General features: G+C 41.8%; 1 protein-coding gene across 1 annotated transcript; it reads left to right on the forward strand.

Moving 5' to 3' along the window:
* Nucleotides 1–8,450: 8,450 nt before the first annotated feature.
* On the forward strand, nt 8,451–59,341 carry LOC134583275 (nuclear receptor ROR-gamma-like). Its single transcript, XM_063440147.1, has 10 exons — nt 8,451–8,571; nt 24,849–24,934; nt 26,177–26,318; nt 42,269–42,736; nt 43,793–43,914; nt 54,806–54,938; nt 55,288–55,395; nt 57,608–57,718; nt 58,020–58,129; nt 58,479–59,341. Exons 1-10 carry the CDS (start codon nt 8,565–8,567, stop codon nt 58,623–58,625), a joined length of 1,434 nt encoding a protein of 477 aa, XP_063296217.1. The 5' UTR covers nt 8,451–8,564; the 3' UTR covers nt 58,626–59,341.
* Nucleotides 59,342–60,948: the final 1,607 nt, after the last annotated feature.

Consider the following 60,948-nt stretch of genomic DNA (forward strand, 5'->3'; position numbering starts at 1 on the left):
CACCCTTATATATCAAGGGTTTTGGATAAATATGAAAAGAAGAGAGGAAGAGAGAATAGAAACAAGGATTAAGGAATAAAGAGGGGGGGGAGGGAGGGCGAACGAGCTAGGGACCCCCCAAGCAGTAATCGTGATCCTATCCCATTAAGTATCCCCAGAGCCCGGGGCGCTATTGTCCCATGGTTCCCAAACTTTTTGGAAGGCCGCTACGGTCCCTCTCATCCTGGCAGTAAGATCCTCCATGATCCTGCTTTCCCTTATTCTAGAGATCACCCCCCCGAACTCCGGTCCTCCAGGTGTTAACCATGCCGCTGCTATAGTTCTACGCGCACTCAAGGTGATTGTCCGCACTAATTTCTGTTCCCTCCTCGACCATCCCTCTATAGTTCTATTTAAAAGATAGATCCATGGGTCTAGGGGGAGGGGTCTGCCAAATGTCTGTCTCAGTAGATTTTCAACATACTTCCAGAAACCTTGGAGCGTCGGGCATTCCCACCACATATGAAGATACGTACCCCGGAAACCGCAGCTCCTCCAACAATCGTCGGAATCTAGTTTGTGCATTTTGTGCAAAATGGCCGGGGTAGTGTACCATCTGAGCATGGTTTTCCATGCCTGTTCTTGTTGTGTGACGCATATAGAGGCACTCTTGGTGGCTTCCCAGATTTCCTGCCATTCGATACCTTCAAGTTCTTCCCCTAAGTCCTGTTCCCATCTGTCAATGTACGCCAGTCTACCCCATTCTTTAGTTTCTGTACTAAGGTGAGCGTATATGAGGGTGATCATCCCCTTGGGGGCAGACGCATCTCTACAAAGTCTCTCGTAGAAGGTAAACTGTCCCTTGGCCGCCGCTATAATATCTGGTCGCCTAGCAAAATCCCTTACCTGGAGGTATCGAAAATAATCTGCTGGAGTCAGGTGGGTGTTTTGTTGGAGGTCTTGAAAAGGGATCACAGTCCCCTCTCGATAGAGTTGGTAACACCGTTGTACCCCGGTTTTTTCTATATTGCGAAAATTCCTCGGGGCCATACCAGGTGGAAATGCTCGATTCCTAAGTATCGGAGTCATAGGGGAGGGAGATGAGGTGAGTCTGAACTTGATGCAGTTCACATCCCATAATCGTAGAGAATTAAGGATGGCCGGGCAGGTTGCTCTGATCATGGGCCTATGTTCTCTCGGGATCCACATAGTGAATTGGGGAACATCAAGACCGACCATCAAAGATTCTATTTCCACCCATCTCCTTTCTCCCACAGGGGAATGCCACATAATCACCTGGGACAACTGGGCCGCCAAATAGTAATAATACAAATTTGGAAGCCCCAATCCTCCTCTATCTTTGCGCCTATACAAGACTTGTCTGGCTATTCTATGCCGCCTATTACGCCACACAAAGTTACAGATTGCCCTTTGTAGCTGCTGTAATTGAGATTTCGTGATGCGGATGGGGAGGGCTTGAAACAGGAAAATAATACGCGGGAGGATGTTCATCTTGGCGGAGTGAATACGACCCAGCCAAGAGATAGATTTATCGGTCCATTTGTCCATGTCATTCATCAAAGTCCGTAACATGGGTTCGTAATTGCTAGAGTACAGTCGGTTCGGGTCTGCCGTCAAGTGAACTCCTAGGTATTTGAGGGAGTGCGGTTCCATTCGTAGGTGGTGAGTGTTCTGTATCTGAGCCACATCTTCAGCCGCCATGCCGATCGGCATCGCGCTGGATTTCGGAATGTTTGCTTTGTATCCGGATAGGTCCCCGTATTCTCCGATAACTCTCTGTAATGCTGTCATCGACTCGAGCGGGTTCGTAACAGTGAGGAGAACATCATCTGCGTAGGCAGATACGGTGAATTCTTCCCCCCCGACTTCTACTCCATGAATGTTCGGATGCCTGCGGATCGCCTGTAGAAGAGGCTCTAGGGCCAGCACAAAGAGGAGGGGAGAGAGAGGACACCCCTGCCTGGTTCCGTTGTGTAGGCGAAACGGAGTAAGCGGGGCCCCCGAAATCTGTATCTGAGCCCTTATATTATGGTACATTGCCCTCGTGACTTGCAGGAACTCGTCCGGAAATCCCAGGTGTGACAACACAGCAAATAGGAAGTTCCATTTAACCCTGTCGAAAGCCTTCTCGGCATCGATAGATATTACCAGGGAGGGCGTACTCGTCGCCACTTGTTTCCAGATCAAGTCAACCGTTCGCCTGGTATTTTCGAACAATTGTCGGCCTTGTATGAACCCCACCTGATCGGCATGGATAAGAGTAGTCAGAAGTGGGTTCAGTCTGTCCGCCTGTATTTTGGCCAAGATCTTCACATCGTGATTAATCAACGATATAGGCCTGTAGTTTTCAGGTAGGTGTGCATCCTTATCCGGTTTGGGTAGTAATACGATCGTAGCTAATGACATGTCAGGGCCCAATTTTCCTCCCTGTCTTAAGGAGTTAAACAGCGTCGCCAGGTGAGGCGCTAGCTCCTCCCGAAAGGCCTTGTAATATGATCCATCATATCCATCAGGGCCAGGTGCCTTGTTCCCCTTAAGGCTCGATATGGCCTTGTCCACCTCCTCAATACTGATTTCCACAGCTAGGTTCCCGGCAGCGTCCCTTGACAACTTGGACAAGCCTAGTCCAGGGCGCTTACTTATAAGCATACATAAAACGAAATAAAGCCTAACAGAATGTAAAGGCAGTCAGGAATAGCGGATTCATTGAATGGGCCCTCTAGACACCATCACTAGTTAACCTAACTAGGAGGAATACTTTGCTGTGCTTTAAAAAGGTGAAAAGTCCACAGTTTAGACTTAATGTAATACTTTACAGAAAGGGGGGTGGGGGTATCATACACCAAAATGATTTCACATACATCTAAAAATCATATTAAATAGAATTTCTTAAATGTACAGTAGCCCATTCAAAAAATATATATATATTTTGGGGATGCTAATTCACTTGTCCCAGGCCATTTAAGCAAAACATTATTCAACCAACCTCAGTAAGACAAACTATGTATCAGATAGGCAGAGAGTAAAAGGCCAATAAGGTGTTATACAAAGCACAAAACATATACTTAATATGTGAAATACATTATTATTGCCATTTATATAGCGCCAACAGATTCCGTAGCGCTTTACAATTAAGTTGAAGGGGCAGCGGTAATAGTTTCCCGGGTGTTCACACAGAGATAGGAGTTCACACAGATAGGAGTTCAGTAAACGAACGAGGGGTACGGACAGCCGAACAAAGGGAAGGAAAAAGGGACATTCTGCTACACTGCTCCCCCTTAACCACAAGCCGGCATATACAGACTGATTCTTACCAGATCGGCTTGGGGATGTCCGGGGAGTACTCACGGATCACTTTTCCATTTCAGTTTGTTGAGATAACCCGTCGGCTTTGCCATTCTGTTTCCTGGGACGGTAGTGGATAGTAAAGTTGTACGGTTGCAACACCAAGCTCCAGCGCAACAACCGGGACTTGTCCCCTGCCACTCGGTTGAGCCATACCATCGGGTTGTGATCCGTGAACTGCTGTCCATACAAGTAGGGTTGAAGCTTTGTATAATTGACAAGTGAACTAAAATCTATATGTTTTATGCTTAGGAGAGAAGACAATACGGGGTTATTTTCTTAAGTGATAAATGTTAAGAATTCAAAGTGAATTTCAATGTGAATATAGCTGAACCGCAAACATTCTCCCAGTCAGCTATGAGATTTACTTTGAATTCACTTTACAATCGTAGCAATTCTCACTTTGGTGAGTAACCCTGAATATTTATCTATATTAATGAAAATTCAGACTGTGTGAGTATAACACAGTTAGGAAATAGATCCATATAATATAGGCAGTGGGATATATGTATCCCACTTAAAGTTTACTTTTTTTTTTCTCCAGTCATCTGAAAATCAAATTGGAAAAAGTTAAACTGTTCCAAAAAGGAAAGAAAATGGGAAATAATTAATCTAAGGTTAGGAATTGCTGATTAAAGTCCCACTCTGTAATTCACCCCCCTCCACCCCCCCGGTTGCTTGGTTTGAGCATTTACTGGGTATTTACTGAAACGTTCGTGGATACGATTCATGCTTTCGATTTACCTCTATCAATTTCCAAACAATGGCTTGGTGGCAGTCTTACACTTAAAGGATCACTATAGTGTCAGGAAAACAAAACGATTTTCCTGACGCTATAGTGCCCTGAGGGTGCCCCCACCCTCAGGGTCCCCCTTCTGTGGCGCTGAAGGGGTTAAAACCCCTTCAGCAACTTACCTTAATCCAGTGCCGGGTTCCCTCGGCGCTGGTGACCTCTCCTCACCCACCGACGTCAGCTCCCCTGTCCGACGTCAGCGGAGCTGAATGCGCATGCACGGCAAGTGCCGCTCGCGCTTTCAAAGTGTCCATAGGAAAGCATTTCTCAATTATTATTATTATTATTATTATTATTATTATTATTGCCATTTATATAGCGCCAACAGATTCCGTAGCGCTTTACAATATCATGAGAGGGGATTTAGCTATAAATGGGACAATTACAAATAAACTTACAGGAACAATAGGTTGAAGAGGACCCTGCTCAATTGAGCTTACATTCTATAGGAGGTGGGGTGTAAAACACATTAGGACAGGAATTTGCAATCAAATAAGGTGGGCTGCCCTTTAGGAGAGGGCAAGAGACAGGTATGTGAGGTAGGGGTTAGTCTTGGAGGCCATAAGCTTTCCTAAAGAGATGGGTTTCCTATGGACGCTCTGCGTGATGGAGGCAAAATGTGCCTCCAGCGTCGCAGATGCGCCTCTAGTGTCTGTCCGGAAGACAGCCACCAGAGACTGGATTAACCCCAAATGTAAACATAGCAGTTTCTTTGAAACTACTATGTTTGCATCTGAAGGTTTAAAACCTGAGGGACCTGGCACACAGACCACTTCATTGAGCTGAAGTGGTCTGGGTGACTAGTGTCCCTTTAATGTTTTGATTTTCCGGATGAGACACTGGACCATTCTGGAAAAAAAAAAGCACAGAAAGGATATAATAAAACAAGTGAAGAGTGTTTTTATGTTTTGTTTGTTTTTTTAAATAAGTATTTTTTTTCCCTCCTGTATTCTGTAATCATAAGGAATTTATTTTCAGCTTATTGATTTCTGCATTTAAGTAAAAAATCGGTACCCTTTTTCAGATCCCCCTGTCTTTTAATCAAGTTCTTAAATTATAATGTGAATTACGTATGTGTATAATTACCTCTATAATGATCTCTGAAAACAACATGAGAAGGATGACAAATTTGGGCATACAAGATAATGTTTTTGCAGCATTTCTTGGAAGTGCATGAGATTTTGTAATGTAATGAATCACCAATTCAATTATAATTCAGAAATAAATACTAGTTTTAAGAATATTTGCTGTGAACTTCAAATTATTATTCTATTTTAGAAACACCAAATTACTAGCAGGTTGTCAAGGTATGGACCTTAATAGCAAATAGTATTTTGGGATGGCTTTTCAGCATCAAATGTGTGGCACAGTTCCCGTCAAACCAACTGCCTGAGGGCGCACATTTTGCCCCCATTGTTGTGCCATGCCTGTGAATGTAGTAAGACCCCTCCCAAAACAAAAGTCGTAACAATATAAATTCAACACAACTGCCCTTTCCTGAAATGATTCAGGAAAGTTAGAAAAGTGTTTTTAAGCCATTTTATATGGAAAATAACAAAAATAGGGAGAAAATAAGTTTTGTGAAATTAAAGCTGAATTGTCTTGCCGTATTAATTCAGTCATCTAGAACAAGACCTGTTAAGTATCTCTTAAAATATTAATATAAAATATGCCTTTAGATTTTTAGAATGCTTTCACCCAGAGAGCCTATCCCAGATTTAAAGATTCAGCCTGGAGGCTGGTTAATAGTTTTGTGGAACTTTGCTGAGTGTTAGAAAGTTGCCACTTTTTGGTTTGGATTTATGATTACTTTTAATTTATGATTAAGCAGGTCTTGTTCTTACGGTAGAGATGTGCACTGATGGTTTCTGATGAAGGGCTGCTCTTAGTTGGCAGAGCTGTGAAGGGCTGCTCTCAGTTGGAAACGCTGTGAAGGGCTGCAGTCAGTTGGCAGTGCTGTGAAGGGCTGCTCTCAGTTGGCAGCGCTGTGAAGGGCTGCAGTCAGTTGGCAGTGCTGTGAAGGGCTGCTCTCAGTTGGCAGCGCTGTGAAGGGCTGCAGTCAGTTGGCAGCGCTGTGAAGGGCTGCTCTCAGTTGGCAGCGCTGTGAAGGGCTGCTTTCAGTTGGCAGAGCTGTAAAGAGCTGCTCTCAATTGGCAGAGCTGTGAAAGCCTGCTCTCAGTTTGCAATGCTGTGAAGGGCTGCTCTCAGTTGGCAGCGCTGTAAAAGGCTGCTCTCAGTTGGCAGCGCTGTGAAGGCCTGCTCTCAGTTGGCAGTGCTGTGAAGGGCTGCTCTCAGTTGGCAGCGCTGTGAAGGGCTGCTTTCAGTTGGCAGAGCTGTAAAGAGCTGCTCTCAATTGGCAGAGCTGTGAAAGCCTGCTCTCAGTTTGCAATGCTGTGAAGGGCTGCTCTCAGTTGGCAGCGCTGTGAAAGGCTGCTCTCAGTTGGCAGCGCTGTGAAGGGCTGCTCTCAGTTGGCAGAGCTGTAAAGGGCTGCTCTCAGTTGGCAGCGCTGTGAAGGGCTGCATTCAGTTGGCAGAGCTGTGAAGGGCTGCATTCAGTTGGCAGAGCTGTGAAGGGCTGCATTCAGTTGGCAGAGCTGTGAAGGCCTGCTCTCAGTTGGCAGCGCTGTAAAGGGCTGCTCTTAGTTGGCAGAGCTGTAAAGGGCTGCTCTTAGTTGGCAGAGCTGTGAAGGGCTGCATTCAGTTGGCAGAGCTGTGAAGGCCTGCTCTCAGTTTGCAGTGCTGTGAAGGGCTGCATTCAGTTGGCAGAGCTGTGACCTGGGGAACCGTTTTTTTATTGGACCAACCTTTGCTGCTATTCTGCTTGAACTACCGTATCCGTGGTGGGGATTGTACCACCCAAACCGGAGGGATAGAGCAGTCAACATCTGCTCCATCAAATGTGAGTACATTTCTTACCACTTTAATTGTAGTCTGTGCTTTACGGTACACACAATTTTGTTTTTTCTTTTTCTCCTATATTTCTGGAGGGAAAAGACCATCATCTATACTTACAAGTGGGCACTACACTATAATATCCTACACCCTTATCCACAGAGCTGCTTATGTTTCCACCATTTGAGTGACTGCAACCACCAAGAACCACACTATATGCATAGGCAGGGATTGTTCCGCCCAGGCATTCAAGTTGGAGCTACACTTTTAGCTCCAGGAAATTGTGAGTGTAATTCTTTTGTGTTATTCTATTTATTTGGATAGTGACATACTACACTATTTTTTTCCCTTTTTTTTCTTTTTCTCCCTTCTTCTATATATATATATATATATTTTTAAGGACACTTTAGGCACTGCACCACTCCTTGTACTTAGCATCGGCTCTTTATTAGGAATATTCTGCATTGTCCGCTCTGTCTTGGCATTGCTGTTTAATGTCCTATCTTGAGGCCAGCAGCGTTATGTACAGAGATGGTGAATTATTAGAGGTATACCTCACAGCAATTGCCGTCTGTGTGTGTCTGCTTTGTAAGCCTTTTCAAAGTGTAGCTGTGGTCAGGCCAGGCCTGTATGTCTGAACCATGCGGTTAACACATTACAAGGTTTGAAATCTCACTAACAATATAAACCAGGGCTGATTGGTTTTACAATATTCCTACCTGGGTATTAACTAGGCAACAGGCACAATCTGAGGGCCAACATGTCCAGCAATGCAGCAATCCAGCCGCAGAGAAAAATCTCATCTGGTACCAGGCCGCAACATATCTGACCCTTGGACCTGTGTACATGAAAAAACATGCCATGGTATGAAGATCAGTTACCTTTTAGTGTTGTGATAAAAAAAAAAAAAATATTGTCCTTTCTAGATGAGTATTCAATAAATCTCCTCATTTAAATAAAAAAATAAATAAATAAAAGCCTTTGGGTACACAACCTCAAGAAACAGGCTACACATGCCTATAAGTAACACGCTGTCTTTGTATAGAGTTTCTATATGTTTTCATGTCAGTGTATGCAAGTACATTGTGTGAGTGTATAGATTTCATTCTGTATATTCATGGCTGTGGCTAATGATGAGGTCTATATCAGATTTTGGGCACAGCTGCATTCACCAGCTGCAATTACCCCTAGTATGCGGCTGCTTTCTTTCGCGTTTATACTTTTTTGTTTGTTTGCTTTTTAAAGTTTGTACACACCTGTGTTCCTTCCTCCTTATGCATACGTCTTCCTACCTCCTGTGTTCGATGGTGTAACTCAAGGCCCTTCCTGTAGGCGGCTCTCTGGTTGACCTAGGTAGAACACTTATGAAGACTGCTTACTTAGGGAGTTTGAAGTTTATAACTTTCCATTCAAACTATCATTGGTTGTTGCAGATGCTGAGACTCTGCCCCCAATGATTGGGACCACATAGAGAGGTCTGGATGCTGCACGGACTAGAGGACTGTGAACAAAAGTGTTACGGACCAGCTCAGCCATGAGAGGTATGCAATGCCCAATCTAATCTCTGTATCTTTCTATATTTAACACAGCCATTCCTCAAACATGTTGAGAATTACATAATGCATTATAGCAGTGTTTGATTCTATAATAAGAGTCGTATATTGTTTCCGTTAACTAGAATGACCTTATAAAACAGATATTAACAAGCTCAGTGCCAGAAAAATGTCCTCTGCATGTATGTTTACTTTCCGCTGATGCTGAAAAGATTAATAGACTTTCATTGCTGTTCGATTCATAGACAGGATATGATTTAACCACTAAAAGTTATCACTACCTGTCATGCAAAAGAGACACGCCAGTCTGTATGTAAAATTTATTTTAGCATTTGTGTAGAGGGGGTAAAAAAAAACTTTAACAATGAAATTGCAGAATATCTAAATACACAGGGATTTCATCAATTGTGGATGTGATACCTGAGTGTGTAACTATGAGGCCATTTGAGAACAAAACTTTGAGCGTGAAAATATAACAATTGTACAGATAATAAATATGATCTCTAAATGTGTAAATACAGAAGTCATAGATCAATTGAGTAGTTACGAGTTTATAAATGTACAGTCATGGTATATATTGCATAAATGATCACTGTTGTTTAGATATACAATACTATTTATTTTTCTCAAATGTGTGTATTACAGCTGTGTGTTTAAACACGCAATATTGCCATGATCAGTGAGTGTGTGAATATATACCATAATAAATCTATCAATTTAAGGTAATATCACTGAGTGCGTGAATATATAATTAATCGATCAATTTAAGGTAATATCACTGAGTGTGTGAATATATAATTAATCGATCAATTTAAGGTAATATCACTGAGTGCATGAATATATAATTAATCGATCAATTTAAGGTAATATCACTGAGTGCATGAATATATAATTAATCAATCAATTTAAGGTAATATCACTGAGTGTGTGAATATATAATTAATCGATCAATTTACGGTAATATCACTGAGTGCGTGAATATATAATTAATCGATCAATTTACGGTAATATCACTGAGTGCGTGAATATATAATTAATCAATCAATTTAAGGTAATATCACTGAGTGTGTCAATATATAATGAATCGATCAATTTAAGGTAATATCACTGAGTGTGTGAATATATAAGTAATCGATCAATTTAAGGTATTATCACTGAGTGTGTGAATATATAATTAATCGATCAATTTAAGGTAATATCACTGAGTGTGTGAATATATAAGTAATCGATCAATTTAAGGTATTATCACTGAGTGTGTGAATATATAATTAATCGATCAATTTAAGGTAATATCACTGAGTGTGTGAATATATAATTAATCGATCAATTTAAGGTAATATCACTGAGTGCGTGAATATATAATGAATCGATCAATTTAAGGTAATATCACTGAGTGTGTGAATATATAAGGAATCGATCAATTTAAGGTAATATCACTGAGTGTGTGAATATATAAGGAATCGATCAATTTAAGGTAATATCACTGAGTGTGTGAATATATAATGAATCGATCAATTTAAGGTAATATCACTGAGTGTGTGAATATATAATGAATCCATCAATTTAAGGTAATATCACTGAGTGTGTGAATATATAAGTAATTGATCAATTTAAGGTAATATCACTGAGTGCGTGAATATATAATGAATCGATCAATTTAAGGTAATATCACTGAGTGTGTGAATATATAAGGAATCGATCAATTTAAGGTAATATCACTGAATGTGTGAATATATAATGAATCGATCAATTTAAGGTAATATCACTGAGTGTGCAAATACACAATCATTGTATCAGTTGTGTAAGTGGGTCATTGACCATTCAAACAAACAGTGATGTCATTAATTGGAAATATTATGATAAGACCATCGTTTTATACATTTGCAGTAATCGGACTAAATGTATGAATCTGATTGCAGACTGTGCAGTAATTGCATTATCTATACGAATATACTATGAGGCCACAAACAGGATTAGTCACCTAACTGCGACGGGTGTGTAATTGAGTACGAAATAGTAAATTTAAGGCAAAAATAGTTATTGTTTGCATATCTAACAGTTTTGGCTAAACGTTTCATTTCCCTTATCATCTCCATAATGTCTGCATCAGTGATCACTCACTTTATGGATATCTATATGAGTATACTTTATATGTTTGTCAGATATGTAAAACTGCTTAGTTTATAATGAGAAAGATACATAGGTCGCTGTTTATTTATTAGACCAATAAATGATGATGATGTTTTTTTCGGGGGGGGGGGGGGGGAAATCCATGAATGGTCACTATAGGTATTCACAAATAAAATAAAAATCTAACTTGTGCTTAAAAACTGGGGTGTTAAACCTATCATTCTGAAATGTAAAAGATTAAACCTATCATTCTGAATTGTAAAAGATTAAACCTATCATTCTGAATTGCTAAAGACGCCTGTTTCAGTATGGTAAAAGTCAGAGCGGCCTGTTCTACCCATTTAGAAAAATGACAACCTCAATGATCAGCAATTTTAGAGATATGTTAATGGCTTCTAGAAACAGCTACCACAAATTAACCCTCTTAGTGGCAGACAATAAAAAAATACATTTTATCCCATTTTTGGTTTCTATTCCTCAAATACACTGAGGGATGACAGCCTCTAATACCATAACAAGCATGCCTTCAATGACACTACTTCAAAATCGATTGACCTCCTCATCTAACACCCCCTCACCCTCAAAAACCAGCTTGGTACCAATGGTGTGCATGCATGTCATGCTAACTTATCACTTTGATTAAAAATATTCAATTTTCCTGGGTTGTGTCCTGGAAGTATGGAGTAGAATTCATGTTTAGTAAGTCGTTTCGATAACTCATCACCACAATCACAACAGCTTGTTGCAGTTGTTATGGTGCAAGCAGCCACTGTCGCTACTTTTGTGTTTTGACACAACCCAAGGGTCTCAATGTGATTGAGGGCAGCCCCTCACTCTACGGCAGTGGTAGATTGTGTGTCAGCTGATGTTCTCAGCCAATCAATGCTGCTCAGTTAATGACAAAATTTATATTGTTAACGCAGAAGAGTAGGTTCAGCAGTAGGAACACTGCAGGTGGGGCGCTGGAGCATCTCGGGTTCCGTTGGTTTGTGTTAAACTGCAAGACAATGGTTTCACACAAATCCGGGAAATAGTTTGCGTAGCCTGCTAGCACCATAACCACTACATCAGCAAGTAGTGTTTACGGTGATCAGAATGTCCCTTTAGTAGGCTCACAGCATGTCTGTGGTCAATTCATTAATATTCATCAGGCCTTTAAAATACAGGCAAATGGATCTTAGTATTATTCTAATGGCCATATAAGTGTAAGCCATTGGAGTGATACTACAAAACCTCCCATATGTAAATGTGTTTAGAGATTTGGGATAGTGCACAAGTAACTTATTTCTTTGTTTTTTAGTGTATGTTTTGGGGCTGATGCGTACTGTAATAACTGCTGATGCCCAGGAGTAGTGGGAGTTTGAGTGCAGGGCTTAATTGTGCATGTTTGTAAATACGTCTTAGCTACAGCTTATTTGGGATTTTGTTTTTCTAACTTGGCTGTAACCTACATTTTAAATCAGTTGACAATCTTTACAAACTGTTACGAAATCAACCAGCTGTCAACCTGTCCCTTAGTGAGGCATCTGTATTTGTCTCTCTGCGTATGCCAACCACATAGACTGAAACACCTACACAGTAATTCACAGCCTCAAGCCCAATTAGAGCGGGGGGGGGGGGGGGGTATTTTAGTCTCATTCTTAAGACCCCTTGGTATAAAAAGTCACATCTTCATAAATCTCTCAAATGGTTATGTAGCAAAAAAAAAAAAACTCCAGCTTTCTGAGTTGTATCATTATATATATATATATCTTTCCAAAACACAGCCCCCTTCCAATAAACAAATGTAAATTAAAATGTATACACACTAGTACACATAAAAATGAATATCTATATATATATATACACACACACACACGAGTACACATAAAACAAGAGCATTACACAGTCTATTGGACTTAAAATGGCTAAGAAAGGAAATGTAGCATGCTAAAAAGACAGTGTGGCACTTGGTATCAGTTTTGCCAGCCAAAATACAAACCTTGATCAGATAAAATATATCCATGCTTATAGGCACACTGGCATATTTCAATAACAAAGTAAGCAATAATTTAACGGTAGTTAGTTATAATGGAGTACATGAGCAGGCTAGTCTTTTTTTAAAAAGAGGTTTTAATAACTCAAATGAAGAAAATTGTTACTATATTCTTAGAATAGCTCTCTTTTTCAGGACCCAAAAAGTTCGATTTTGAAAGTACAGTATTAAAATGACAGATGGTTTTAATTTAATATGTTAACCAAAAAAAAATCACTTCCATTCTTAAACATTTTCCATAAAATTTAAAATAATCAGTTGTTTTCTTAAAAAAAAAAAAAAAAAACCCCGTATGAAGACTTTATATCAATTGTTCTAGGGAAATATTTAAATATCAATAAATATAACCAACCTGCACAGTAACACAGCAATGCAATAGTGCCTAATGTAATAAAATGCATGTACTTCTATTTGTGTATGTTAATTTTAGAAAATAAACAATGTTAACGTCACTATAGAAAAATATAAAGTAAGCATTATATTTTAAAGTGTGTTTTAATATCGCTCTCTCCACTCTACTAAATGTTAAGCATACCCTAGAAATATATACCGTATACCTTTGAATATGATCGAAAATAAAATAATAAAATATTAAATGGGGATTTGAGTTACCTGAGATACATCACTTTCTTGATATATATTGACAGCTGATTAGCTATGCAAATTCTCCCGTTTATTTCTTAAAGACTTTGATGAAAGAATACATTTCGACCTATAAAAATTACCAAAAACAATTAACGTCAACACATATAATAAAATTCTGAAATGCAAAAAATAGAAATAAAATTAATCAAAAAGAAAAAGTATTAACACCGAGTGTGTCCTCCATGTGCAAGATGAACTTCATTGTTGGTACGGTGATATTGTAATAGAATCAAGTAAAAATGAAACAGTGCTATAGTGTAGTCAGTATTCATTGTCTGCGTAATAAGGGCAAATCTAAAATTGGACATTTTAAAACGTTTTCTATGAATGCTTTTTAAGAAAGTATTTTCACTTTCTCTTGTATGTCAGAGATGTAACTGTGAAATAATATGACAATCTTGTTACTGAAACAAAAAGTAACACCAGCCATCTAGACGTCTCGACATAAATCATTTGAAATTCCCTGTATTTACTGGGTACGTTTTTTTTAAGATTATCGAATGCTCTCATGTAATACAGCAACAGTGTGTTGTTTCACAATTACCCCTCTCCCCGCTTTTGATGAGCATACCGCTTTATTAAGACGTATTTTACTTAATTACCGAACTGCTACACAAACAATAAAATAAAATAAAATATTAAACGGTTTGTGCAAGTTTGGCACTACCAGAATAGGGGAAAAAAAAGAAAAGAAAAAACAATCTAGTGATATTAAAATATTGCTTTGTTTATGTGAATGGCGCGCAACATTATAAGAGACGGAGGCCATGTTAGAGAGGAAAAAAATAAATCAGAAAAAATTACTTCCAGAAATATGGAAGGAAAAGATAAACATGTTTCAATGGATGTTTATTTTACAGAAATGCTATTTTCTTTAAATAATAAATATTTTCAGTCTAAAAATATTAATAAAAGTGAATTAAAGAAATATAAGAATGTGCACAAATAATGCTTATTATACCAAGTGTTAAATAACAGGATTATTCACAAAACATTGATGGAAATTTAAAGCAAATTTCACATTTTAGGTATATAACCAATTTAAAAATATAGCAGACTTTCTGGGTTTTTTTATTTTGGCTATTTTGGTCTAAATATTAAAATTTGCTTAGATTTTTTTTAAATTTTTTTTTATTAAGTAGACTAAAGTACACAAACCTAAAGCTAGAGTAGTGGTAGCTCTGGAATAAAAACAGGCACAGGGTACGTCACAGCCATTTGGGTGGCAACACCCATAATATCAAAATTGTCTGTCGATGCAGACAACAAATCTATAATACTACAAATACTGTATGAGGTTTATTTAATATTTTTTAGATGTTGTTTATTCTGCTTCCAATGTGTTTGAAGTTCACGGGTGTCATTAAATATTATTTACAGACAGACATATATAACCAAAAAAATAAATTCAAAGTGAATTTAAAGAGAATTTAAAATTTAAGGCCAGAGTAGCTAAATAGAAATCATATCTGACATAGAGAAAGTGTCCAGTTTGTCGATTTTAAACCTAAATTTGAAATTCACTCTGAATGTACCGTAGTAAATATCTATCTATATATATATATGTGCTGTTTTGGTGTTCTAGAAACCCCCCAGCTAGTGTAAGATTTAAGAACATTTTGTAAGAATTATATATTATCTTCTAGTAATGACCCACTGCTCAGTTTTGCATTCTGAATTCCATCGAATTTACATATCTCCTATAATTGTATTATTTCTATAATTATTTGTAATAATAATGTATACATTGCATCTATCCTACAGATAGTAGAAGCAGATATGTATCACCTGTCTTTCTGCAAAGCCACAAGCCAAATATTGTCCCTGACATTGACTTCATTTCAAGGTCAAACCAATATATAATCCACTCGAATTCTCCTTCCTATAACTGCAGAATATGCTGTCACTATATCAATCATTGTAATTGTAAATAAATATATATTGGGGGAAAAAATACACACATTACATATATAAGTTTGCTGTCTGTATTATTTTAATTGTTTAAAAGATAAATAATATTTTGTTGAATTATCTCAAGACAAACATTTCTCATAATCTAGCTGTGGAGGACAGCAACGGACATCATTCTCGGTCCAGTCATGGCAGTTGAGTGACCGATTTGACCTGTTTTAAGTTGAAATGGAAATATCAGTTCTTTCAAAGTGATCGTGGAAGATATTGTAAAGTAGCAGTGGATGCATGGGACAGCCTACAAGCAGAGTTGATCTAATGTAACATATAAAAGTAGATTGATTCGTGTTTAGAGTATAATTGAAGGTGGCCGTTTAGTTTTATATCTGTTAGAAGAACAGGGCATTCTGTATGCACTGTATAAAGTTGGGGAATGGCAAAGAATAATATTACAGTGCCATTCTTTGGGGTAATGTCAGGTGTAGCTAGATAGGTGCTGCGGGTACTCCTGTGTCCCACTTTGTTCCATTGATGTGGAATGTGGGGAGATATCTTCTGAGATATCAACAAACAGTTACAAGGCAACACCTGCATGGGGAGACCCCAAGTGTGGCAGAGGCGTGTGTGAGCTAACAGACTCAGGCTATAAATAAACGTGCCGGTGTGTTCTATCTTTGGTGTGGTGTAGTTATGTGTCTTGTGTAAATGGGTATCTCCTTTGTGGACCTATGTATACTCTATTATTTCTTGCTTTTTGGCACAATGGGAACACTGTGTGTGGATAAGTTCAGCTGTGCTAAAATGCACCTGCAGGGTGAACTCGAACTCAAGTCTCGTTGGGACTATCATTTCCATTCTATGCTGTGTTAGCAAATATATCATTGAACATTTTTCTCAATTTAATTTTGTGACCCTTTATAGCAACGCCATCGGAATAGCAGTAAAGCCTATAGATGCACAGGTAGATATTGGGACAGAACACTTGTAACACACCACTACACTATACATTTTGGGATAATTTTTCAGCCTGGTCGGACTCTGATGATGCAATAAAGGGTAGTACGTTGAAAAATGTGTTGCCGAGTCATTATTGTGGATTCTAAGATTAATTTGGGTTCAGAAGTAACCATGTGACTTGGCACCCATATTGGCTCCCTGGAGAGATAGCAAAATGTGATACTTCATGTTGTGTTCAATTTGGAAAGATAAAAGGATGAGGTGACTCCACTAGTATGACGGACCGCCTGGCAACCCGACCGGGTACCTCTGTCAATCGCTGCTTCCTAGTACTGCGAGCACCATAAGCACTGCACTGGAACACCATAACCACCGTAAACCCCACAAACCGCCGCAGCTTGGTTAGGGTCTCGTAGTCCGCCACCCACCCTGGACCCAAGACCAGGATCCACAGTAGAAATAAATACACAATCACATTAGCTCTCAGGTCCAGGACACTCCCATACAAAATCAGATAATTCCTCCTCTGTGCCTGGGAGATAATTGGATTAGGAACTGTACTAATCTAATACAATTATCTCCAAGCACAGAAAAAAACATAAATTTTTACAAACCCCCCGAAATACCTTAAAACACACAAAACCCCCACATATAGCCCTGATCTGGGTGACCAACATATCCAAAAATCACCCAGATAAGTTCAGGGGTTCAGGAATTTCATGGAAGTCTTATTTTTGACCGACCGTGCACATGGTCCTATGCCCAAAACAGTTCCAGGGCATCAGGGCCAACGGTCGGTCACTCTGTCTGGAGTACAAAAGTACATACCTCACATGAACAGAGCTTTTTAAAGTGCATTGGACAAGTTATATCACAGGGCCCATAGTCCTGAGGCAAGAGGCTGGCCAGCAGGTCCCTCCAAGAACCCGTGACAAGGTTCAGTTCGTCACAACCAGAAATCACCCCTTCAATTAGTAGTAGATCATAGAGTATCATATATCAGCTGCTTGGACTAGTGGTAGGTTTGATTCCTTAGAAAAGGGAAACCCAGGTTAGAATCACGGTCAGACTTCCTCACCAGTAAGTATACCTAAAATCCTCACAGATTATAAACTTACTTGAGGAATGCCTACTTCACCTCTAAATATCCCCTTTTGATAATTATAAAGTGATGTTAGCGATATTAGTAATAATAATAATAATCTCACCACCAAGTTTGTGTCCTATAACTTATCATGATATACAATAAGTGCTTTAGTACTACTCACAAAGCATTTGAGAATTATGCTCTTTTTTATTGTATTTAAAGACTCCCATCTGCCGATATGAAGGCCCTTCTAAGATGTTTTGGGTTCATGGCTGAATCTTTCATAATAAGGAGCTGTGAACGCATTGTGGACCCTTGTATTACCACATAAATGGCTGATACATTTTAGATGGGAGAGTTGAATGTATAATGCACTATTTACAAACCTAAGTTAAATGATATGATGACGTTGTTTTATGAATTAAATGTCTAGCACTTAAGCTTGCGTAATCAAATTGTTCAAGGTTATCGGGTCAACATGTACTGACAGTAAGAAGTAAGAGGGACTCAGCATTTACATTTCTGGGTATAGGGGTAGTCCCTGAATCTTTCGTCTGGAAGAGGTGAGTAGGATCTGTCTGTCCTTACTGGCTGGGATCTGTCTGACCTTTTCTGGGGTTTGTGTTCCCGTCAGGATCCATCATATAAAAGGGAGAGTTACCGTCAGCCACTGCTGAGAGCAAACCCTGAGTAATATCTGGCCGCAGGTTAGCAGAGCTGACTCAGACTGTGATCGCTTCTGTCTTGCTTTGGTGCTTCTACGCCCACGGAAAAAAACCTAGACTTACACAGCTAACATCAGAGGAGGCTTGTGAAATATCCTGTCCAGGTAGACGACGAGTGCAGATATAATGATCTTTATTTTGGGAAGGGTATACTGCACCCGTACTCTGCTCCCCTTGAATAAATGCACTGCTACAGAGCAACAGCTCCAACCCTTGAATGTTACAGCACTCTGCTGAAAAAAAAAAGAAACATCTCTATACTCCTGATGAAACTGCAAACACAACAGACAAATACATAAACAAGAGTCACACTATGGGTAGAATTTTAAATGTCACGTACATATCGCACATTTGCACTTTTAAAACACCCCACATGTAAACCAGCTGTGGGAGATAGCTGAATGTCACCATATAAAATTTTTTAGCAGATTGTGAAAATACCTACTTAATATTAAGAAAATAAACAAAAGAAGAATGTGCAATACAATTTTATTTTGTAATAATAGAGTTGATAAAACATTAGAAGGACAGAATAAAACGTGTTTTGGTTTCTTTTTACATAATTTGATCTAAGCCAACATTGCTTGGTTACAGATCACAATAACATTAAATTCAAGTTCACAATTGGGGGGTTATGTCTGGGACCTCTTCCGGTGCTGACTGGCTACAGTAAAATAGTCACTGTCAATCAAAGGATCCAGCTATTCTGGAAACTGTGTTAAGAATTCCTATCAACTATGCAGACACCGATGGTCTCAGTTTGGATCATGATGTCACACCTCTAAATAACACGAGCAGATGCATGCTATGACATCACTGACATCGCCCTTCTATGTCTCTGTTTAGTATTTTTTATATAAAAAATTTTTTTAAAACCCACTTGATTTAATTTTTCTTCAATTATGTTTCTATTGAATTTTGTAAGTAAGGCAGCAAGGACTTACAGAATAAAAAGGAGTCAACGCAAAATGAACTCATAAGGTCAGAGAAATAAAAAGCCAGATTCTCTGACGTTATGATAGAAAGAAAAATATAAAAACGTTATTCGCTCCATAGTAAAAATGCTCCAATAGACGCCAGCCGTGCTGATACCTCTGTTCCACAATTGGTCAATAGAATAGAGCAATGGTTTGGACATCGCATTAGATCAGATATCGACCTGGAGTTTTGGATAAAATAGGCTGATTTATTGAGAAAAATAGTCATACATCGCAGTAAGTCAGACTATATAGGTGTAAACAGATAATATATATATATAAAAAAAAATAGGTCCACAAGCCTGAAAAGATGGGAGGGATGGAGGGAAGGAAAGTGTGGTTAGCAGCTCCTTTGAGTAAGTATCGGTAGTAGACACGCAGTGCGTCCAGTTATCTTTTCTGTGGGGTGGGATTTTCTGTCCCACATCCTTTGCCGAGTGGATTTTTTATTTGTTTTGCTGTATTTTGTTTATAATACCTTTCTGCAACTGTATAGTCTGATTTCCTGTTGTGTATGACTATGTTGTTCAATAAATCTGGACAACTCCAGGCGAGATCTGATGCTATACGAGTGCGTTTCAAACCATTGCTCTATTGTATTGCCTGCAGGGTCAGAAACCATGAATTAATAAAGTAATACAACAACCAAACCATCACATAACCCATGACTCCTACTGGTGGAGCTCAACCTGAATGCCTAGATATGAGTTTGCCTCAAGCCATGGAGTTTATGTTTTGATAAAAGATGCAGAACTACGGGAACTCTAGGTATCATTCTCTCCATTGCAAGGTGATACCCACCGCTTAGCAGTAAAATAAGTTTGGTAGTACTCTTCCACTGTTTTGCAATAAAGAGTCCATAAGCTGTGCAAGGCTAAGGATCGCACTTTACGTGGACAAGACCTATCAAGCAAAGCAGAACAGAGATCTGGATCCAAATTCTCTTCCACAGCTGCAACAGTTTTCTGGAACATAAGTTAATATGCAGAGCAAAAAATTGTGTTGCAACAGAATACTGAGAACGGGCAGCAGCTGAAATAGCCTGCCCTTCGGTGGGTACTCGCTCAGATCTCAAGCTGGTTTTTGCTCATCTTGTGCCATTACAGAGAGAACATCTCTGAAACATATCAGACTGGTCTCACCCATACGGGTAGTCCAGATCCGAAATGCCAGTAAGTTCTCTGTGCACGAGAGACACAGAAGCCCCAGAAGATCGTTTCATCAGTGAGGTATAGCTGATATCTCCCTAGGCACCGTGAACAAGGGGTCCACGTCTGGATTACCCTTTGTGTCGCAAGAGAATACTGAGAACGGGCACCAGCTGAAACAGCCTGCCCTTCGGTGGATCCCCGCTCAGTTCTCAAGCTGGTTTTTGCTCATCTTGTGCTCTCCATAAGTTTATATGCAGGCTGAAGGAGAGGGCATGCTACCACATATGCAAATAGACACCCTCAAGTAGACATCCTTAAAAGCATGAGAAGAAAAGTGAAGAGCAGATATATCGAAGTCAGGTTGGAGACAAGTACCAACGGGAAAGGGTCTCATAGCAGTTTTCCCCGCCGGGATATGTATAGAGGTAATTTAGTGTGATTTTCAAGGACAGTAGACCAATCCTCAGGGTCGAGAGATCCACCCAAAGCAGTGTTGAAGATATGCCACATCTAAGAAGTTCAAATAGATGATGGACATCAAGCCAGAGGACTTTATTATCCTTTGAGAAACTGGTTCATAATAAGAATTGTTCTTAATTGGTTGTAAGAGAAGCCTTAACATGGTACAGAAGCTTGTTGGGTTTCAACAAGGTATTTTCTGAACAGGTTAATTTAATACCAAATAATCCCTAATCCTAATAAATCCTTTTTGCTGCCGCAAGTGAAAATAACCTGTTAATTTGGGTGCAGAAAAAGCTTATGAGTCCAATACTCAGTGCATTTGAGTATAGGAAAATTAGCCTTAGTATCCTAAAGGAAACAAAGTTTTAACATTCTTTACCAAGTTAACAGGACTATAAACAGGTGTCTAACTCAATATCTGTGAGAGCGAGAGAACAGCAAGTGGTTGATTTAATTTACAATTTGTCGGAGTCTCATATTGGTTTTTAGCACCATACGGCAGATAGACAGCTTATCGTGGTAGGCTAGAAAGATAAGAGCCGTGCGTTCTGTCACTCTGAGAGGTCAGTTCCAAGAATGCGCTGGTTACAAACAACGAATTGTATGCAAATATACAATCACATGAAACAGAAAGTAACATTACACCACAAGCCACTGCATTTAATCATCCACTCCGTTACACAACATTTCGATACTGCAGGCTTTCTCATTTGCATGCGACGTGTCAAATTTCCCCCACTTGTGTCATCGAGTTCTGGCAAAGAATAGGTTAAAGCTCAGCAGAAACATAGCAGGATTATTTTACCCATCCGTAAAAATGTTTTCAAGGTCTCAATAACAAGTAATGGAAAAATAATCATAAAATAGATCTCTAAAACAACGGATGCAAGTCTATCTCAAGAAAATCATAAACTAAATTTATAAGTTTATGTAGCAAAAAAATAAATAAAAAAAACAAAAAAACAACACTTAGTGCTATGGGTCCCCCTTCTAAAATACTTTATTGCATAGCACCTGCAGCCAAAATACTACTTACTCATCCTTGTTGTCAACCACAGAAGATGAATGTGTTAGATGATCATACATAAGTTTAGAGATAAAAAAAAACAAAAAACACCTGCTTTCAAATCCACAGAAACAACACTTGTTTCTTTTCTATTCTTTTTTAAACGATTTTAGTTAAAATCTGAAATAGAATTCCAATTAAATAGTATTGAGCGATTTTGAAAAGAAAAAAATGTGTTTGTGTGTTACATTGTGATTACGTAATACCACGGAAGAGTTCTGGATATATTGTAACAGACAAGACCATTTTTTTTTTATTTCTAAGCAGATAAGCCGACAGTGATATAGCAAGCACCGCTAAGCTAATCAGTTCGATATACATATGGAAATATACATAAAGACACAATAAAAACATTGTATTATAATATCAGTGACGGTCATTTTTTTTTCAAAAAGAGAGTTAAAATAGTTTATGGGTACCTCTACAACCCGAAAACGGTTGTATTATTTTTGTGAGGAGAAACACATAAAACTAGCGTAATGAGGAAAATGATAAGCTTTCGATAGTAGATTCTTTTTTTTTATGGACTTGTTGAAGAACTGTAGAATAAGGGAAAGTGTGATGGGAAGAAGTAAGGTATTCCATATGAATGGTTGTCCCCTTGTGAAGTCCTGTAGGTGAGAAATATCAACGCAAGAGTGAACAGAGAACAAGTCAACGGCATTGGCACACCGCTGAGGTCAAAAAGGGCTTTATTCATGAATTAGAGAATAAATGTAATAGTTGAAGAATTTAGAGCTTTGGAAGTGTGAGTTAATGTATGGAAATAAATCCATATTAGAACAGCCAATATTTAGGGTTGCCAAATGGCATGACAGCAGTATTTATAATAGGCTGCAGTGGGGGCAGTTTTAACATTAGAATATTCCTTGCTCTGTTTAGGGGTCCTCCTTTTTTTTTTATTCTTTATTTTATTTGTGCATTGAAAATCACATATAGCACTTCATGCCACAACAGCCTGAGTGTACATAGTTAAACAAAGCTTTACATTAATTAGACAGTGGAAGAAACTTTGCACATTTTTTAAAAGTTATTATCGCTTGACTCACATGTATATAAACAAGCTTACTAGGAACAGATTGAACATAAACATTTTCTAACTACATTGCATTAGGTTACTGTAGATTGGTGGATGTCTAAGCACACATGTCGGCTGGATAGGCCAGGCAGTAGCTACCTTAAGAAGATCTATTCTTCATGTGGGCTAAGAGATGAGTTTGGTAACCTGAGCAAAGCAGGTTAGACGTTTGGTAGCCGCTGGGTAATTAGGATTGCGGAATTCGAGGGGTGGTTCCATGAGCCTGGTGCCCCCCAGTGTGATTTTCGTGACCCTTAATGCTGACATGGAGAGTGGCTGGTTAGAGGTTAGTTGTCGCTTTTGGTTGGAGGTACTAGGGAAGGGGACATGCAAATAACGTGTGGAGGAGAAGTTGTATATTTAATGGCTTGTGGCCATAACCAGAGGCAGCCTATCCAATGCTCCTTGGAGGCAGTCTGTTGAGTCCCGGAGATCTGAGCCCATCATTCTGCGGTTGATAGAGCCGCCAGTCGCACATGTCAGTGCTATCAGGTACCTCTCCGATCTTTCCGCCCCAGAGTCCGGTAGCTGAGTCCAGGCTGCCATGCCCTCTCTGCGCCCGTGGGTGAGTGCACCGGGTCTGAGGTCTCAAACTACGTGGCGTGTTTGTATGGGGTCTTCGCTTCTGTGAGTGCCGTGTGTTGAAGCGGCTGCGAGGCGGGGTCCCGCGTGTTGGCAGGCGCTGTGCCGCAGCTTGCTTTGGTGCTTGATGGGTTCGCTGGTGGGCCCGTTGTTGCGGGCTCCTCTTTGCTGCTTGTGGTGTGGGTTGAGAGGTCGCTAGTCCAGCTCTCTCTTCCTGTGTGGCAGACTCAGCAGTGCGTGTGGAGTTTCGAACCACTCGCTTCCAGAAGTCCTGAGGGGTCCTCCTTTTTTATATTAAAATCTTTAGTATATAAATATATGTTTTTATTCCAACCCTAGGACAGTGTCCTCACAGCAGAAGCTCCGCCTTCGACGAGATGCTCAGGATTGATGATCTCCGTCCAATCCAATGCTTCCTAGAGAAGCATTGTGACAAGGCACATGACAAGCATTAATTGTATTTGGTGTCCTTACGCTGTGCGTGATGATGCTGAATTAGGATACTTGTAAATTAAAGGTCATAATTACCTCTAGTGACTATCTGGCTTACAGTCACCAGAGACATATTCTCAAACCATTTCTCAGACACCATAATGATTATACTCTGTTCGAAAAAAGGGGTTTGTTTCACTGCACTAAAACTACAACATTAAGATATAGTGGCTTTGGTGTGTACAGTGTCCCTTTAAATCACTTAGTTAACTGAAAATCTTACAATAATAATGTATAATAATATAGCAAGAGTAATTATAAAAAAACTAAACAGAATATTAAGGAGAAGGTGTGATTATTATTGTTATTAGTACTATCTACACCAATGCAATTTGGCTTATTTAGTACAATTTGGATGTACCCTCCAAACAGCAAAGCTTGGAGAAAATGCCAAAAGGAAATTTGATTTGTGACATTAATTAAAAAAAGAAAAAGAAAGATGGAAAGAAATAAAGCCAAACCCACAAAACCTGATGCTGAAAAAGTAAAAAAATGTATTATGTATAAAAATGGAAAATAATCGACACCGCACTGCCCTCAATTAATGATACAGAGATTTCGATTTGCGTGCTTATTTATACATTAGGTAAATTCTTACCTCCAAATTACCAGAATTTAACTACATTTTTTTCCCTCAAAATGTAAATTTCGGTCAATGACTCCATCCGCCCTCCCCACTCCCTGAGTCTGTAAAATTGTCTTCACCCTTTTTACTTTACGTTGTGTTTTCCATCGCCAAAACGGCATACTCAGCATTAGCCATTTGGTTGCCTAAATATCTATTAATAATTGTAAAGATCCGTGGGCAGAGGATGTATTGGTGTCACCTGATTGTTAGTGCTGCATGGAAACATCATGATGCTATATGTCACCCGTGGGAGTTCAGTCTCTTGGTGGGTTCCTCATTATTGTCAATGGAAATCTCAAGTTCTTGCTGAATTCGCTGTCTCTCTCCTTTATTCTGCAGCCCAGATCGAAGTGATTCCGTGTAAGATATGCGGGGACAAATCCTCTGGAATTCACTATGGAGTTATAACGTGTGAAGGATGCAAGGTGAGCAGACTGTACGCAAATGAGAGGTTACTTGCCTGTAAGATGCTATCTCTTACAGACAGGGAGATCAGAGTAAGGGGTAGTGCATATGAGGAATGGCTTCTCAGTAGCATAAAAGCCAGAAGTGTGATAGATGTTCTTTTAATTAGAATGTGGGAGAAGGGCAGACTGGAGAAAGGAGGGCATGGGTACCAGCCTCTGATTCCAATTGCATCAGTGATGCAAATGAGGTTTAGCAAGATATTCCTACCAGTTACATTGTAGCACAGTTTAAAAGAGACTTGTCTCCATCAAGTTTCGGGCTTTCTCACAATTTGTTTTTGCTGTTGATCCAAAAGAAGGAAAGAAATCCAGTCTGAAGAGCTTCCAATTTTGCAACAAGCTAGGAAAAAGTCCTAACTCTGTGCTAGATGGAACAGAAACAGCGGATAACTTACTATTAAAAAAAAAAAAAGCACTGTTTAAATGGTATGCTTAAAGTATTGGCTCTCATTACAGCAATATTGTAGTGCGATGTATTGAGTGTGAGTTCAGCATCATTACTACGGTGGCACGTGCTGTGAAAGGAACACTAAAGCTTTCTCCCCCAAATTAATTAAATACAGTATTTACTTACCTTTTTCCGGTGCTGAGGCTCCCTTGTTGATGCTTATCCCTCCACCTACCATGAAGTCGTGGGGGAAGCATGGCCTCCTGAGCAATGGTCCAGTCAATGCTCCTCATAAAGGAGCATTAAATACCTAATGTGCATGCGCAACCATGTATGTATCAAAGTTACCCATGGAAAAGCACTGCATCAAGGCTTTCTTATGGAGGTTCCCACATCACGTGATCGAGTGGAAGACAGCCACTAGTGCGTTTAGCCCTGTAATGGAAATACTGCAATTTCTAAAAAAAAATAAAACATTTTTTTAAATGATCTAGACACTAAAGACGCCATGGTCTGTACGTTTCACCAGGACAGGAAGTTATGGAATCCCATTCTGGCAGAACCTTGCGAGCAGGTGTACACTTTATCGTTTATAGTCCCCTAACACTAAATATGGACACTGGGGGTCAGATTATTCTAATCAGGGAGTACAGAGAGTACCAAAGAGTATGGCAATGTAACCCTTTACACTAATGTATTATGGAAGTTTAAACATGGAAGTACCCCAAACCACAATAATGCTGCCATTTTGATGCTCTACGATATATGTACACTACAAATACATAATATTGCTTCATATTTGTTTACTACAGGGATTTTTTAGAAGAAGTCAACAGGGCAAACCGCTTTACTCCTGCAGTCAGCAACAAAGCTGCCAGATTGACCGCTCCAGCAGAAACCGCTGCCAACACTGCCGGCTTCAGAAATGTATTTCCCTTGGAATGTCACGGAACGGTGGGTCACACCTCTCTGATCATCTACCAAACTAGAATGCGTTTACCTGCAAACTCAAACCCAACTCCTATCATTTCAAACAGCTTCAAAAATAATTAACAGGGATATTCACTAGACTGAGAATTCTAAGCGAATTTGAAATCACTTACAATCAAATCCGCTTACAATTCCCCCCTTAGTAAATAACACTGTGAGAGACTGCTCATGGTTCTCAGTAAATTCACATTCACTTGACTACTCTAGCTACAATAAAATGGACTCTCCTAGTTTCTTCGGGTTCCCATGAATAAGTAACTACATTGAAGGAGCTTTCTCTTGTTACTTTATTATTTAAAACTAGAAAAGCTACAATTTCTGGGGAAATTGTGTGAAGTGTTCTTGCCTCCACCAGTAGTCTACAACTGGAGTGGGCGGAGTAACTGTTATTATTTATTTATATAGCACATTTAATTGCAATGTTGTTGCCCAAAGTGCTTCACAGTTACATTAAAACATACATTTATAAAAACATTAGCTGGCCCTGTCTATGACATCACTTGCTGCTGCAGCCTTGCACAGGCCAGAGTTTTTTCGCGGTTGCCATCTTCAAACGGTTGTATTTTAAAAACTATAAATTCTACAGCGAAGAGCTTTATAGTGTGAGAATCACAAGACCCAGACCTACATTTGGATGCATAGTATGTCTCTGAGATATTAACAAGGAAGGCACAGTCGCAGTTTAGAAATTGCCCTTCAAATGTGAGCTTTGCAGAGTGGCGTTTCAATGAATGTCAATGGACTGCGTGAGTTGCAAACAAATGGTCATATTGCGAAAACAATCAGGACTATGGCTTAGCCGTGGACATTTTTAGGGGCAGCAGGGATAGCTGAACGTTTTGATATAAGATTTGTGTAGGTGGGCTTGAAAATGAGGGAGTAGTGGCAGTTTAGAAATCATGTCCTGATTTTTCAGCTTTTGCCAGCTCCCACTCTAGCTTTGCCATTCATTCCTATGGGACAAATTTCGCCACAAGAACGACGATATTCCGAGAACCATTCAGCGAAACGTTCCACAAAGTAATAGCAACGCGATCGGGAACAATCTGCACGTTTTGGTAAATTTGTGTCTATGTAGTGTAAAAACTATGGGAGGAGTTAGGGTGGCAAATTTGGCTATAATAAGAATAAGAATAACTAGAAAAGCTACAATTTCTGGGGAAATTGTGAAGTGTTCTTGCCTCCACCAGTAGTATACAACTGGAGTGGGCGGAGTAACTGTTATTATTTATTTATATAGCACGTTTAATTGCAACGTTGTTGCAGTTACATTAAAACATACAGTTATAAAAACATTAGCAGGTGCAAATGGCCCTGTCTATGACATCACTTGCTGCTGCAGCCTTGCACAGGTCAGAGTATTTTTGCGGTTGCCATCTTCAAACGGTCGTATTTTAAAAACTATAAATCCTACAGTGAAGAGCTTTATATTGTGAGAATCACAAGACCCAGACCTACATTTTGATGTATAGTATGTCTCTGAGATATTAACAATGAAGGCACAGTCGCAGTTTAGAAATTGCCCTTCAAATGTGAGCTTTGCAGAGTGGAGTTTCAATGAATGTCAATGGAAGGCGTGAGTTGCAAACAAATGGTCATATTGTGAAAACTATAAGGACTATGGCTTAGCCGTGGACATTTCTAGTGGCAGCAGGGATAGCTGAACGTTTTGATATAAGATTTGTGTAGGTGGGCCTGAAAATGAGGGAGTGGTGGCAGTTTAGAAATCATGTCCTGATTTTTCAGCTTTTGCCAGCTCCCACTCTAGCTTTGCCATTCATTCCTATGGGACAAATTTCGCCACAAGAACGACGATATTCCGTGAACCATTCGGCGAAACGTTCCACAAAGTAATAGCAATCCGATCGGGAACAATCTGCACGTTTTGGTATATTTTTGTCTATGTAGTGTAAAAACTGTGGGAGGAGTTAGGGTGGCAAATTTGGCTATAATAAGAATAATAAGAATAATAATAATAATATATATGTGAGATAACATTAAGTGGTCTTGCTATGCAAGAACACTTAATAATAATAATAATATATATGTGAGATAACATTAAGTGGTCTTGCTATGCAAGAACACTTAATAATAATAATAATATATATGTGAGATAACATTAAGTGGTCTTGCTATGCAAGAACACTTAATAATAATAATAATATATATGTGAGATAACATTAAGTGGTCTTGCTATGCAAGAACACTTAATAATATATATGTGAGATAACATTAAGTGGTCTTGCTATGCAAGAACAGTTAATAACCCACAAGGACTTTACACCACAACAGAACTACAAAGAATATGAAAAGATGTAATGTGTCGAAATGGCTTATAGGGTAATTGTGAAACAAAGAGCTATTAGGGGATGTCTCAATGAATTCATGCCAATCATTTTCAGAGGCTGTGAGTAGCTCCATCCTAAAGTTTTAGCGAGTGAAATTGTAATTTAGTTCAGACAAGGCAAATCCAGGGCAAAAAATGCAAATGAGAAGGAGAAGCAGAAACATTGTTTCATTTTTCCTCTTCTCTGTCTGCTTTCTCAATGCGGATTACCAGGTGCAAAGGAAATATATTATAATATTGATTGGTTAAGAGCTAAGATGGGGGCGCCCAGTTGCAGGATAAAGAGGTGTGGATTTCTACTTTTAATCTTATTTATCAATATGAGGTTAGTAAACAAAATGTTAAAAATCATGGATAGTGACAGTTCACCTTTAAGCATAGAGTTAATTTTATAGCATGACAGTAGACTTTGTATTTGCTTAAGTCTCTCTTTACTAGAACTCCACAGCAGCACAGAAAAACAACCAATCAGAAAAAAAGTTAGGTACTATAAAACTCCCCTCCCCATGCATCATTTCCTCTTTCTTTGCTGCTCCGCAGACAGTACAGGTCAGAGTACCACTGCCTCCTGCTAATATTAGTGGATGGCTTTGGGTTTTATTCTTATTTTCGGTATTTTATTTTCTATATTATAGATTGCCCTTGTGGGATTTAATCTTATATTCAGTTATTTATTTTACCCTTGTTAGATTTTATTCTTATGTATTCTATACTGTTTATGTGTAGCGGTACTTACCCTCTCCAGGGGCCGGCCGGGGTCCTCTCTTCTCGCCGCGCGCGGTCCTGCTCCTGCACGAGCCGCGCGCGGCTCAGCCAACGATAAGATCAGTCAGGCGGGCAGTGCCAGCGAGAAGCGGTCACGTGTCCCGCCCGACACTAAGAGCGCGCCGCGCGTCTCGGGCGCGCTCTTAAAGGGACAGTGGGAGACTAAATTAGAATCAGTCTCCCATTGGCCCCTGTCATGCCACGTTCCCCATACACTCACGTTTTGGGGGCGTGGATATGACAGGGGCCAATCAAAGTGAACATTAGGGTATTTATACTCACCTGTTTCCTTTGCTCCTTGCCCTATCGTGGTTTCTGTCCAGTTCCCTTTAGTGCTTGTATCGTTCAGTTGTTTTTTTGGTGCTTGACCTTGGCTTTGTTCCTGACTCCGCTCTCTCTTTATCCTTGCTTGCTTATCCGCTGTTTTGTCCTCTGTGTACCAGTCCTCGGCTTGTTCTACGTTACGCTGTCTCTCAGTTCCCTTGACCTCGGCTTGTTCTAGACTCTGTCTTTCTTATACTCGTCCTAGTCCGGCCATTCTAAGGTCCGGTGAGACGAACCCTGGTTTCTTGTCTCTTGACTATCTGAACTATTCCTGCGTGCATTGGCGGATCCAGGGGGGGGGCATCGGGGCAATTGCCCCCCCCGAGATTCTCCCCTGCCGGCTAGTGCAGGGCTGGCATTGCCCAAGTGCCAGCCCTGCAATGTGCCTGCGGACCGGGAGGGAGATCAGTGATCTCCCTCCCCGGTCCGCAGGCACATTACTGACAGCCGACCGGAAGGGGAGGGAGAGAGGACCCGGGAGCTGTTACCAGCAGCTCCTCCGGGTCCTCCTCTCGCGAGATTTGGAGCGTTGCCGCGGTTACCACGGCAACGCTCCAAATCTCGCGAGAGTGAACTCTAGCCCTGGAGCGCGGGCTAGAGTTCAGTCCTACCACTGGGACCACCAATGAACCCCACTGGGACCACCATGGAACGAAAGATGTCCCCCCTCCTCCTCAATAAAGGTAAGAAGGGAGGGGGGACATAAATATATTTTATTAAATACATTTTTTTTATTTTATTTTATTTTTTTAATTAAAAAGCCTCCCTTCCCTCCTACCCTCCCCCCATACACACTGACCCCATACACACACTGACCCCATGCACACACTGACCCCATACACACACTGACCCCATACACACACTGACCCCATACACACACTACACACACTGACCCCATGCACACACTGACCCCATACACACACTACACACACTGACCCCATGCACACACTGACCCCATGCACACACTGACCCCATACACACACTACACACACTGACCCCATGCACACACTGACCCCATACACACACTACACACACTGACCCCATACACACACTGACCCCATACACACACTACACACACTGACCCCATACACACACTACACACACTGACCCCATACACACACTACACACACTGACCCCATACACACACTGACCCCATACACACACTACACACACTGACCCCCCACACACACACACTGCCCCCATACACACAAACACTGCCCCCATACACACAAACACTGCCCCCATACACACAAACACTGCCCCCATACACACAAACACTGCCCCCATATACACACTGCCCCCATATACACACTGTCCCCATATACACACTGTCCCCATATACACACTGTCCCCATATACACACTGTCCCCATATACACACTGTCCCCATATACACACCGTCCCCATATACACACTGTCCCCATTCACACACTGTCCCCATACACACACTGCCCCACACACACTGCCCCACAAACACTGCCTCCATACACACACTGCCCCACAAACACTGTCCCCATACAACACTGTCCCACAAACACTGTCCCCATACAACACTGTCCCACAAACACTGTCCCCATACACACTGCCCCACACACATACTGCCCCGCACACACTGCACACCTATACACACACAGTGCCCTACACACCCTGCTGCCCCCCCATACACACATTGCCCCAAACACACACACACGACCCCCCCATACACACAGTGCCCCCCATACACACACTGCCCCACACATACATACAGTGCCCCCCATACACACACTGCCCCACACAGACATACAGTGCCCCCATACACACACTGCCCCCTAACACACACACTGCCACCCTTACGCACTCACACTCACTTCACCGCTCACACACACACTGCACCTTTCACACACACTTCACCCCTAACACACACCACTTCTCCTATGCCCTATATCCCAGCAGACCCCAGGTAAGTTGTCAAACTGTTCTTAAACGGTATGACTACTTACTCCGGGGTGGGATCCTGGCACTACTGGCACCATAACTACTACACTGAGCTGTAGTGGTTATTGTGCTAGGATTATTTTTTTTAAATAATCTACAAGTGCCCCTCCCGAGATCAGGCTCTGGATCCGCCACTGCCTGCGTGTTGGGGTATATTACCGTGACATTACGATAGGGCCATGGACCCCGCAGGTTTAGGACAACAGATGGCCACTTATGAGGCTAGATTCGCAGAACAGGATCACCGTATGGATCAAATGGCTCAAGCCATCCAGACACTGTTATCCAGATCAGCTCCGGTACCTGTACCTGCGCCTCCTGTAAACCCTATACCAGACACAGCTAATATGCCTAATGCTTCAGCACATCTAACCCCGCCACCTAGGTATGGAGGGGACGCTAAGACATGTAGGGGATTCCTTAATCAAGTGGAATTCCACTTTGAAATGTACCCACGTTCATTTCCCACTGATAGATCTAAGGTGGGTTTTCTTATGCACCAGCTTACGGATAAGGCACTAGAATGGGCAAATCCTATTTGGGAGGCTAATGGGCCTATGGTACACGACTTCAATAGCTTCCTCACAGCGTTTCGTAGAACATTTGACACGACTAAAAGGTCAAAAAATGCCGCCAGGGCATTAATGAGAATAAAGCAAGGATCTAAATCTGTAGCCGATTATGCTATTCAGTTCCGTACCCTTGCCTCACAGGTAGATTGGACTAATAATGGGCTTACTACTGCGTTTATGGAAGGTCTGTCTGAAACTATGTTGGATGAGGTAGCAGCTAAGGACCTCCCTGTACCCCTGGAGGACCTGATTGACTATCTTATCGATATAGATAACAGGATCCGTGACAGGTTATATACCAGGTCCAGAAATAGACGTTTTGTTCCCGTTAACTCACCTAGAGCTGAGACTCCCGAGGGATCTAAAGGGTCAGAGGAGGAACCTATGCAGTTAGGGGTTGCCAAACTTACTGACGCTGAAAAGCTTTATAGGAGAAAGGAGGGACTTTGTCTTTATTGTGGTAGGAGGGGTCATATGAGACAAGAATGTCCCGTGCGTCCGGGAAACTATTGCACCTAAGACCGTATAGAGGACTGGCCTTGGGTGTGACATCACAGTCCTCACATTTGCCTCTTAATAAATTACTTCTCCCTGTTTCCCTGCACCTTGGTAGTAACTGCATAGTAGGGAATATACTAGCCCTGGTTGATTCCGGAGCGGCCGAAAACTTTATTGATTCCAGTTTTGTCAAGGAGAATAACATACCCACCAGAGAGAAGGAGACACCCTTGGCCGTTGAGGCCATAGATGGTAGACCATTATGCTCTCCAGTTATCACACATGAAACTGTTCCACTACATATGTCTACAGGGGTGTTACACTCTGAGACCATTCGGTTTCAGATCATTACTTCTCCTTCCTCTCACCTCGTGTTAGGGTATCCTTGGTTGCATACTCATAATCCCACCATTGATTGGGAGTCAGGACAAATAGTTTCTTGGAGTGATTCTTGCCAAGAGTCTTGTATTGTTAAAATCACCCCTTTGAATTCTACTAATATTCCTCCCGTGCCTACGGTCATACCCCCTCAGTACCTGTCTCTTAAATCTGTTTTTGATAAAAGGGAGGCTGAAAAATTGCCACCTCACAGGCCTTACGACTGTGCTATTAATTTACTACCTGGTACGATGCCTCCCAAAGGAAGAATATATCCTTTATCTCCTCAGGAGAATCTGGTTATGGAGGAATATATTAAGGAATCTTTAGAGAAGGGATTTATAAGAAGATCCTCTTCCCCGGCAGGGGCTGGTTTCTTCTTTGTATCTAAGAAAGATGGCGAATTAAGGCCTTGTATTGACTATAGGGGCCTAAATAAAATCACCGTCAAAAATGCGTACCCCATACCTTTGATCACAGAACTATTTGATAGGCTTAAACAGGCCACAGTTTTTACTAAATTGGACCTTAGGGGTGCTTACAATCTCATACGTATCAAAAAGGATCACGAATGGAAGACCGCATTCAATACCAGGAGTGGCCACTACGAATATACTGTGATGCCCTTTGGCCTTTGTAACGCCCCAGCAGTTTTTCAAGAATTTATTAATGATGTCCTACGTCAATATATACATACATTCGTTATAGTATACTTGGACGACATATTAATTTATTCTACTGATTTACAGACTCATCACATGCATGTTAAATTAGTGTTGAGAACTCTTCTGGTTAACGGTCTCTATTGCAAACTCGAAAAATGTTCATTTGATCAATCTGAAGTCCAATTCTTGGGTTATATAATCTCTGCCAAGGGTTTTCATATGGATCCCAAGAAACTGTCTGCCATTATGGAATGGCCTCTACCTCAGGGTTTGAAAGCCATTCAGCGTTTTCTGGGGTTCTCAAATTATTATAGGCGTTTTATTAAAGGGTTTTCTGCCATTGTAGCACCTATAACCAGAATGACCAAGAAGGATGGTAATACTCATGTCTGGAAACCAGAAGCACTCGAGGCCTTTGAATTCCTGAAGGCTTCATTTGCCTCTGCTCCTATTTTACAGCATCCTGTCCCTTCACTGCCCTTTATTCTTGAAGTTGATGCTTCTGAGATAGGGGTAGGTGCTATCTTGTCTCAAAGAGATTCACCTGAAAAGCCGTTACACCCTTGTGGCTTCTTTTCCAGACAGATGTCCAAAGCAGAGAAGAATTATGATGTAGGCAATCGTGAACTCCTTGCTATCATTTTGGCGCTCAAGGAATGGAGACATCTGCTAGAGGGTACTAGGGATCCCATCCTCATTTTAACAGATCACAAAAACCTCTCCTATCTCAGTGAAGCAAAAAGATTGTCTTCTAGGCAGGCCAGGTGGTCTCTGTTTTTGTCTCGTTTTAATTACATAATCACATACAGACCAGGTGATCGTAATACTAAAGCTGACGCTCTGTCCAGACAATTCGAGACTACTGACAAACTCGAGATCGATGTTACCCCTGTCATTCCGCCTGACAGAATAATAGCTACTACTGTTCTTTCTATTTCGTCTTACAAGCTATTCAGGCTAAACAAAACTTGGCTCCTGGGGAGAGGCCTGCTGATAAGCTATTCGTTGATATACCGGAGAGACGAGACATCTTGTCATTATATCATGACACTAGAACTGCTGGACACCCTGGTATTTCGAAGACATTCTCAGCAGTCTCTAGATATTTCTGGTGGGCTTCCTTGCGCAAGGACGTCACCGATTACGTTAATGCCTGTAGTACTTGTGCCAGTATGAAGTCCTCCCACAGAGTTCCTTGTGGGTTGTTGCATCCGTTGCCCATACCCGAGAGGCCGTGGTCCAATATATCCATGGATTTTATTGTTGAATTACCTCCCTCTAATGGTAAAACTGTCATCCTGATGATTGTGGATCGTTTTTCTAAGATGGCTCATTTTGTGTCTCTTGTCAAATTGCCATCATCCAAGGAACTTGCCTCTATCTTTGCCAGGGAGGTGTTTCGGTTGCATGGTATTCCCACTTCGATCGTGTCCGATAGGGGTAGCCAGTTTATCTCCAGATTCTGGAGAACGTTTTGTACAGAGATGGGTATCCCTCTCGTTTTCTTCCGCTTACCACCCCCAGTCTAATGGAGCTGCTGAACGTGCCAACCAATCTCTAGAGCAGTATCTTCGTTGTTTCGTGTCCCACCATCAGAACAATTGGGCTGACCTTCTTCCTTGGGCTGAGTTTGCTCGTAATAATGCTGCTCATGAATCCTCCGGTAACAGCCCTTTTTACGTTGTTTATGGCCGGCATCCTGTGGTTCTTCCAGCTGCGTTCTCCTTGCAGGGCATGCCAGCTCTGGATGAACATTTGGCTAGTCTACGTAATACTTGGGAGCAGGTTCAGTGTTCTTTGGTGGCTTCCGCTGCTCGCCAGAAGGTTCAGGCAGACAAGCATCGCAGGGCGGCTCCATCCTATGCTGTGGGAGACCGGGTTTGGCTTTCTACTCGCAATATTCGTCTTCGTGTGCCTTCTATGAAGTTGGCCCCTCGTTTTATTGGTCATTTTCGTATCTTGCATGTGGTTAATCCTGTCTCGTATGCATTGGATCTTCCTAGGAATCTACGCATTCCTAACGTGTTTCATACCTCCTTGTTAAAACCCCTCCTGTGCAACCGTTATACTCGGCATGTCCCTCCTCCTCCTCCGGTTTCTGTGGAGGGCCATGAGGAATTTGAAGTGGCGGCTATAATTGACTCTCGTTTTCTTCGGGGTCGCCTCCAATATCTGGTACATTGGAAGGGCTATGGGTCTGAGGAACGCAGTTGGATTTCCGCTGGCGCTGTTCACGCTCCTCGCCTTGTGCGTTCTTTCCACGCTTGTTTTCCTGCCAGGCCTGCTCCTCCCCGCCCGGTGGGCGTGTCTTCAGGGGGGGGTACTGTAGCGGTACTTACCCTCTCCAGGGGCCGGCCGGGGTCCTCTCTTCTCGCCGCGCGCGGTCCTGCTCCTGCACGAGCCGCGCGCGGCTCAGCCAACGATAAGATCAGTCAGGCGGGCAGTGACCGCGAGAAGCGGTCACGTGTCCCGCCCGACACTAAGAGCGCGCCGCGCGTCTCGGGCGCGCTCTTAAAGGGACAGTGGGAGACTAAATTAGAATCAGTCTCCCATTGGCCCCTGTCATGCCACGTTCCCCATACACTCACGTTTTGGGGGCGTGGATATGACAGGGGCCAATCAAAGTGAACATTAGGGTATTTATACTCACCTGTTTCCTTTGCTCCTTGCCCTATCGTGGTTTCTGTCCAGTTCCCTTTAGTGCTTGTATCGTTCAGTTGGTTTTTTGGTGCTTGACCTTGGCTTTGTTCCTGACTCCGCTCTCTCTTTATCCTTGCTTGCTTATCCGCTGTTTTGTCCTCTGTGTACCAGTCCTCGGCTTGTTCTACGTTACGCTGTCTCTCAGTTCCCTTGACCTCGGCTTGTTCTAGACTCTGTCTTTCTTATACTCGTCCTAGTCCGGCCATTCTAAGGTCCGGTAAGACGAACCCTGGTTTCTTGTCTCTTGACTATCTGAACTATTCCTGCGTGTTGGGGTATATTACCGTGACATTATGCCCTTGTGGGATTTTATTCCAATATACTGTGTTATATATCTTTGTGGGATTTTTCTTAGTGCCTGTAACTTCAGGCTTTCACTGTGTTTTCCTTTATTTGTGTATATTTGTGGGGGGTTTGGGGTCCTTGCTGTCTTTTCCTTAGACTTGTGCCCACCCCCTGTCCGTTTCCCATTTCTTGTGTATGCCTGTTTTTATCGGTTATGTGCATTCCGCCTTTGCCTGGCGGTGTGCGTGCCGCTCGGGGGCTTCAGGAGGCTGACTACTCCTGCCTCCTTCGACCCCCGAGCTCCGGGACCGCAGAGTTCATCTCCGGCGGTCCCATGTGGCTTTCCGATCGCGGTGGTACCCGCGTGCGCACACGAGTACCCAGCGGCCGGGTCTTCTTCCCCACGTTGCCGCGGCTGCCTCCGCCCGCGGACCACGTGTGTCCGACCGGGCGGGGGAGAGTCCGACCGGGAGAGAGTGCGACCGCTCGCGGCCCCTCCCCCATCGGTGCATTACTCGTTGGAGGTCTGCCTCCACCAGCTCAGTTTTTTTAACTGCTGCATGTCAGTTTTTTCATTAGGTGACTGAATACAGCTATGAGCTGGCACCTTCTACAAGGGACATTATAGTGACAATTTTTCCATGAGTTTTCTATATCCAGGTGTATGTATGTGTAGGTGTATGTATTTGTATATATATGTAGATATGTGTGTGTGTGTGTGTGTGTGTGTGTATAGATGTTGAGATGTGTGTATATATAGATATCTTATACTGGACTGGAGTACAGCCTATAGACAGTATACCATATACTGCTCTGTCTGTGACACAGACCTTATTTTACCACTGGCACCATGCTTCATACGCTTACTTCCAGTGGGAGCCTGTACCCTGCATACACCATATCTACTGTATCAGAGGCCTACGTCTGACCCATTTTTCGCATGGTACACCAGGACCTATTATGACACACAGATTGCTGTGCATTTTGCTGCCAGTGTATATTGCAGATTGCTGTGTGTTTTACTGACAGTGTATATCGCAGGTTGCTGCGTGTTTTACTGACAGTGTATATCACAGAATACTGCGAGTTTTACTGACAGTGTATATCTCAGATTGATGTGAGTTTTACTGACAGTGTATATCTCAGATTGCTGGGTGTTTACTGACAGTGTATATCACAGATTACTGCGAGTTTTACTGACAGTGTATATCACAGATTGCTGTGAGTTTTACTGATAGTGTATATCACAGATTGCTGTGAGTTTTACTGACAGTGTATATCTCAGATTGCTGGGTGTTTTACTGACAGTGTATATCACGGATTGCCGTGAGTTTGCTGACAGTATATATCTCAGATTTCTGTGAGTTTTGCTGACAGTGTATATCACAGATTGCTGTGAGTTTTTACTGACAGTGTATATCACAGATGGCTGTGAGTTTTTACTGACAGTGTATATCACAGATTACTGTGTGTTTTCCTGACAGTGTATATCACAGTTTGCTGGGAGTTTTACTGACAGTGTAGATCACGCTGACAGTGTAGATCACGGATTGCTGTGAGTTACAGGTATTATGAACTGGGATTCATGTGCTTCACAGTATATATTTTTTCAGATCCAGCTAGGGGGTCTCAGAGGAGACTGCCCTGGTATGTATTCGCTGTCCATGGTATATATATATAAAGCTAACAGACCTGGATCTGGCTCAAACTGGTATGGGGGACCAGTCTGCACTGATACTATACAATATTTTCAGATATGATGATGGTATCTATATTAACGATGGAAACATCAAACAAATCTGTGTGAGCATGTGCATTCAAATTCACAGTTTAAGGAGAGTATCGCTCAATGTATCTTACTTTCGTGGACATGGTAATCACTGAAACAACTTCTGCTTATACCAATACAGCTGGGATACCGCTATTTGCCTGCTGGGCATTCAGGGACTGCCAGTCCCGGTTCAAGTTATTCACGCAGCATTACGCTGTCTAAAAGGGTTGATGTCTGGGGGTCCTATGTCAGGGTGCTCTGAGGATCTACATATTTTTGGGGAACTCTACCCAAGCTCAGAGGTCCCCATTACTCATCCAAGACCCATGGTAAAGCGCTGCGGAATTGGGTGGCGCTATATAAATAACAGATACTCATATGATATAATATACAACCCAGGATTGGCCTGCTATGTCTGTGCCCCATTGATTGGCCTGCTATGTCTGTGCCCATTAGAACGGCCTGCTATGTCTGTGCCCATTAGAACGGCCTGCTATGTCTGTGCCCATAAGAATGGCCTGATATGTCTGTGCCCATGAGAATGGCCTGCTATGTCTGTGCCCATAAGAACGGCCTGCTATGTCTGTGCCCATTTAAACGGCCTGCTATGTCTGTGCCCATTTAAACGACCTGCTATGTCTGTGCCCATTTAAACGGCCTGCTATGTCTGTGCCTATTAAGACGGCCTGCTATGTCTGTGCCCATTTAAACGGCCTGCTATGTCGGTGCCCCATTGTTTGGCCTACTATGTCGGTGCCTATCAGAATGGCCTGCTATGTCCGTGCCTATTTGCTTGGCCAACTATCCTGTGTCCATTCGTTTGGCCTGCTGGGCCTGTGCCCTTCTGACGGGCCTGCTCTATTGGTGCCGAACCCCCTTTTAGGCCGCAGGCCTGGGGGAATATTACTGAGGAAATGCCAGTGCCCACCAGTGACATGGAAATAGGCAGGTGTCCAGACAAGCACCATTGCCATACAATCCAAGAGGACACCAGTGTACGGCCATCTGAATATGGTGGGTAGGGTGAAGGCCCTAAACCTCATGCCTGAAGGGCAGGGTTTCTTATTAGGACCCCGGTCATACATCTCCAAGGAGAACTTCGCACAGGCAAGGATCGGTGCTCAGACACCTACAGGAGAACGCAGTGTTTTCCTTGTCTTTAACATCTACCTCCGTATCTGCTTCCCGGTATCCTTTTCAAGACATCGATGACTTAGAGGGGCGTCCCTCCTGCATTCAATTAGATCTGACATCCGTGCTACTGATTTCGTTATAGAGGACTGCCTAGTCATGCAAGATATACATTTTAGACTGGATCCCTCTATTCTATCTCCTGTAATGGCTCTACTGGGTCCGGACCACACATGGTACGGCTAACGGATGGTCCTCAGGTATTACGAGAGTGCAGGTTTTGGTATATTCTGCACCATATAAATCGGAGAACTGCTTTCTGTTTTGGATATCCAGACTATTGTGGACCAACCACGCGGACAGTTTCTCCCATATCAAGATGACAGGAGTTACGGAAACCTTCATGGAGCAAACGGACACTGCCTTGCTCGGGTACTTAGATTAAGGAAGGCCTGTTATCCGGTCTGAAGGTAACCGTACGCATGGTTCACATGGTAAGACCGGACATCCCGGTTGTCTTGAGTTCCCCAGTCATTACGATCTTGGGATAAGGGGGCAGGACTGCCCCATCTCCTCGGAACGCATACCTGGTGAACGGGGTACAGAGATGGTGGGTCCTCCGTCTATTAGCTATTTACCCCTCGCAGGAGCCGTTTTGTTTTTTGATTCGCGCTAACCTACTTTTCAACTACCGTCGAGGAGACCTACGAGATTTTGTGAGGGTACCTGGGGTACCCTGACTCCTACACAGACACCTTTCACTCTTAGACGAGGACATATCAGGATGGAAATCTGCACTCCGGTTTGCACTTTCCATCCCTTTGAATATTTCTGGGATTCACTATTCCAGAAAATAGTCGACCACTGTTCCTCCACACGAGTTCAGTTCGGAACCATGAATGGACGTCCTTTTGGAATCTTTTCTCTACAGAGTCCGAGGATTACACAGTCCATTTGGAATATCGGAATCACTTAGGATACGGCTAGTTTGACCACACTCTCGCCTGCATTACAGATTTATTCTCGGATGAGACATCTCACCAGATAAGCCAGGAGAGAACGAAAGATCCTACTCAGTTATATTGCGATTTGGTGGGGGACTTAGACGCATTCCTTGTGATTGGGGATCTACCTGCAAGGCCGCGTCGCCGGATGACCCTGACACGATCGGAGGAACCACCCTACAGATCAAGAGTTGAGACATGATGGCAGTTTCTTCTCGCGGCCCTTCGTCCGCAAACGGCCTTCGATATTTTACAACTTTTTTTTTTACAAAATAGCTGATAGGTCAGCTTGCAAGCTCATGTCCCGACCGCTAGGAAGCGGGTCGCAACACCAAGTTCGATGGATCTATCAGCGGATGGTGTTTTTTCCGTGTTTGAGATGCTTCGTCGGCTGACATCTTCATTGATCCGTCTACTGTCATTTATCGCAGTTGGTAAGTACAATTAGGATTACTCTGCTATCTCCTGGAATAGGTACCAGTGACACAAACAGCGTTGGATTGGTGGTTTGAGCGTTGAAACAGCAAATACGAAGCCTCCTGTCGTGTTATAAAATTGTAGATTATGCTAGCTTTAGTGTACCTATAATCTTAATTTTATTAATGACAGGAGGCGAGTATTTCCCACCCATTTTTATCCTTCCCTTGTTTAATTTTATAGTTTAGATTAATCAGGAACGTATGCAACTCTGCTTGTTGTCTCTGCTACCTGTCGCTTGTTTCTTATCTCTGTTTTTCATAGTAGGGCTGGGATATCGACATGTTAAGATGAATTTGGTTGCTACATTGGGTACCTACATGTTTATTCAGAGTACATTTCTTTGGATAATCAACCTGTTCGATTCTGTTTTTTCTTTCGTTTCAGTTTACAGTCCATCAACGTTATCTGGTTTGACAGCTCTTCTCGGATGGTGGACATCCTTGTATTCGTTGTATCTAGGACTTCGCTTCTTCCCCATTATGTTTTCTGCCTTTTATTCTATTTTTTGTCGCAGCTTGAAAGAGGAAATGATGCATGGGGAGGGGAGTTTTATAGTACCTAACTTTTTTCTGATTGGTTGTTTTTCTGTGCTGCTGTGGAGTTCTAGTAATTCAAGACGTAAGCAAATACTCGCCTCCTGTCATTAATAAAATTAAGATTATAGGTACACTAAAGCTAGCATAATCTACAATTTATGTAGGTCTTTGTTTTAAAAAGGATGGAAGAATTATGGGTTCCCACCTTGTACTATGAACATCTCCAATACTATTGGATGTTTGTGATTTCTATTGGATGTTTATGTGGCAGGACATCACCCTCTTACTATCTCACATAATGACCCCATTGTGGCAGGTCCCAAAAGTCACAAACACATTTAATCCCCTGCCCTCAACTAATGATGTGTACACCCAATGTTTCTTAATGTATAAATTCAAAGAATGTTTTAAAACCTAAATGTTTTTGGCTGTTCCATCCTACACATGTAGCCATTTCCTGAATGTAACTATTATAACCATTGCAGCTGTAAAGTTTGGCCGAATGTCCAAGAAACAGCGTGAAATCTTACAAGCCGAGGTTCAGAAGCATCGTCTGAGAGAGCAGAGAACAGAAATGCCAACCAATCCTTGCAGTTCTGACTCTCAAGACATGGAGCAACCAAATGTCTCACCAAGGCTATCTGAAGCCTATAGCACCACAACGTGGAGCAGTCAGAACAAATGGGAGTCCTCCTGCTCCGTACATTCCAACCCACCATCTAAAGCACAACTTCAGAGGGATAACATCCTTCACCAGCCTCACAACTCAGAGAAGTCATCAGTGGAGGCCACATATAGGAAGATCTACTTCAGAGACCAACAACTTCATGTGGAACATGCAAGAGCTAGTGTGTACCAAAGACTGCATGCCATCCAAAGCCCAGATTCCTATTGTAGCCTAAACTTTGGCAACTCACTACCCTCAGAATTTGTGATGTCCGTCACAGAGCTAGGTGAGTATGTCCGTCTGTCTTAACACTCTACTTGCGTTTATGTTGAAAAATTTACATTCGTTTTGCTTTCTTAATAAGTTTCTACCTAAAACAAACCTAACACCTTCAGTACGGAATATTCTATCGCCCACACACACTTATCTCAACTACATTAATAAAGCTCTCACTCACACAGTCTAGCACCTTTTTACCTACTCAGCTAGTACACCCCCTCCCTCGTTGATATCTCAGTGATTCTTGAGTCAGCGAGTCTCTCCTTCATTACTATATCAATGCTTCCTCCAACATTCAGTCACTAATTTGACTTTGTAAAACAATCCTTCTCTCAATCATGTATCTCCCAGTCACTCTTTCCAATTTCCTTATTCACATCTGACTATTTCTCATTCCTGTTTTCCTCAGACACTCTTTTGTCAATATATAACTTCTGTATCCTTCATTTACTCGTCTTATTCCATTACTCCAGTCCATCATAGTCACCTTTCTCTCAATATTCACTTCTTTCTCTTGCACTCCTCACAACCATCTTGCATTCCCACACACTGTCTCTCTGAAATTATTACTGCTCTTAGCATTCCTTTCCTCCAGTATGTCACTCTTTTTAGTTCCCTTGCCCCTGGCTCTTTCAGATATTTTATAAATTATGACCTCCATATTTTTTTTTCTCATTTCTTAAAATCACTCAACATGTTACCCATGTCTCTAATTTACTCAGTGTATGTCACACCTCTCTCATAATTTTACTTGTTTTTCCCACTCACCCCTCTTTCATTCCCTTACTCCTGTCTTTCAGTCCTTTCTCATTCCAGACAATTTTCTCTCTCATCCCCATCTAGCAATCAATCTTTTCTCAATAAATTCTTTCTCTGTTAGTCACTTCTCTCTTGTTTCTTTACGTCTGTTTGGCTAATGCTATCTTTTTTATTTTAATTCTTCCATCTTTATCAGACACTCCTTTTCCATTCTTGCACAGCTTACAGTTTTCTGAATTCCTTACTCATCTTTCTCACAGCAACTTACCTCTCATTCCCTCACTCCCATCTCTCTCATCCCCAGACTTGCTGATACAAAACGTAGTTTTAGCACAAGGAGAGACTTGTCGATTCCACCAAGAGAATCTGCAGGTTTTGAGGTGGGAGACCTATTCACCAGAGGAGGTGTTGAGCTTTCAGCAGAAGGTAACCCAACAAATCCGGCAATAATAACAAACTGTGAATGAAACAAACTGGATCTTTGACCTATTACAATCTGTCAGCCAAGTCTGAATTTGTGTTACTGTATGATTAGCTATATTCTTTCAGTTACAGACTTCCTTTGCTCTGACCCATTTATTTCTATTTTACGACATCTTCATTTTATAGATACTGTCCAGTCCAAACACATACTTTTTTTGTAGTTTTAACATTTTTACAACATTATATATTTATACTGTATTTCATGCTGCGGCATGGGCATAGGAACCCAAAAAAATCTGGGGGGGATAGCATTTTTACTCGCCGGGTATATTCTTATTCCGTAAACTAGGAGTTGTTTATCCCATTGTACAGCGCTACGGAATTTGCAGTCGCTATATAAATGATTAAATAATAACATTAAAGGGTCACTACAAGGAAGGGGTTTTACTTACCCGGATACAGCGCCGGGATCCTCCTGATTAGAACCACCCCTACCCTTCCCATGAATATTAGAACCACCCCTACCCCTTCCATGCACAAAAGAACCCCACCTACTCCTTCCACGCATATTAACCCCCTACCCCTTCCATGCATATTAGTACCCCCCTAACCACTTCCATGCATATTAGTACCCCCTAACCCCTTCCATGCATATTAGAACCCACCCTACCTCTTCCATTCATATTAGTACTCCCCTAACCCCTTCCAATAATTTTTCTACCTCCCCCCTCCTCCCATCCATATTAGTAGCCCCCCTAAACCCTTCCAATTATAATTCTACCTACCCCTCTTCCCTATCCTTATTAGTAGCCCCCCTAACCCTTTCCAATTATTTTTCTGCCATGTTAACTAACGCCAGTGCTGGAGTGCCGCCGTGTTTACATTAAAAGGCCTGCAGGGACAGGCTATAGACACCAGAACCACTACATTAAGCTGCAGTGCTTCTGGGGACTATAGTGTTTCTTTAATGTGAGGTAAATTAGAGATTAGTGCCACAAATAATATGCTAGATTGCCTACTTACAACCAGATGGGGATGATGATAGGCTCTAGCTGCAGTCTGGCTCCACTGGTCTGGTGTAGAACAGGCTCTCTGGAGGCTGTTTGTAACTGTGGCCCCAAAAATCAATGTTCTGTGAGAACGGGAAGCAGCTCCATTTTTTGGGGGCCCTTTACACAGCTCAAGGTCTGGGTCCCAGGGTCCACCTTCACGTTCCACCAATGAGTTTGTTCACAGGGGGTGGAGTGTGTAGGGGATGTCCTGATATGTGTGTAAGGAATGCATTGTGTGAATCTGTGTTTGTATGTGTAAGGGCTGCAAGATGTGATTCTGTGTATGTACGGGATGCAGTGTGTGCGTCTGTAAGGGGTGCATTGAGTGTGTGTACAGGGTGCATTGAGTGTGTGTAAGGAAGGCATTGTGTGTTTCTGTGTGTGTAAGGATTGCATGATTGTGTGATTGTGTGTGTGTGCACGGGGTGCATTGAGTGTGTGTAAGGATGAATTGTGTGTTTCTGTGTGTGTAAGGGTGGCATGATTGTGTGATTGTGTGTGTGTGATGGATGTCAATCTCTCTCCCTCGTCACTCTCTTTCTCCCCCTCCCTCCCTTGTCACTCTCCCCCTCCCTTGTCACTCTTTCTCCCCCTCCCCCCTCCCTGTTTCTTTCCCCCCTCCCTGTTTCTTTCCCCCTCCCTCCTTGTTTCTGTCCCCCCTCCCTCCCTGTTTCTTTCCCCCCTCCCTCCCTGTTTCTTTCTCCCTCCCCTCCCTGTTTCTTCCCCCCCTCCCTGTTTCTTTATCCCCCCGTCCCTCCGTTTCTTTATCCCCCCTCCCTCCCTGTTTCTTTACCCCCCTCCCTCCCTGTTTCTTTATCCCCCCTCCCTCCCTGTTTATTTATCCCATCCCCCTCCCTGTTTCTTTATCCCCCCTCCCTGTTTCTTTATCCCCCCTCCCTCCCTGTTTCTTTATCCCCCCTCCCTGTTTATTTATCCCTCCTCCCTGTTTCTTTATCCCCCCTCCCTCCCTGTTTCTTTACCCCCCTCCCTCCCTGTTTCTTTATCCCCCCTCCCTCCCTGTTTCTTTATCCCCCCTCCCTGTTTCTTTATCCCCCTCCCTCCCTGTTTCTTTATCCCCCCCTCCCTGTTTCTTTATCCCCCCTCCCTCCCTGTTTCTTTATCCCCCCTCTCTGTTTCTTTACCCCCCCTCCCTGTTTCTTTATCCCCCTCCCTCCCTGTTTCTTTATCACCCCCCCTGTTTCTTTATCACCCCCCCTCCCTCCCTGTTTCGTTATTCCCCCCCCCGTTTCTTTCTGACCCCCTTCCTCCCTGTTTCTTTCTCCCCCCCCTCCCTCCCTGTTTCTTTCCCCCCCCCCCCCTCCCCTACCTGTGTTGTAGCGTGGCCGAGCTCTGTACTGTCCGCGGGTACAGGGAGCTTTTGTTTCCTGTACCCGGCGGACTAACAGGAAGTGCACACTCAGTGTTCACTTCCTTTTAGTCCGGCCGGGTACAGGAGACAGATGCTCCCGTTACCGGCGGACTATACAGGGCTCGGCCACGCTACATTGAGGGAGTGACAGGAGGGAGCGCTGAGCGCTTCCCTCCTGTCAGCCCCTCTCCTCTGGCTGCGCCCGAGCGGTGCGCCCTCATGGACGCACCAGCCCGGGCAGAGCTGCAGCCGCGTGAGGCTCTCTGCAGAGCGCTCGGGCGGCTGCAGCAAAAGGGGGGCCGGCGGAGCTGGGGGGGATTTCCCCATTACCTGTCCCCCCCGCATGATTTGCTGGGGGGGATGCGTCCCCCCCGGTTCCTACGCCCATGTGCTGCGGTACTCATTTTATTTTCCATTTACAACAATCACACACCTCCATCTAGTCAGGACCAGATACATTCTGGGCTACGTAAGCATTAGAGTCAAGAAACACAAGTGCAAATATTTTGTGAAACTCACTGTAAATCTACTGAACTATTTAAACAAAATAAAAACAAAACATTTAGTTATGTTGGAAAGATGAATTATTCAAAGTCACAAATCAGCTTTTTAAATAGACCATTATATTTACTGAATCAACAGATAGAAAATGTTTCAACCTCACTTGGTGTTTTTATATGTGAAATATCGTTATTTGGGGTTTTCATACGAAAGTACAAAGACAAAAACAATTAATACAGAGTACAACTGTGGATCTGTCTATGCCAATGGAAACAAACACAAATCCACAAAAACTGAATATGTTATGCCTCGTTTCCACTAAGTAGTACGGGTCGGGTCAGTACAGTTCGGAAGGGTTAGAATGGTCCAGCCTATTCAGGTGAGCGTACCATTTCCTATGGCCCTACATCTGATGGGGAACCAGGAATGGTGCGGTTTGGTTCAGGTTGTATGGGCCACTTTCATAATGGAAACACTCAAAATAGGGTACCATACCGAAACGACCCGAACCGTACCGCTCAGTGGAAACGAGGCATTAGATGGCCATTATAAATTCTGCGATAGCTAGCATATACACATTTGTATCGGCAAAACTTCTGCATGAGATGCTCCCCAATATAACAGCTTGCCAGTAGTTGCCAAAATGGAAAAATTATAGGGGATGCCCGACCATGTAAAAAATTTAATAAGGAAACTACTCAACAGCGAATGGGATTGAGGTATTTAAAAACAAATCACGAGGTGAACTATAAAGCTATATAGGGATATAAAAAAGAGGGTTTGGGTTAGTGGTAGAGAGAGGTCAGGAAAGATAATAATCCAAGAAGAAAAAACTCACAGGCACTCCAACTTCAAGCCGCAGGCAGATTTATTATGACAGAATGCAACGCAACGTTTCGACCGGAAAGGTCTTTTTCAAGCTGAAAAGCTTGAAAAAGACCTTTCCGGTCGAAACGTTGCTTTGCATTCTGTCATAATAAATCTGCCTGCGGCTTGAAGTTGGAGTACCTGTGAGTTTTTTCTTCTTGGATTATTGTACTGGGATTGCTGGTCCTGCTCTGGAGCACCCTTGGCCGTTGGGACTGAGTGCGGTTCTCATTACTTACTCTGCAGGAAAGATAATAATGACCAGGTGACAACAAACCTACTGGGCTTTTATCAAGCACTGGGTGATAAAACATCAATCCAAGTGTGTTAAAAAACGATAAGCTTAGAGTCATGTCTACAAATGCTCACAGTTTAAGGAATAAGATCCATGAACTTGTGGCAATAATTGCAACTGATAGTGTAGATTTAGTCGCTGTTACTGAGACATGGTATAATGAGAAAAATGACAGGGACATAGCAATACCAGGGTACTCTTTATATAGAAAAGACAGGGAAGGCAAGAAAGGGGGAGGGGTGGCCCCGTATTATTTATTATTAATTATTATTATTGCCATTTACATAGCGCACAGATTCTGTAGCGCTTTACAATATTATGAGAGGGGGGATTTAACTATAAATAGGACAATTTCAAGAAAACTTACAGGAATAATAGGTTGAAGAGGACCCTGCTCAAATGAGCTTACGGTCTATAGGAGGTGGGGTGTAAAATACAATAAGACACTTTATGTGAAGGATAGCATAAAATCTAGCCTAATAAAAGTTAGTAAGGCGAACATAGAGTCCGTTTGGGTAAGATTAGAATTTGGTAATCACACAGTGTACAACTTGTGGAGGTGTGATTTATAGGTCCTCAGGACAAATAGAAAAGTTAGATAATTTACTTGTTGAGGAAATAGCTAAAATGGCAATCAAGGGGGAAGATATCATCTTGGGTGACTTTCATCTTCCTGATGTGAACTGGAAAACCAAAATAGCTGCTTGTGCCAGGAGCACACATATCCTAAACTCGCTACTGGGATTGTCTCTAAAATAAGTTGTTGAGGAGCCAACTCGTAAAGAGGCCATACTAGATTTAGTGTTAACAAATGGAGATTTGGTATCAGATATTACTGTAGGTGAAAGTTTAGGATCCAGTGATCATCAGTCAGTGTGGTTTAATATAAGAACAGCGACTGCGTCACACCATACAAAATCAAACGTTTTAGACTTTAGAAAAACAGACTTTTCTAAAATTAGAATATGTGTAAAGGAGTCATTATCAGACTGGAGCAATTTAAATGGAGTCCAAGAGAAATGGGATTATTTAAAAGTTGCACTACTGAAGACAACAGAAAATAGTATTAGGCTTGTCAGTAAAAGCAAAAAATTCAAGAAACCACTGTGGTACTCCGCAGAAGTTGCCAATATAGTAAAAAACTAAAAGTTAGCATGTAGTAATTATAAAAAAAAAAAAAAACAGAGTGGAGAAGATAGACAGATCTATAAAATTAGGCAGAAAGAGGCAAATTACAAACGGAAGGGAAAATAGCACAGTCAGTAAAAAAGGGGACAAAACATTTCTTAGATACATCCATGAGAAAAGGAAAGTAAAACAAGCAATAGTTAGAGGATACAGGTCTAGCTGACTGCCTCAATTAATATTTTTGTTCAGTATTTACAGATGAAAATGAAGGAAAGGGGCCTCAGTTAGGAAAAAGGACAAATCAGTCATTTGTTACATGTGAATTTACAGAGGAAGAGGTTCTATTTCAACTGTCAAAAGTAAAGACAAATAAGTCAATGGGCCTGATGGAATACACCCAAAGTTATTAAAAGAGCTTAGTGGTGTACTAGCAAAACCATTAACAGATTTATTTAACCAATCATTTCTTTTGAAATTCTTTATTTTTGTAGTACTAAGAATTACAGGCACACCTATATCGCCACGACAGCAGATAGAGGTCGATGGAACGACATAAGATAAACAGTTGTGTGGCAAGCATTAATAGTACATTTTTGTTAAAGAGAGTTTCAGAAAGGTCTATAACTTTTGCTTAAACGTTAGCTTAAACCAGGCTGGTAACCGCTGAGAAGTAGAGTAGACAATTGGGATATTATAGCATGACAAAAAAGCAGAACATAACAGCCTATTGGAGCCTGTCATTGGAGGTAAAAACATAGCAAGGAATTCACACATTTTATGTTGTTAGTTAAGAGTAACACTTCCATATGGCCTGGCAAGCTGCGACATGCAGTGTGAGCAGGTAGGTAACAGACAGACCCTGCATAATATTTAGTTATAAGTAGAGAGAAGGTGGTCATGCCACTATGCACAGCCCGAGATATACAACACATGTAAAGGCAAATCATACCAGCAGTAGCAAGATTGGTAGGAACGGGGTTGTGGCCCGGGGGCTAAGGTATGTTCCAGGTTCCACCAGTAATATTTAATACACGTTGTATGGTATCCACGTTAATTGGCCACGCTCCATCTAAAATGTTGCGAGGTCGCTGTACCAGTCAGGTAGCTTATGGGGGATACAAATGGTAGCATCTGGGATTTTGGGCCAGGTAGTATATACTATGGCAGTGGGCCTTCTTAGCCCCAATAGCAATCGTATGCCAAATAATAGCCGGCACATCAATTCATAACATGTTAGGCAAAGAAGCAAAACTATTTAAAAAAAAAAAAAGTAAAATAAACAATGCATGCACTTTTACTGATGGTGAGTGTGACCTGTCGGTGTGGTGTCTGTATGGGAAGAGTTGGACTCTATGGTACTTGGTAGGCCGGTTAGGGGGCCTGTGTCCGTACGTATGGGTCTTGGGTGACTCTTTGGCCCTGGCATATCGGGCATTAACCAATCATTTCTAACAGGAGTAATTCCAGAATATTGGAAGTTATTGTAAGGCTTACTGCCCATTCACAAGAAAGGTAGTAGGGAGGAGTCGGGCAACTATAGGCCAGTAAGCCTTACTTCAGTAGTGGGGAAAGTAATGGAAACCATGTTAAATGATAGAACTGCTCAATATCTAAAATCACATGGATTTCAAGACCAGAGACAACATGGGTTTACTTCAGGGAGATAATGCCAAACTAATCTTATTGATTTTTTTGATTACGGTAGTTAACTAAAATATTAGAACAGGGTGGTGCAGTAGACATTGCTTACCTAGATTTCAGTAAGGCTTTTGATACTGTTGCACCTAGAAGGCTTATCAATAAACTTTACCTATTCAACAATATTGGATTCCAATATTGTTGAATAGGTAAGGCAGTGGCTGAGTGACAGGCAACAGAGGGTTGTAGTCAATGGAGTATATTCAAAGCATGGTCTTGTTGCCAGTGGGGTACCTCTGGGATCTGTACTTGGACCCATTCTCTTTAATATTTTTATTATTGATATTGCAGAAGGTCGGATGGTAAGGTATGTCTTTTTGCTGATGTTACACAGATATGTAACAGGGTTGATGTTCCAGGAGGGATAAGCCAAATGGCAAATGATTTAGGTAAACTAGAAAAATGGTCAGAGCTGTGGCAGCTGACATCTGTTGTGGATAAGTGCAAGATAATGCATGTTGGAGGTAACAACCCCTGGGCAGAGTATAGAATATTTAATAGAGTCTTAACCGCAACATCTGAGGAAAGGGATTTAGGGGTAAATATTTCAGATGAATTAAAGGTAGGCAGACAATGTAATAGAACAGCAGGAAATGCTAGCAGAATGCTTGGTTGTATAGGGAGAGGTATTAGCAGTAGAAAGAGGGAAGTGCTCATGCCATTGTACAGAACACTGGTGAGACCTCACTTGGAGTATTGTACGCAGTACTGGAGACCGTATCTCCAGAAGGATATTGATACCTTAGAGAGAGTTCAGAGAAGGGCTACTAAACTGGTTCATGGATTGCAGGATAAAACTTACGAGGAAAGGTTAAAGGATCTTAACATGTATAGCTTGGAGGAAAGACGAGACGGGGGGATATGATAGAAACATTTAAATACATAAAGGGAATCAACACAGTAAAGGAGGAGACTATATAAAAGAAGAAAAACTACCACAACAAGAGGACATAGTCTTAAATTAGAGGGACAAAGGTTTAAAAATAAAATCAGGAAGTATTACTTTACTGAGAGGGTAGTGGATGCATGGAATAGCCTTCCAGCTGAAGTGGTAGAGGTTAACACAGTAAAGGAGTTTAAGCATGCGTGGGATAGGCATAAGGCTATCCTAACTATAAGATAAGGCCAGGGACTAATGAAAGTATTTCGAAAATTGGGCAGACTAGATGGGCCGAATGGTTCTTATCTGCCGTCACATTCTATGTTTCTATGTAGCAAAGTTGCCTTCTGTTAATTTGGCAAATAAAGGTCTAATGAAAATCCTGCACTGTTTGAAGGAAAGAGCTGCCCGTTCTCTGTGTTTGCATTCGATCAGGTTGAGATTAAAAGCATGCCTGAAAGTATGTGAATATTAAGAATTCCCAATATAAAATCAATTAAGTAATCACAGTCGATTCTTTGAGATCTCAGTCTTGATTGCCTGAATTCCATATACTGCTGCTATGCAGCACTTTCACACCTTGGCTGATACAAAAGAGAAATCCTAAATGCCTCATATTAACCTTCCGGCAAGAATGGAACCAGTATTTGGGTGTGTATCGTAAAACACTGTGCAAGCAATCTATCTGATGATTAATTAGACATTTCTCAGGTCTATAGACATCACAGAAAGACATACGGCAAATCTCCAAAGATCATATTAAGGCAAGTCAAGAGAGTCTTCCAATATAAGGCTAAGTCTTCCAATATAGTCTTCCAATATAGGGCTAAGTCAGGACAGACATGTCCTATCTCCATATAATGCAAAATTGACTTCACAGTAACTTGACTAATACACAAACAAAATGACTGCTCACATTCACCAAAGTACACAATCTCAGAGGTGCTCACATAGATCAGAATAGCAACACTTCAATGACCAGTAAACGAGAAAATGGCCCAGGCACATAGGCGTCAGGGTTCAAGCAGATTTGAATCAGATCAGAGCATGAGACAATGTTTTATCATGGGTCGCTTTTGTGTTCACAGTAACTTGAGACATTATCAAAATCAAGGCCACCCTTGATATTTTTGGTGCAAGTGTTTACGTGTGTCAGTGTTTCCAATGTCAGATTAAATGTGTCAGGGTTTCTGAACATACAATATCAGTTTGTCTGTGCATGTAGTGTCAGTATTTCTGTGTATACAGTCTCAGTGTATGCAATGTTTGTTTTCCTGTGTGTGTTTATGTATGTGTGCACTGTTACTGTGAGTGTATCAGTGTTTCTGTGTGTACAATGTCTATGTTTCTAAGTGTGCAACATCGGTGTAAGTGTGTCAGTGTTTCTGTGTAAGTAGTGTCAGTGTCTACAATATTAGATTGTGTATATCTGTATTAATGTATGCACGCTGTTAATGTGAGTGTTTCAGTGTGAGCAATGTCTATGTGAGTATTCCAGTATTTCTGTGTATGCAGTGCAGGTGAGTGTTTCTGTGTAGGTAGTGTATGTCTGTCAGTGTTGGTGCATGCAGTGTAAGTGTGTGTCTGTGTGTAATGTCAGAGCGAATGTGTACCTGTTTCTCTCTGTAGTGTCAGTGTGAGTGTATGTAGTGTAAGTGTATCAGTGTTTCTGAGTATGCAGTGCCAGTGTACACATTGTTAGATTTAGTGTGTCTGTTTTTATACGTGTGTCCTGTAAGTGTTTCTGTGAATGCAATGTCACTGAATACAATGTTAGAGTTTGCGTGTCAGTGTTTCTTTGTATTTAATGTTAGTGTAAGTGTGTTAGAATTCTGAGAAGGCAGTGTCAGTTAGTGCAGTATTAATAGAACTGTATATGGGTGAAAAATGTATTTGCTTTGATCCGTTAATCTGCAGATTTTGGTTCGTCCAAAATTTGGAAAGGGGGCATTGTTTAGCAGATAGCTTTCTTATTTGGTATTCTTAATTGGGTACCAAATTAGGGAGCTATGTAGTAAACAGCTAAAAGACAAAAAGAACATTTAGTTGTTTAGTAAATAAGTCCCTAATTTGATACTCTGATATATGGCAATCCCCATTAGGATAGATAATTATATAGCTATCTGCTAAACATGTGAAAGGGAAAAATTAAGAACTTTAATTTTGCTCTTTCGGTTGCTTAGCAGATAAGTCCCTAATTTACTGTCCTTACTAAAACAGATGGATTGTAAAGAATTTGGAGATTTGGACAACTCAAAATTGCCAAATTTAGATGAAGTTTGTTATGGATCTAAACAATTGGCATATGTGTAAATATAAGTGTTAGCGTTTATGCAAATGTGTGTCAGTGTGAGTCAGCCTTTTGGTGTGTGCAATGTCAGCCTGTCTGCAGGTTTTTGTATGTAATCTCAGTGTGAGTGAAGTAGCTGTTGCATTGTGTATAGGCATGTGTTTTGTGTTGCGTAGTGTGTGTTTAGCAGCTTAAATTTGTGCTCTATCTTTACATATTCCCCACCTTGGGCACCATTACTTGGCAATAAGGTACCCAAGTCACGGTGCTTCCAGTCCAGAAGCTGGCAGACACAATAGGTGTGTATACCTAACAAATGTCGATCCACACACCTCTTCCAGATACAAGGAAAGGATGTGTCCAGAAAAACGTCTGTTTCCAGATGCCATAAAAGATTGGACTTAGACATTTGTTGGCCCTGCAGACAATATATAAGGCAGTTTCCAGAAAAGCATGTATTACGTCTCAAGAGTTTATAAACTTTTAATTACAGATACACACAAGTGCAAATAGATATACCCAGTGTGTCTACATACCATATAATTCTGATCCAGATATATGCATGGTCCATGTATGGTCAGATCAATATATATATATATATATATATATATATGTGTGTGTGCTGAGTTTCAGACATGAGACAGGACTTCAGATTACATATAATGGTAGCATCTAGACATATATATAGAATGTCCACGTACCATATACAACAGCTCTATTAAATACATATAATGATATATGGAGAGATGCGTTGTTGAATTGCTGCTTACTATAAGGTAGGCCCAACGTTACCATTATTTCTGTTCATATGCAGCCCATGGACCATATGTGGGAGCGTTGTGTTTGTCATGTCACAGAAGCCATTCAATACATTGTGGAATTTGCCAAACGGCTCAGCGTCTTCATGGAGCTGAATCCAAATGATCAGATTGTCCTCCTGAAAGCTGGTAATTTGAATCTTATTATCTGTCCATCTTTTTGTTCTGCAATGGCAAGGTAGGCTCTTCAGTTATAAAAAGTTTCTTCAATCTCATATCTCTTATTCACTTGTACAGAGCTCCTCAAACGCCCAATGTGTCTTCTTTTTTTATAAAGAGCTCCTCATACTTCTCATATCTTATTCATTTATACAGAGCTCCTTAAAACGTATAAATCTTTTAAGATGAGCTCCTAACCTTCACTGGTCCCTACGTTATATCCCCCCCCCCCCCCCACACACCTCACAAATCCTGATATATCTGTAACATTTAGCTTTAAATAGAATAACGATCGGTGCATCTCTCTATGTCTGTATAGGAGCCATGGAGGTCCTTTTGATCAGAATGAGCCGTGCATTTAACTGTTACAACAGCACCGTGTTTTTTGAGGGCAAGTATGCCCCGCTGGAGATCTTCCAATCACTGGGTAAGGTGGAATGCGGTGACGATAATGAAATGGAAGTATATACAGGGTTACTCATTAAACACATCATTTTAACAAATTACATCGAAATGGCAAATCCAACTCCATTTTATTCACTTTGCCCTGTCAGCATTTTGCCATTCGGATTTTATTTGCTAAAAGTTGGTGTTTAGTTAATACTTCTGACAGAGTCAGTCAGAAAGAGACGGGTTCTCTACTAAATGTCTAAGGTGTGTTATCCCTGTTAGAGATTTAGGAATATGTCATAGAATTAAACTTTAAAGTAATATTCTATGAAGCATCATGTCATCAAAATACAAGTGAGAATTGGGATACCCATTAATACGAGACACCTATCTAGCCATAGGGTTGCCACCTTTCTTGGAAAAAAATACCGACCATGCTAATTTGCATAATTCATTATGTATGCATGATTCCACTGTACACGATGTCACGGGATGTTGTGTAACATTTGGAAGAGGAAAGTTACATACAGACATACAGTGATATACAGAAACAGACATACAGACAGTGTCATACACAGTCATACAGGCACAGACATTCAGATACAGTCATACAGACACTGACATACACAGACATGCAGACACTGACATACAGTCACTGACAAACACAGTCATACAGAGACATACAGGCACAGACATTCAGATACAGTCATACAGACACTGACATACACAGACATACAGACACTAACATACACAGTCATACAGAGACATACAGGCACTGACATACACAGTCATCCAGGCACAGGCACTGACATACACAGATATACAGGCACAGACATACACAATCATACTGAGACATACAGGCACACACATTGAGATACAGTCATACAGACACTGTCATACACAGACCTATAGACACAGTCATACAGACACTGACATACACAGACATTCAGACTCAGGCAAACAATTAAGAAATAAATATAAATATACAACAAACATTTATTTCTATGTCCCTAAGTGCTCCCATCTTCATTACTGAGCAGGTCTGCTCTCCCTCTATAAACTCTCCCTGCAGAGGTCAGATGGCAACCCTAGTTTTAAAATAAATTGCCCAATACAGCAGTCCATATCTATAAACTACAATTAACTAACTCAATAGAAGAAGCATGGTATCAAGCATAGTGAAATAGATGGAGTTGATTGACTTGATCTGGAGTTATACTTGAGACCCCAAATATCCCATCCCTGATGATAGTTCCTTAGTCCTATACCAAACTTTAAAGAATGGCAATCTATTAAGAAGAACTTAAGCCATCATACATTTCATTTTAAATTCTTAAGTATTAAAATATTGGAACTGATTATGCCTGATCTTAACCTTCAAAACTGGAATAAACAAAATGGTAATTCTATAAAAGACATATATGATACTTCTAGTTTAAAGGGATACTACAGCTTTGTATTCCTGGCACTATGGCTCCCCCTGCCTCCTCCTCCCTCACCGCGATCAATAAAGGGTTAAAAACCCTTTATTTACTTGCCTTATCCCTCAGCGACACTCTGCCGTCCCGTGGCGAGCGGGCGCTATTGCGCATACGCGGCCAGTGCCGCACTCGCATTAGACCTCCCCATAGGAAAGCATTGAATAAATGCTTTCCTAAGGGGGCGGGGGGGAGGCGGAAATCTTACACTGGAGATCCTCATGCAGTGTCAGATACTGGTCCATTTGGATCTAGGAAGCACCCCCACTGGAGGCAGACTTAGTCCTGCACTGTAAACATTGAAGTTTCTCTGGAACTGCAATATTAACATTGCAGCACTAAGTGCAATAGGGACACTGCACCCAGACCACTTCAATGTGCTGAAGTGGTCTAGGTGCCTTTAGTGTCCCTTTAATACCGTTTAGTAATTTTGTTCAACAATTTGATATTCCTAACCAAGAAATATTCATTTATTTGCGTGTCGAAACCTTCCTGAAATAACATTTACTAGTTTTAGATAAAGAAAAACGGAAAGTTAATGAGAACAATCTTCAGTTGCAAAACTTTAAAAGTTGTATATTCTACAGCAATGGAGTTAGTAAAACCGAAATTGAGTTCAGATACTCCCCCAGCTGTGAAGAAATGGGGGAAGGAATTAACCATATGCATTTCAGATAAGGATTGATATATTTATTTTTTTAGTAAAGTCAATACTTTACTCTAATGACATCATGATGTTTTAATTGCCTAAACCCTCTCTCTCCCCTGCAGGGTGCAGTGATTTGATTGGTTCAATGTTTGATCTTTGCCACTCCCTGTGTGCCCTCAATCTGTCGGAACATGAAATGGCATTTATCAGCTCAATGATTCTTCTTGATCCAAGTAAGGGGGGCACCAGGACAGGTTTGGGGATGTAGCATATAGTAGGACACTATTGTGCCAAAGTCATTGTATCTAGGAAACGTTAAGGTTCGTGATATTTCACCTCTTGTCTGCTACCATTCTGTCTCTTCTTTTTCCTGTACATGATGATAGTCAAAATATGTTCCTATGCACCTTATACCATGTAGGATGGACATGTAGAAACGATCTCTGATAATTAATAAAGAGTGACAGTGTCTTATCTTATCTTATCATTACTGCATCGTTATACTAATTTCACACGTTGTCTGTTTGTCCATAGGCCGTCCCTGGCTGCAAGACAAACAGAAAGTAGAGATTCTCCATAAAAAGCTGGATCATGCCTTCAGATATCTGCTCCGTACAAGCCTCCGAGAGTCAATCCTCTCCAAGGTCAGATTCTCAACATGTCACTCATCAGACCATATGGGTCTCTTCTTACATCAAAAACCAGCACACACCATTCCAGACACCGAGACAACATCAAACAAAGCTGAGGCTTATAAAACCACTTTATGTGGGACAGGAGACTTCTAAAAGGTCATTGACTTGGTTGCATAGGAAGCTATGCAAGCCTCGGATATTATATCAATGTGTAAACCCGTAAAGAAGGCTGCACATGTGATAAAATCTCAAGTATAGAAACTGTGAGATTTTTCATATAAATACTCCAAACAATATACATTTCAAAAGGCATGTATTATGATTTTAACGTTTTAACACATTTTATTGCTTTTTCCAGCTCCCACAGAAAGGACGTCTCCTTAGCATATGTCAGTTGCACATGGAGAAACTGAACATCTTCCGACAGATGTACCCAGGAATAGCATGTGAGAGATTCCCTCCTCTCTACAAAGAGCTATTTATCTCCGAACCAGAGATTTTGTGAGAGAGACCACAAGCCCCAGAACCTTCTCTTTCTACCTCTAACTCTCTGTTCCCAGATTAAGCACTTGCACTGTCGTTCAAAGGATGACCTTACCCAAAGGACCAAACAAGATGCCTCCAAGGGCACTGATATCCAGACTATCCTTGCCGCCAGAACCTGCACCCTGCCAAACACAGATTCGGCATTTAGAGAGAGGGAGCTTTAACTCCGACTTGAACAGTGCTTCTGCATTTGGCATTCCAGAGGGAAAATTTTAATAAGATCAGAAATCTGGTATGATCAATTTGTAGCTGTCCTTAATAATAGCCTCCATTATCCTAGCCAAGGATGATGAGAGCTTTAGTCCAACAAGCACGCTTTAAAGAAAAGAGAATTCTGATATATTCCCAGGCTGAGGAAGTCTGCATTGGAGTGCACTGAACTCTCATTTGACAGGAAAGGGTTGCTAAAGAATATATATATATATTTTTTAACATTACCTATAATATATTCCAGAATGTGTCAATTGGCCTTGTAGCTGTAAAACGAGCATTAAATATTGAGCTATATGCACATGAGACTTGATCACGAGAGCTTTTGATTTACTTTAGGAAGTTACCGAGGTTATATGGTATAATATTCTCTCCAGGATGGTCTGCAGCTGCTGTTTGGACCACACTGAAATGATGTTTAACTTGGCTGCCTGATAATAAGCTATATACAGACTGCCTTTGTATTCCTTGCTTTTAATAATAATAAAATTAATTGTTAAATATGAGTGAAATGATTTAGATAAATGAGTACAGTGTCTTATAAAGAATAATCTAAATATGTGTCTGCTGTTTTACCCGAAGAACATGCATTAGCATTGGTCCCGTACTCCTTCTGCCTTCAGAGTACATTTTTAATGTGTGTTCCTGTGAGCAATTCGGAAAGGGGTCACGTGCTAAAAACAAATAATCTACTGAGCAAATAGTGTCTAGCTCAGGAACATTTTTTTTTTTTTTTTTTAATTCTTTATTTTTGTTGTGCTGAAATATTACACATGCAGGTAAGAGGTGCCCCAAAAGCAGTCCTCCTACTTTTCCCACGCGCAACATGCGGGGCACAGAGAAAACAGGCACATTTTTAATATATAATAACAAGTTAGAACATTAGTTTGTGGCTATTGCTTGGTTGCATTAAGCTGGGTTCAATAAGTGACTATGCGTTCGGCATTTAGATAGTGTTAGCTTATATCATATAAGATAAGAGCCATTCTAATCATTGTGTTTAATCTTGCTTAGAGGGTGCATGCTTGGTAAACCTAGAATCTAGGCGCAATAGATAGAAAAACGCTTAACAAAGAAAAGAAAAAACAGAAAAAACAGCAAGGTTATTTGAGTCATACAATGTGGGTTAACACTAAATCCGTGCTTTTAAGGTTTCACGCTCTCACCCCCACCCCGCTGCTCGTGCAGTCGAGGTTGTTACAGCGAAATCTGTGTGATAGAGAGACTTGGTTTCAAAATGTTGTCCTCGTATGTCGCTAGGTAGTCTCTGCTTTCTGTGATTTCAGCGTGTGCCCTTTGCAGGTCGGCTGCCCGTGAGTGGTGTGACTCCGTCGGTGTTGCCTGGTAGGCGCCGTGCGGCAGACCCGGAGTAGCGTGCGGCTCTCAGCAGAGTGCTTCAGGGTCTGGTGCGTCGTGGTAGTGGCAAGTTGCGGTTCCTGATCCTGCGGTCTGTTCCATGTAGCTTGTGGTGCCGGCCATGCTTCTCTCTCCTCTGCCTATCTCGGCCCTGGTCTCCGTACAGCCTCAGCCCAGTCTCAGCTTCTGAAGACGAGCGGTGTGTTTGGGCACGAGAGTGCAGGCGAGTGGATGGCTGCAGTTGTGGTCTGTGCTGCCTCTGCCTGCTCCCCGTCCTGTTTACCGCAGATGCAGGTGAGCAACCTGTGGTGCCTCTGATCTCGGTGCGGCCTCCGCCATCTTGGATGCGGTGTTCAAGGTGCAAAACGGGCGGCCCTGTTGCTGTGCCTTGGGTGTTTTGCTGCGGTTGGGGCTTGAGGGTGAGGACCGGGATCTCCCCCCCGGTCCACAGGGGGGGGAACGGGGCCAGTTCCCTGCGGGTCTGGCTCCTGGCTGAGCTCCGATGGGCGGGATAGCGGAGCAGCGGCCGTCCGCTCCACTCACCGCCGGATTAGGCCTCGCCTGTGCCAGTGAGGGCTGTTCCTCCAGGGGACTGAAGCCCGTCGGGCCAGCCTCTCCCTGAATCCACTACTCTCCTCCCGTTGAGGACCGCCGCTGCTGGGCGCCTTTTGCATCGAAAATCTTTGTTTCGTGGCTTGTTTTGTGGTAAGTTGCTG

This window comes from Pelobates fuscus, chromosome 13 (assembly GCF_036172605.1).
Source record: "Pelobates fuscus isolate aPelFus1 chromosome 13, aPelFus1.pri, whole genome shotgun sequence".
In the NCBI taxonomy this organism is placed as follows: Eukaryota; Metazoa; Chordata; class Amphibia; order Anura; family Pelobatidae; genus Pelobates; species Pelobates fuscus.

Coding starts and splice junctions, on each gene's coding strand:
- LOC134583275 (XM_063440147.1), top strand. Junction 43,915..54,805: donor TGTTGAGCTTTCAGCAGAAG/GTAACCCAACAA, acceptor GTTCATATGCAG/CCCATGGACCATATGTGGGA. Junction 57,719..58,019: donor AATGATTCTTCTTGATCCAA/GTAAGGGGGGCA, acceptor GTTTGTCCATAG/GCCGTCCCTGGCTGCAAGAC.